This window comes from Neomonachus schauinslandi, chromosome 4 (assembly GCF_002201575.2).
Source record: "Neomonachus schauinslandi chromosome 4, ASM220157v2, whole genome shotgun sequence".
Taxonomy (NCBI): Eukaryota; Metazoa; Chordata; class Mammalia; order Carnivora; family Phocidae; genus Neomonachus; species Neomonachus schauinslandi.
Window position 1 is genome coordinate 60,766,929 of NC_058406.1, and position 72,089 is coordinate 60,839,017.

At 38.9% G+C, this 72,089-nt stretch overlaps 2 protein-coding genes across 4 annotated transcripts; one reads left to right on the forward strand and one right to left on the reverse strand.

The window, feature by feature from the left end:
* Window positions 1-13,146: 13,146 nt before the first annotated feature.
* Window positions 13,147-42,641, reverse strand: CRYZ (crystallin zeta). 2 transcript variants are annotated; one of them, XM_021678121.2, is made up of 9 exons: window positions 42,518-42,596; window positions 38,103-38,219; window positions 36,541-36,693; window positions 33,211-33,374; window positions 28,287-28,338; window positions 24,219-24,368; window positions 20,034-20,135; window positions 19,841-19,936; window positions 13,147-13,262 (listed from the first exon to the last, which is right to left on the reverse strand). In XM_021678121.2, exons 2-9 carry the CDS (start codon window positions 38,211-38,213, stop codon window positions 13,257-13,259), a joined length of 834 nt encoding a protein of 277 aa, XP_021533796.1. In that variant the 5' UTR covers window positions 38,214-38,219; window positions 42,518-42,596; the 3' UTR covers window positions 13,147-13,256. The 2 variants fall into 2 exon arrangements, with proteins under 2 accessions (XP_021533796.1, XP_021533795.1); XM_021678120.1 differs by lacking the exon at window positions 13,147-13,262 and adding an exon at window positions 18,586-19,412 and having other exon boundaries at window positions 42,518-42,641.
* Window positions 42,642-42,711: 70 nt separating this feature from the next.
* On the forward strand, window positions 42,712-59,274 carry TYW3 (tRNA-yW synthesizing protein 3 homolog). Of its 2 annotated transcripts, XM_021678123.1 has the most exons (6): window positions 42,712-42,954; window positions 45,638-45,718; window positions 47,385-47,483; window positions 47,701-47,772; window positions 50,494-50,627; window positions 58,818-59,274. In XM_021678123.1, exons 1-6 carry the CDS (start codon window positions 42,781-42,783, stop codon window positions 59,035-59,037), a joined length of 780 nt encoding a protein of 259 aa, XP_021533798.1. In that variant the 5' UTR covers window positions 42,712-42,780; the 3' UTR covers window positions 59,038-59,274. The 2 variants fall into 2 exon arrangements, with proteins under 2 accessions (XP_021533798.1, XP_044769990.1); XM_044914055.1 differs by lacking the exon at window positions 47,385-47,483 and having other exon boundaries at window positions 58,818-59,266.
* The last annotated feature ends 12,815 nt before the right edge of the window (window positions 59,275-72,089 follow it).

Consider the following 72,089-nt stretch of genomic DNA (forward strand, 5'->3'; position numbering starts at 1 on the left):
TTGGCAAGAATGTGGAGAAAGGGGAAGCCTCTTACACTGTTGGTGGGAATGCAAACTAGTGCAGGCACTCTGGGAAACAGTATGGAGGTTCCTCAGAAAGTTAAAAATAGAGCTACCCTACGACCCAGCAATTGCACTACTGGGTATTTACCCAAAGGATATAAAAATATTGATTCAAAGGGGCACATGCACCCCGATGTTTATAGCAGCATTATTAACAATAGCCAAATTATGGAAAGAGCCCAAGTGTCCATCAACTGAAGAACGGATAAAGAAGGTATGGTATATATACACAACGGAATATTTACTCAGCCATCAGAAAGAATGAAATCTTGCCATTTGCAACAACATGGATGGAGCTAGAGTGTATTACGCTAAGCAAAATAAATCAGAGAAAGACAAATACCACATGATTTCACTTGTACGCGGAATTTGAGAAACAAAACAGATGAACATAGGGGAAAGAAAAAAAACAAGAGAGGGAGGCAAACCATAAGAGAGACTATTAACTATAGAGAACGGAGGGTTGCTGGAGGGGAGGTGGGCAGGCGGATGGGCTAAAGGGGTGATGGGTAGTAAGGACTGCACTTGTTGTGATGAGCATCAGGCTTTGCATGTAACTGATGAATCACTAAATTCTCCTCCTGAAATTACTATTATTATACTATATGTTAACCAACTAGAATTTAAATAAAAACTTGAGACATTCCAAAAAATAAAAAAAAGCTTAAATATTTGCAGAAGGTAAAAAAAAATAAAAATGCAATTTTCAAGTATAAGTTTATTAAAACAGGGACTACACTGGAAGTCATTTTATAGAAGAAACCATTGAAATAACTGGTGACATCTAAATTAAGCATGATATGAATATGGAAAGTATCAGCGCCATCAAATGTTTAAAAGGGTTTGATGCAGAAGAGAGAAGAGACTGGGAAGTTTCATGGGAGATAATTAGGAGAAATTATAAGATGATTTTTGGTTCAGTAAAAGAAAGAACTTTCTAGAAACAAGCAACAATTAGAGACTCTATTGCAACAATCCTATGAATAAGTGCATACTTTACACCCATATTATAGAGAATGTTTCCAAAATAGAATGGGCAATGTTTGATGGTAGACAGTTCCTTATCCTGAGAAATGATCAAGAAGGGGAATCAAATGTCTTAGAGATCTTCACATAGAGTTATATTGAACACATGGATTACAAGGCCTCTTCTAGGATAGAGACTGCGACAATTTGCTATGAACCTCCACCAGCCCTGGAAGAAGGAAACCCCTTCACCTTCCCTCTAAAGGAGGATGAGGCCTTATATAAGGTGCTTGATCCAACCTTTACATGTGAAAATTTCAAAGCTCCTTTCAGGTCTTGTGTAGCTAAGCAAATAGCCCCAGAGAGTATATGGTACAGTAAAGACCTGTTTTATTTTTTATTCCTTCATGATCCAAGAACCACAATTTAAAAAGGGAGTGAGAATAGAAATACAAAACCTAACACTGCTCTGTATATTAATGAGTTCTGCCAACTCCACTCTGAGAGAGATGTTTAATCTAGAATGCTTTTTTTCCTCCTTACGGTTTTAAACCAGGAGTCAAAAACTCAAAAGGAGAAAGAAAAATGTAAGACGCTAGGGAGTGACAGGCCTGTGCAGATGAGACTGCATGGCGAGTCTAAAAGTCCAGTCTTACAAGGCAGCTGATCCCGGGTTCAGCTGCTTGTTGCCTTCTAGAAATGTTTTCTAGAATTGCCATATCTTATTTTTCCAAAGGAGCTAAAAAGCCAGATGTTTTTGGTGAAATTTTCTAATTTTCAGGACATTATCAGGCTGAACAAAAATTATCTGTGGTTAGAAATCTGCCCACTGGCTTCTAGTTTCTGGCTGCAGGAAGGTTGGTCCTTCACAGAAAGGTGGTGGGCAGCCCGTGCATGCATTTATGTCTCCACGTGAGCCAGCAGGTATCTACTGGGCAACTGAAGATAAAGAAAGTACAGACAACTATGTTGGTGGGAAGATCTAAGGGAGACTGGGTGAAGGTTTCTGCCCCCACATGAGGTTGCTCAGCAGGGTTTGAAGGATGAGAGGCTGCCCTTCCCTGTCTTGCGGGAATTCTTGGGTGTCCCTTTCTGGACATCGTCACAGACCTAGGAAGGCCACTGGATCCTCAGGCAACTCCAGCCCCAGTAGAAGGGAGTAGATGTTTCCCAAAGAGTAAACAAAAATTCTCAAAGCCAAAGAGGAAAATAATTTTTAAAGAAAGATGCATTCTTAGAAAGGAGCAGAGATCTAAGGGAAGTTCAGCAAAGACAGAGATGGGAAGACCACCAGAAGACCCTCATGAGTGCTTCCATGACTCGGGACTCTTTCCCTCACACTGGGGGGAAAGTCTTGTTCACTGTATAATTTACTGTCTTTCCCTAAGGTATAAGCCTTCAGTACACAGTGCACCTGACAGCAGCCCTGTTTTTAGATGCAAGCCCCGACAGCTTGTTCATATAGATTTTAGTTTTGATAGAAGTTTGGTTAAACAACAGAGCACTAGAAGCACCGAAAAAAGTGACAGGCACAGAATGATTGTTTCACTGTGTGGGGAAATGTGTTTAAAAAGAATAAATGGACAAAGAACAGAGTTTGAGATATGGTTGGATTGTAAAGGTGATGGATGTAATATATAGGTATTATAGCAACGTATTTTATAATCACGTGTGTTTCCTAAAATTACAGACAAGTCACAGAGAGGCAGTCTTTACAACTCTCTCAGATGGAGAAGAAATGTGATGAGCAACATCAGGGTTTACACACTGTTTTTTACTTACTTAGCTCATGCTTGACACACTCTGCTATTCAGAGAAATCCATCAACGGGGAGAACAGCCACATGATGAAACTGCTGGCCAAATCAGGCCAGATGGCGTGCAGCCTGAACCTCCCCGCACACAAATGGGTGTCAGACAAGGTCACCAATAGGCCCTAAGCCATCCAGCTTTTCCCGCACAGGGATGGTCAATGATGCAACAAGAATGGTGGACACCTGGGTGAGGAAGAGCCGCTGCTCCTTCCCAGAGCTCTTTGGTCTCATCAGATGGCTGGCCTCCACTAATGTCTTTGGGGGCAGGCCAGCCCTGAGTGACTGAGTGCTAACGACTATGAACTGCAAGGTCATATACCTGAGGACATATACCCAGTTGTCAATCATTTCTCAAATTTGGCACCTCTGTACAAGCTGACAATTAGCCTGAATAAAGCTAAGGTGATGTTTTTAGTTGCCCCAAGCAAATCAGGCAAGCAACCAAAAATTACCATCAATGGCATGGAGTTAAAAGCCATATCCAATTCCCACTGCTGTGTAGTCCGCTGTCGAATGACAGGTCCTCTGCTCTGCTTTTCTGTAGTTCTTTGAGCAACCACCAGTAAAGCAGCTCATTATCAGAACGAGAAGTAACAACCTGTATTAATAAACCCAGCTTAGTTGGGGGAACCTGACAGACAGGATTTTTGGAGGTAAAGCATCTGATTACAGATAAAGACCAAAGTGCAAGACTACCCTGCTGTCCAGTCTCCTCTGTGGATGTGAAGTTTAGTTCATTACCATTGCCTCCTGGAAGAACATTAATTCCACTCTGCAGAAAACATCAAATATCAACACTGGTAAACTTGTCAAGGAGTAGAGCTACTAATCAGCAACTGACATAATAGTTGCCCTGTCTTTTTAGTAACTGGTGATAGTTTCAGTTCAACAGTCATGGAAATAATGAAATTTTGCAGACGTGCCCAAGAAAATCTCTGGGAGTTATAATCCATTGCAGAGATTAGCTAATATTCCAACAGTGTTTATGTGATACTGATCCAAACTTCTACAATTTTTTTAGGATGGAGGTTTAATTTCTTGCATTATTCGGTTTCCTTTAGCAGCGAATACCTCAAATATAACCCATATAAAGGCAAAGGACAAATAAAAGGATCGAATTGAGGACACATACTGTTGTAAGGGTTTGCTTTCTACACCTTAACCTGAGTAAGATCTTGGAATTTCCTTACTCCTTCACTATTTATTTATTTTGCCACTTCTTTTTTACTCAGGCCACATGATGTTCATTAGAATAATAACCCTCTTGACTCCAGTGCATCCAAAAATATGTACACGCCAAGAAAACCTATTTTGCCTGTCCAAATCCAATTATTTTCTGGAATGAAAATCACAAACTACTAAACAAGTTATAATTCTGTTCCTGTATTGAAACCAATAACCTTAGAAATATAGATTGCTAATATTGTCAGGTATAGGGACTAATCTTAATTAATTTGGTAAACGTTAATTGAGAGCACATCCAGGGCAAGCAAGGTTCTTCCTGCTGTATCCAAGTGTTATCTTCCAAAATTGGTTTTACCCTGTAATAGAAGAAACCTTTTCAGAAAACACAGTCTCGAACCATGAGAGACGATGGACTCTGAAAAACAAACAGGGTTCTAGAGGGGAGGGGGGTGGGAGGATGGGTTAGCCTGGTGGTGGGTATTGAGGAGGGCACATTCTGCATGGAGCACTGGGTGTTATGCACAAACAATGAATCATGGAACACTTCATCTAAAACTAATGATGTAATGTATGGGAATTAACATAAGAATAAAAAAAGAAAAAAATTTTAAAAAAAAGAAAAAAAAGAAAACACAGTCTCGTCTATTCACCGGATAAGGTCTAAAAATCATATGTATTCTTGATCTGATGGCAAATTCTTTTATGTCTTTTTCCTTCAAAAGAAATCTTCCACCAGGCATTTGTTGGCAAACACCTCCAGAGCTTTCTTAGAAGCTCTAATTCTAACTCAGCACCACCACCACCACAAGGCACCTGCAAGCTGAACACTACCAGTTCTAATAAAGCTCACCCCTTGTGAAGACCCTTCAGTGCTTAGGGGCGGGTAACAATATCCATGATTTCCGTATCTAAGGGATATTTACTGGAACACGGTGACAGGGCCAAGAAAGAAAGGGGACACAGGCAGGAGGGGGCTGTGGCTGCAGTTCACTGACTGGAAGAGAGTTTTGTCTCACTGGAAGGAATCGAAGTTATGTTTATGTGTAGTGCCCAGCACTCACCTGCCACAGGGAAACGCTCAATACACGTTACCTTGACTTTTCTCCTGTAAGGCTGCTTTATGTTAATGTAGCATTTTAAAGAACATGAATCGTGTTCATAGGAGTTATCTTATTTGACGCTCATGACACTGGAGATAAGCTTTATTTTATGTTTGGAAACACGGATGGCCTGAGAGGTCAGCTCTATGGGGCCCTCGGTCACACAGCCAGTACATTTTAGAGTTCATAACCTGGATCTTCTGATTCCAAGGACTCTCTTCCTCCTTTATTGCTCTGAGCTGCAAGTATTCAGCGATGTGGACCTGGGCACTTTCTATCTTATTTTTTAAAAAACAACCTCTCTTCACTTACGTCTTCGTACCTTCAAGGGGCATTTATACTTCCTCATGTCTCCTTTCCTGTTTGCTTCTCCGTCTCCTCCAGTCCTGTGTATAAAAGTGTTGCATGTATAATGTTCATGGATCCAGGATTAAGAGTTCTTTACTCAGGATCTTGAGGTCTTCAAAGTTAAAGAGACCCTACAAACAAGGCACACTTCCTTCTGGGCCTTGTTTTTCCTTTCAGCACTTTTGCTCAAATACCAAACAAAATTCGCATTTTGCTTGAGATGGAAAGAAACAGTTGTGTAGCTGTAGCTATTATTGGACCATTACCATTCTGAGGTGTTGATTTTGTGCTTCGCATTTTTCCTGTGTTCTTCACTTGATGCCCTATCTTGAATTTTTATTTCGCTCTAATCATTTTTTGAATTTGAAGTCTTCCTTTTTACTTTGGCAATTTCAGTTGGAACGCTGGGTTCGGAAAAAAAAATGTTCACAGAAAAACTGAAGGTTAAATCAGTTTTATTCTGTAAACAGTGCCTAAATTATCATCTCCTTCCCATAACAACCCAATTAATATGTTAGAGCACAGCCGGAAAGCCAAAAACGGTGCTGAAAACGTAGAGTTAGTGTGACACCTTCTGGTGAGGAACAAACTGCATTTCGTCGACAGCAGCAAAAAAACAGACAAGGGTCCCCCAGATAGCTTTTATTCCAACAAACCCATCTTTTGTGAATACCCAGTGTTGTCCCAGGCTCTGCCACAGGCCCCGGGGCTACTGACAGGGGAAGGTATGATTCTTACATTCAATAATCTAACCAACCCCGGGGGAAGAAATCTCTCTTATCTTCACACCTATCTACAGAGATTGCAATCGAGGATGTCAGCACCTAGAGTTAGGTTGGGTGTTCATAAGATGCTACGGGGGCCCACGGAGCCAACCCGCCCTCGTGGATCAAGGACAGCCTCACAGGGGCAGGGATGCTGAAGTCTTGAAGGATGAGCAGTTTTGGGGAGGCAATAAGGTAGGAAGTGGACATGCAGTGGGGGAAAGTGTCGCATATGGGAAAGTAAGGGGACAGCAAGCATGCAAGGCTGAGAGGCTGAGAGTGTGTGTTTACTGACCAGACGTTATTTCAGGCACCTGGAGAAGACAGAGCATGGAGAGAGGGGTGGCTTAGAGACCACATAGGGTCTCAACCCCAAAGGGCTTTGGAAACTTAGCTTAAGAAGTGTGTGTTCCGGGGCACGTGGGTGGCTCAGTCGTTAGCGTCTGTCTTCGGCTCAGGTCATGATCCCAGGGTCCTGGGATGGAGCCCCGCCTCGGGTTCCCTGCTCCGCGGGAGGCCTGCTTCTCCCTTCCCACTCCCCCTGCTTGTGTTCCCTCTCTCGCTGTTTCTCTCTGTTGAAGTAAATAAATAGTCTAAAAAAAAAAAAAAAAGTGTGTGTTCCATGATCCAGGCTGCAGGGACCCATTGGAAGATGTAAGCATGCCAGTGATAGGATCAGATTTTTCCACTAGAAAAATCAGCCTGGCTCCAGGGTGGAGGGAGAGAGGAAGAATAGTTAAAGTTCTGGTCAAGTAGGAAGCAGTTAAAATGGAAGAGAACCTGAACTGGGCAGGGAATGTGGATGGGTGGAGGACAAAGTATTTTAGGAAAGGGCATCATCAGCCAGTATGAGAGCACGTTTAAATGTGGACTCTGAGAAAAAAAAAGAAGGGTTGTGTTTTATGCTTATACGGCCCAAAATAAAAGGAATATTTCTTTTCCTTAAACAAAGAGAGAAAACCCCACCTTTTAATGTAGATGTCTTCCCTCTCTTTGTATGTGGTCTTAGGAAAGAGTTAAAATATTTCTCAACATGAGAGGATAATTGCTCCACAATCCAAGCATGCAATTTTATAAACTAAATTTGGAGACTTTCAAAAAATATTGATCGCACCTGAAAACATTTAATGAATGCAATTTGGAAACAAGGGCCCAGAGACACCAATTTGTATCAACAGTGCTTAAATAGTCCCATAAAAAACACACCCAGGGCCTTGGGAAATCTGGATCACTATAATGTGCTTTCAAAGGAAGGTTTGAAATTTTTAGATGAACAGCTATAATTATAAATTGAAATTAAATATAATGCAAAAGAGGCCATGATTTCCCTTGCTGTCAAAAAAATCTAAGGAATACATTGTGTCCACCGACTATCAGACAAGGGCATGCACTTACTCCCTGTATAAACCACTTTCAGCTTTGGGTAGCGGAGTGTTTTTACTCCTGTATCCAAATGCTAATGGATATGTTTTTTCCATCTAACTCAGATTTAAAATCTAAACATTTCCACTGATCTGCAAGGCTCCCGGTTACCTTGCTGGTGTTAACCTGTTACTCTCCCACTCCCTCATTCCACCCCAGTCAGAGCACCTTGCTCTTCCTGAAACACAACACGGATGTTCCTTCCTCAAGGCTTTTGCACCTGCTGCTCCTTCTGCCTGGAAAGTTCTGTGTCCAGATATCTATCTGCACCACTGACTCTCTCATTTCCCTTAGGTCCCTCATTCCTAGGAAGGTTTCCCTGATCACACTACATAAAATAGCACCTGCTCTCAATATACTGTTGCCCTTTATTCTGCATTAGTTCTCTGTATAGCTCTTATCACTCAACAGTCCACGTACTTGTTTATCATTGCCTTTCTCCACTAAAATCCAAATGCTATGAAACCACAGGCTGTCACTTATGTAGAACCAGAGAGTGGAACAGTGCCTGGTTCAGAGTAGGTGCTTAACAAATACGTTAAATGAGGGCGCCTGGGTGGCTCAGTTGGTTAAGCGACTGCCTTCGGCTCAGGTCATGATCCTGGAGTCCCGGGATCGAGTCCCGCATCGGGCTCCCTGCTCGGCAGGGAGTCTGCTTCTCCCTCTGACCCTCCTCCCTCTCATGCTCTCTGTATCTCATTCTCTCTGTCTCAAATAAATAAATAAAATCTTTAAAAAAAAAACAAATACGTTAAATGAATGATGTTTATTTGAAGTATTTATTAGGTTTTTAGTCAGATGGGCAAGCTAGAGGTTTTCTATCAATTCACCAACCACGTACTATGTGGCAGGTACTGTTCTCTACCTTTCATGAGACAAAAGACCACCCTTGGGTAAACAAAGCAGTGGGAGTCAGACAAGTCAGTTGATAATTATTGTCAATTATACAATAAGGCTGGGGAAAAAAAAACCAGGTAACTGTAATCCATCCGTTCATTCAACATATATTTACTGAGTACTTAGTGGAAGAGAGCTAAGTTTCTTTGCAGGCTTTTTATGTGCCAATAGTGTGCAAAGGCATAGAAAGATGCATCTAATATATTTTTTAGAACAACCAGTAAGGTAACTATTATCCCTGGTTTAGAACCATGAAACTTGAAGCTTACAAAGGCCCAAGGTTGCCACACTAGCGAAAAGGAAGACTAGACCAGGTCTAGGTCTAACTCTGATTAGTTATTCTGCTAAAGGAACTCAGAGAAAAACCATCTAACCTATTAGTGGGGTCAGAACAGCCTTGAAAGCAGAAGTAACACCTAAGGTAAACCTTCAAAGTAATGGGTTAGAATTGGGCAAGAGTGGAGGGTAAGGCGTGCTGAGCTGGATGGACAGCATGACATTGTACCTTCCATAAAGAAGGAAACTTCTGGGCCTTTGTTTTCATTAATAAAGTAGGTTAAATTTTGGCTCTCTGAATTATTGAAATAGAATAAAAAATACTTCTAAAACTAATGATGTAATGTATGGGGATTAACATAAGAATAAAAAAAAGAATAAAAAATACAAACACACACATACATACCCCATTATAAACAATAGCAAAATCAATTAAAGATGTGATATAACTCAATCATGCAATGCAACTAATCAGCATGAAGAAATAAATAAACACAAGATTGAGGGAGATCTAGTATTCCAGATTTTAACAAAAGAGATGTGATTGCCTATAAACAACATTTTCCATTTATAGCATATAATTAAATAACTTATGTGGCAATTAAATTACATGCCAATTAAATAGAATTGCAAGCTTTAATAAAACAAGTTAAAGACAAGTGGAAGTTATTACTGAAGCACATCAATTGCTTTTTTCCTACTAAGTTGAACTGACATTTAAAAATTAATACTTACCTGTGTTATGCACTTTCTATATTTAGAACATAAGTTTAAGAATTAGGCTGTTAAAGGTTTTCAAGCTAAAATTAAATAAGGTTTAGAAGTTTGGATGCTTGTTTCATTCAAATAAAATAATAAAGGAAAACAAATCTTTTAATTGATAGGTTTTACTTTTATTTTCTTTAAAATTCCATGATTTTTTCCTCTTAACCATCCAAAGTGAGATTTTCTTTGAAGCAAGATGGCAGGTACCCAGAGCTGAGCTTTGACGGTATATAAAGCCAATTTTTTTGTACTTGATCCAAATGTTAAATCTGCAATTTACAGTTAATGTACCAATATGTTTACATATCTCTGTGGGTTCTTCTGCAATACGGTTTAAACTTCAAATTAAATATATATACATAATATACATTATATGTGTGTGTGTGTGTAATACTTGGGATACAGCATTATTTGTAATAATACTTGGTAAACAAGTATTATTTCTGGGAGATGTGCTTCCACCTTGTTTGTGGTTGCCCAGGGTTATGTTGCATAACTGGGACTTCATATGCTTCAAAGAGTTTAGATAAACACTGGCCAGGATTACTGGGAGTTAAATATATACACACACACAGACACACATATGTGTATATATATATATGTAATATCAAGGTATGGCAAAGCAGGCACATAGAGCACTTGAACCTCCTTTGTACCTGTCTGGAGAAACAATATAAATAGTATACTAAACCTGACTAAGGCTATTACAGTCAGGTTGTTTGAAGGGCCATTTTCCCCTCCTCCTGTCTTTTTTCCCCACTTTCCGATGTACTCAAGAAAATTGAAAAATTGTAATGGGTCAATTTAAAATATTTTATTTTCTAAAAGCCTTTTTTGCCTGTTGTAAGGTGCACAACCCTTCTCCTTTGATAGGAGAGACAGGTAGTTATCTAAATCTAGTTTAAAAAGGTTATGTAAAAAGAAATTGTAATGAAAGGGATACTCTGCTTTCCAAGTCCTTATCTTCTCTTCATCTAGATAAGGTATATCCAAAACAGATATGTAAAGAAAAAAAATAAAAGTTGTCTTTATGGGAAAAATAGTTTAAAAATACATAATCATAATAAATACCAATGGCACTATAAATAGAACCTGATATAGCAGAGTTTACAGGTGGGAAAACCTAACCCACCATTATAATCCTTCACTCCTCAAACACTTGAATGCCTGTCCTCTACAGCAGTGTGTTAGATTTTAATTCCTCACCTCAAGAAGCTTAAGTTCTATTTAGGCAAAAAAGTTCAATCAAATGATGAAAATATTTACTCCTCCTGATTAGCAACTGCTTATCATACTAAGCTTCAGCCATTCCACGTTCCTTCCCATCATGTGGTTTATAGCAATTTGCTTTCATTAACGGTTTGAGTGACATCTGATTCATAGCTACTCCCACATTCTACCTACCTTCTAGAGGGAAAAATGACTTGCTCATCTTCCAATTACTTCACACGGGGATATATAAAGATCATCTTATAATTAATCAAACGCTTAATTTCTGAATGTATCTGGAGAAAGGGTAATAAATGGGACATAAATGGCATGAAGGAGTACAGGCAGAAAGTTCTGGGTTTGAAGGGCAAACGAGAGGAGAAGGCTCGGCAGCACATGCTACATTTGACTGGCTCGATTCCATAAGGTTGGAAACTGGAGGTTGATTACAGGTTTGATGCAGGGTTAGGTTTTGTTGAGTGGTTCTGTACGAGGATGGTGGTTCTCACTAGTTGAGGGTATTCCAGTGACCACGTAGGCCTGGTGCAATGTGAGGGCTGGTTCAGGCTAATGGACTGAAGAGCAACGAGGGATGAGATGAACCGAAGGACTGAATGCAAAGAGCAGGTATAATCAGAATGTTAAAAAAAAAGGACTTTAAACTACCTCTGCTCTGAAGCGGATTTCTTCACTCTCCGCTCACTTCAGAAAGGTGTGTTAACTTAAATTTTTCCCAGTCCTCAACATTTGGGGGGCTGGGAGGAAAGCAAAGGAAGTCACAGTAATAGTAATAACAGAAATTCTATTATTTCAGTGAGTCCAATGTCTGGTCTAGGGCAATCAGCTCCCTGAAAACTCTTCCCCAAGTATTTCTGGGGACCCAAAGCTGTCTAGACCGTGGTTCTTTCCCTGGTCCTGCAGCTGCTGCTTTTCTTCCGCGCACCCCTGTCCCCCAGTCAGCCTCTGACGGGCCTTTAGCAAAAACGGGCACAGAGCTAGGACCCACTGGTTGCAAATTCCCCACTCCTTGGTAAAACCACAGTGTTTGGAATTTTTACTTTACAAATGCATTCCGAATACATATTCATGCAGAAGTTAAGGTACATTCCACAAATCAGTGCATAATAAATATTTATTAACTTAGTCAATAAATGTTTGCTAAGTTCCTTCCACCAGTGAGGCACAGAAGACGGGTTTAGGAAATGAAAGACAGAGTCTCTTCACTCAAGAAATATACACCACTCTAGTCAGGAAAGCAGGCAGGTAAATAGTAAATTGCAATGGTGCAAGATGTGCTTTTTTTTGCTTCTATGTTTGTGTGGTGTGTGTGTGTGTGTGTGTGTGTACCCATCTTCTTCTAAAAAGAATTTAATATCCTAGGCAGGGTGGCAAGCGTTCAGATTTATTCTAGGAGCAGAGAGGAAGGGTGCCTGAACTCTGATTAGGGGTGGTCAAGGAAGATTTTTCTCTGGGAGGAAATTCCATGTGCTGCTGTCATACCTTTGAGACTCACAAGGCCTTAAAGGCTTAGCTGTCAGCTCCCTACTCTTGGCAGATATGCCCCCCACCTGGTGGGAAAGGCCCCCCAATGTTGTTCTAGAAGTCAGGATAGGAAAGAATTTGAGGTGTTTCTATGTGTAGGGACATGATGAAGCTACAGGATTCAGGGAATACTTGATAGAGCAAAGTTCATGAAGAGGCCAGAGCAAAGCGATCCAGGGAAAAGATAAATTAATGCTTAATAAGCAGGATGGTCCTCACTTCCAATGAAATAGCAGATGAAGACAAAAGGATGCAAATAAATGTGTAAGTATAAATAGCTTAGTGTTTTCTTCATGGTGAAATAAAAATTCCAGATAAATTGCCTACCACCGGGTGGAACAAAACTGGAAAACAGTGCTCTTCATTTAGATAACCAGCGGGCTGATGATAAAGAGGCAAAGAATTCTAGCAACTTAAGAGTTTTTGTTTATGTGGAAATGTAGTTTGATAGACGTAAAAAAAAGGAACATAATCTGAGAAGCACTTAGAAGCTATAGTGATAGGTCTATAAACAAGACTATGTGAAACCAGCTAATAAACTCAAACCTACTTTAGGATAAAAGAAACTGCAAGATATGTAAAAACCCAAATTACATGGATAAACTGTGAAACAGAATTACAGTGTTAATTCCTAAGCAAAATAATATTTCACCAAATAAAACATGGGTATAATTTTGTTAAAATGCATTTGTCACACCTACTAACAGTGCTTTGATTACAAGTGATGCTTACAATTGGATTTCAGATGTGATGCTGCAATCAAAATAAACATCCAAGACAAACTGATAAGCCCAAGTTCATCTTGGGTTTTTTATTAACCATAAGTTAAAGCTTGGAGTTCATTACTAGAAATGTACATACAGAGTTTTCCCAATATCAGATAGTTCTCATCATCTGAAGAATACTTTATCCCTTTAAAACAAAGGAGTATTTTCTGAGGACAATTTAATATTTCAAAAACAAGAATAAAGTAAATAAATCATTACGATCCACTTAGTACAAATTGAACACATGCACTGCCATAATTTTTTACAGAGCATGTTGTAAGAGTAAATCATACATTACCAACACAGGTAAAAACTAGTTCTGAATATGCAGACATACAATTACAGAAGATTCAAGATAAGTATATATATATATATACTCTGAAACTTAGTCATTTATTTTGATTTTTGATATTAAACTCCTTAGATATTAATATTTATTATTTGAAAGAAGCATTTCTTTTAAATAAAATTTTGCTGCTGATTTCCTAGAAATAACTTCTGTAAAAAATACTTGAAAATGTTGAAAAACTAAAAGTGTTGGGGGGGAAATCTTTATACCTCTACTACTAAATCAAAACCTCTTGATTTAACAGGCATCTCTTGAAATGCATAGGTAAACACAATGAAATAGAAGTAGAATTACACGTATTTTGTATCTGCCTTTTAAACTTAATATTCTTAATACTGTGCCCTGAACATCTTCCCATGTTAGTAGCTATATATCTACATGATATTCTAATAGCTACATCCTATTGCGCTGTACAAATATATCAGCTTTTTAATCACTTGATGAAAATCTGGGTTATTTCCAAATATTTTACTATGATTAGCTAGGCTGCAGGGAAAGCAATCTTGACATATGCCTCTACAGACATGTCCATCTCATTAGGATAAATTTCTGTAGTGGAATTAATGGGTCAAAGGGGAATCCACATTTTAAACTTAAAGACATTGTCTATCTGTTCTCCAGAAGAGAAGGAAGTGTATACTTTTTTTTTTTTTTAAAGATTTTATTTATTTGACAGAGAGAGATACAGCGAGAGGAGGAACACAAGCAGGGGGAGCGGGAGAGGGAGAAGCAGGCTTCCCGCCGAGCAAGGAGCCCGATGCGGGGCTCGATCCCAGGACCCTGGGACCATGACCCGAGCCGAAGGCAGACGCTTAACGACTGAGCCACCCAGGCGCCCCAGGAAGTGTGTACTTCTATCAATAGTCCATGAGTGCCCATTTCTTGTATTACTAATAAGCATGAACAACCCTTTCCCTAAGTTTGCTGGCTGTATGCATCTTTTCTTACATGGATTATCCACTCATTTCCATGTCTCTTGTGGGGTGTTCATCATTTACTAATTAATTTGAAGAATTCTTTTTTTTTAAGATTATTAATCTTTATCTGTTACTACAGATCTTTTTCTACTTTTTCTATTTTGCTCTTTCATAGTTTGAGCTTCTGAGTAATGACGTAAGGGGCTGTTCACCTCTCAAGATTATAAAAAAATATTCTACCATGTTTTTGTTTTATATAATTTTATTTATTATATTTAAAATTTTGAACCATCTCAAAGTCTATTGATGTTATATGTGAAGTAAGATTCTAGCTTTATTTTTTTTCCCAAATGGGTAGCCAGATCTCTTAATAAATAACTTTTTTCCCCACTTAAAAGCCATCTTTATCACCCCAAAAGTGAGAAACATTTCTAGACTCTCTTTTGTTCCACTGATCTTGGACTAATATTTTAGTCACTCTGCCTTGGAAAAAAATTTTTGTATCTTCTGAGACTCATTCCAACCTTTTTTTTCCCCTCCCCTTTCTGAATTGTCTGGCTACTTGCCCATTTTTTCCACAAAAAAGGCTTTAGAAACATTTTTTTTCAAGTTTCTAAAAAGTCCTATTGAGATTTTTGTATGAATTACTTTGAATTTCCAGAGGATGAGGGAAAAATCTGTACATGAACCTGACCAAGAAATCTTTTGAGTATTCCATTTTGTCCCCCAGGAGTTTCGCAGTTCTCTTTTTAAGGGTCCTGTACGTTTCTTGTAAGTTGGGTCACTTATATTTCACTGCTTTTTAAATTGGTATTAGTAGTACTTCTGTTGTGAATAGATTGTCTTTCCATTATATTTTCTGACCAATCAACAGGTTTATATTAATCTTTGTATATTTATTATGCAATTGGCTACCTTTCTAAACTCATTAGTCTTTCCATTTGTTCTCTTGCATTCTCCAGGTCTTGAATAACATAACTGCAAGTAATGAATCTTCTGTATGCTCCCTTCCAATATCTGTATGTGTGACTTTTAAAAATTTTAAAGGATATGTCTTATTACTAGCAGTTTTCATTAATTTTGCATAGACCTAATAAAAACTGTCAGTAAATAAACTTAGCTCTTTGGGTTAGTTCAGGAAAGTTTTCTTTCTTTTTTTTTTTTTAAGATTTTATTTATTCACCTGACAGAGACAGAGACAGCGAGAGTAGGAACACAAGCAGCGGGAGTGGGAGAGGGAGAGCAGGCTTCTCTTGGAGCAGGGAGCCCGATGTGGGACTCGATCCCAGGACCCTGGGATCATGACCCGAGCTGAAGACAGCCGCCCAACGACTGAGCCACCCAGGCGCCCAGGAAAGTTTTCTTTAATTATCACTTCTTTCATTTTTCTGTTTTCTTTGGGCTGGCACACATAGAATTCAAAAATCGTATTTTTCTTTCTTTTGTTTGCTATATCTTAATTTTTTCTCATCTTTTTTTTTTTTGAGAGTGATCAAATTTACCCATATGACCTATGAAGTTTTCAGTAGTGTCAATTATGCTGATTAGTTCCTCTTATGGGAATTTACTTTTGGAGTTTCCTTTTATTTTTTTTTTTCATATTTCAGGATGCACGTTTTCATTCCTTCTCTTTATCTCAATCTATTCCTTCTTTATGGCTAATAAAAATGAAAGTAATTATTTAAACACTTCTTTGTGCAAGCCAGAGCACTAAGCACTTCAGACTTTAACTTGCTTACTTCCTACAATCGCTGAGGTAGATATCACTACCATGTAATGTGTGAGGAAACTGAAACTCCGGATGACTAGGTGATTTGCCCAGCACTCTACAGCTGGTCAGTAGGAGAGCCAGGATTTAAACCCAGGCCTTCTGCCTCCATAACCCATGCTTTTAACAACCTGCGAGAAGATCTCCACATGCCCTTGGGCCTCCTCCCTGTTCACAGGGCAGTTCAGTTCCTTTTAGATCTATATCTTGAATGAGGTGGCATCCTAAGTACCTGTGTCAATTCCAGTGCCTGCTGGACTAAGGCAGGAGCATCTTCTGCTCCAATTCTTAGATACTCTGCGTAGGTAATTGCTACAGTCAGACAAATGTTCTTTGAACAAGTGTTACACACTCTCAGCATTTGCTACAATCTAGGGATCCTCAACCCTCCATCCATTTGCAAGACTTCTTTGTGGTGACTGTATATCCAGGGGTGCAAAGTGCCCCTCACTCCTCAATCCACAGTTGTACCAAAAATTGAAATCTGTAGTTTCTATCATGCAGGTGAAAGAAAGGGGCTGAGGAATACTGCAGGGGTGGGCACAGATCTCAATTCTAGCTAGCTCAGATGATGGCTGGGCAACAAGGATTTGATTTTCAAGGTGGTGTAGCTCCTGTGTCCTGAGTTAGTGACTGAGTTGGGGCTTTTTCTTAACTTCTCTCCAGCTAATTTGGATCCATGAATCAAATGATGGGCACTGGAGTTAATATAAATTCCCAGTGGATTTTGGCACAGGGTTTCCTCTTTAGTTTGTAGTACTGTTACAATCTTTGAGGGTATTTTTGCATGAAGCTGGGAAAGGGTAACCAGGGATTGCCAACCTCTGGCACGTTTAACACATTTGACAAGCATTTGTATCAGGCGGTGGGTTTGGGATTTAGACTCACTCTTAAGGTTGTCCCCATCAACACCTAGCAGTCTGACTCTAGACCAAGGTGAATCTAGATTCCTTTTTATGATATAACATTTCTGGGCTCTTTTCTTGGATGTAGGAAGTTCCCAAAATATGAGCTATTCCTAAAGCCCTATGGATTAGTAAAATTATCCTATGACAATTTTCAAATGTTGTACTTTTTAAAAAATCACTATGCTAATGGTAGTGTTGGAAAAAGAATTAAGGTTTGAGCTGAGGTGTTTTCCTGTCTGTGAGATGTAGTTGAGGAGGCAGAGAGAGCCAGGTCAAAGAGACCCGATAGGTGTTGCTATTCTTGAGCGTTATCTTGCACAAAAAAATGCTCTTTACACTGTGAATTGTGGAACCCCTTGGCACATATAGAATTTCTTGCCTCAGTAAAGCTAAGCTAAGGACATTATAAAATGTTATCCCCCCCTTTTTTTTCCCTCTTCAGAAGTATGTATGTTATTTTGTACTTCCCATGGCCAAAGCTACTCTGGATGGAAGCAGCTAACAAATGCATCAAAAATATTAAATGTGTAATTGGAAATCCCAAGCTATACTAAGTGCCCCTCATCTGTGTCCCTACGTCACCTTCTTGTGATGACTGATTTTATGTGTCAACATAATATCACCATGTTTTGTTCATGTGTTTACAAAGAGTCACCTGGTGACTTCAGGTAGATTATCCTCAATAATGAAGGTGGGCCTCACCCAATGGGTTGAAAGCCTTCAGGATGAAAACTGAAGTTTCCCAGAGAAAGAACTCTGCAATATAGAAACCCTGCTGGCCCACCCTATTGATTTGGCTTATCAGCCCCCATAACTATGAGAAAATTCCTTAAATCTCTTTATATACACATGTGTGTATGTAGGTGTGTGTTTGTACATATATTAGGAGGTTATGCTCGTACGAAGAAAAACAAGAACAAAAATAATCAAACTTCATTTCCTTGCACATGACACTGATGGCAAGATTTCTAAGTAATCATCCCTTTATTTAGTTTCGATAAGGACTTCCAGCACAGAACACTGTTAGAAATTAACCGTTAGGAACTATGTAAAAGAGATGTAAGGCAAGTACTATATAAAGACCAAATAGATAAACACAGGTTTTATTTTTCTACAGAATTTACTGCAGGTTATCATGTAATAAAGACAAAAGCAGATCACTCTTAATGTGTCAAATTTGTTTAGTAATTTAAATAAGAACATAGGACTCCCATCACACAGATAATTCTAAATCTATTTTGAAAATCATCAGGAAGTATCTATGTACTACCTATCATATTATACCAAAAATAAGGCTGCTCTCTTCACAGAATATATGGATAATGAAGGTGGGGAAATCAGAGGGCAAGACGAACCATGAGAGACTATGGACTCTGAGAAACAAACTGAGGGTTCTAGAGGGGAGGGGGGTGAGGGAATGGGTTAGCCTGGTGATGGGTATTAAAGAGGGCACGTACTGAATGGAGCCCTGGGTGTTATATGCAAACAGTGAATCATGGAACACTACATCAAAAACTAATGATGTAATGTATGGTGACTAACATAACATAATAAAATAAAATTTAAAAAAAAGGTGGCACTAAATGTACAATTAAAAAAAATATATGGATAATGAGTAATCAACCATCAACACAGTGGATGTTCTAATATTGGGGAAATAGTGGAAAACTATTTGTTAAAAAACAAATTTCTCTGGACATTGTTTATCTTGCCCTTGCAAGAGACTTGTAGATCCAGATGAGATTAGCTTAGAAAAGGGGTCTTATTTAGTCCAGAAAATCTTCAGAGTCCAATACAGTTCTGAGCTAATCAGATACTAAAGAACCTTTACAAGGACAAGTAGGCTTGGAAATCACACAGCCTTATTTTGAATTAGCTTGTTTTAGTCAAAGGTATGGAATTAATGATCAAATACCAGGAATTTCTGTAACTCACCCAATGCCAAATGACTACTGACATTCTATTTCCTACTATGATGACTCCTTGATTAGAGGTAGGTGGGAGGCATAAAGAATACTGTGAGCTATAATATAAATTGTACTCCAATGCCCACATCTCTAAAGACAAATCTTGTTTTTTAATATAAGAAACTCACTGAATCAAATGAATGCTGATTAGAGCAAAGGTAGTGTAAGTAAAACTGGGACAGGAAACCTCTAATTGCATAGGAAATACATGAAAGAATTAATCATTCTAAGAGAAGAATCATTTTCCCCCTAGCCCCACTGTTATGGATGATATTTTCGTGAGCCTGGGCCACCTTCTCCAGTGAATACTGAGAACCTATTACAGGTCTCAACCAACCAATTTCCATTCCAGCTTGAAGAGCAGCTGCAAACTGCCTAAATTCCTCCTAAGTGAAAGAAAAAGGTCTTTTTGTAGAAGAACACGTCACTTAATTTTCAGAAAAATTTTCAGATCATGAGTCGGAACATAAACAGTTCCTTACACATATGTCGCTTTTGTCACTTGTCCAGAACTACAGAAAAAGTAGTTTTCTATAGAGTAACCTTAAGTCCAATTTGTCTGAGGCAGTGTCGGTTTACAAAAAACCTACTGTCCTGAAGCAATTACTAATAGTATCTCCTTTCTCTCTCAAAAGTGTCTTCCCTTGGAAAATAAATTACATCGCCCCCCTAGTTATCTTGTAGTGACTAATCTTCAACATACCCATTCAGTCAGATAGCAAAGTTTAACATCTACTGGATTTTTCAGTCTGCCTGACTAGGCAAACTATATGGATGTTTAAGTTATCAAAATCAGAGTCACTTGTTTTCATACCTTAGTTGATGAATAGAGAGCAACTCCAATTATACTGGATTCCTTTGCCATGGTGTCCCGTGGGTTTATTTCAATAGGACCTCTGCTGCCAACAACCTAGTATGAAAAACAACTTGTCTATAGTTAAAGATTACTGCAAAATAGTATTAAATTATGGTAAAGCTTCAAAGTGGTAAGAAACCAAAATACTTACTATTACTCGTCCTCCATATGACAGAAGATTCAAATCATTACTAAGATTTACATTAGCTAACATTTCAATGATCACATCAATTCCTTTTTCACCAACAGATTTCTATATAATAAAAAAAATGCAGAGTAAGATAAGAAAACAAGTAAAAAAAAACAACTGTAAAACAGTTATCACAGTCCCATATATTACAGAAATGTGTTTCAAAAGACATAAAATGCTACATTTTTATGACTAATATACAAATTTTAAATGATCTAATTATATAGTGTTGATGTAATTCCAAGGTACCAGTCACAACATTTAAAGTGATAAAGATTTATACTAAGTAAATTTCAAGTGCTTCGACTCAACTTGACTATAAAATACTTTTTCCTCAGTTGAAAATTTTCTGTCTTCAAAATGTATTTTCACAGAGAAGCAAACAACAAATCCCAAATCGGCTTACACTTCTGTTAAAAAACAAAAAACAAAAGAAGGAAATCATTGGCTGTTTGGTGTTGCCCAAATTTTTTGTGTATGCATTCAATTTTGTCCCAAGTGGTTTACAATCAGCTTGGCATACTACTTTTCTTTTGGGTTTTCAGAGATGTTGGTTTGCAATATCCAAAACTGGCTCTTCTCTTAAATAAGTTATACATATACACCTTATATTCACTTTATTTAACAAAAAAAATGAATACCTGTGTCAGGCATTTGTTAAGTACTGGGAATTCAAAGATGGACACAGAGAACTCAAAACAAAGCTAGGGAGAAAGATGGAAACCTACCGCAATCATAGCTGTGATGGGATGGGCTAAGTGCTGCATTAGTGGAAATAAACTATAGGTTATAGAGAAAAACAAAGCTATAACTCTGATCACCTGTAATGATCAGAGAAAGTTCAACAGAGATGAGAACCTGGGTCCTGAGGAATGAGTAGGAGCTCTTTAAGCAAATGGAAGTAAGAGGAGCCAGCAGAAGCTGCACCTGAGGCGGGAGAAAGAGAAAATAGAAGAGCTATGGACTGAGAGTCCGGGTCGGGATTAGAAAGTAGCCCAGAGGAGCTGGGGCACGTGTTTGGGAAGGCGGGGGGCGGGGAAAAGGTAGACAGGCGACTGTCAACTATACCAGTATGGACTGGGATCACGTATCGAATGCCATGTTAAAGGAGCTAGACTTTTGGGAGGCAGGTGCTAATTTTTGTGCCAGACCCTGTTTTAGATACTGAAGGTGCAGCAGGGACCAAGAAAGACAAAAATTCCTATTCTCATGGAGCTTCCATTTTAGTTATTTCTGGAGATTTTTTTTTTTTTTTTTAAAGGAGAACCAAGTAAGTCTGGAAAATATGAAGACAGAAGGGGATATTAGGTCAGTTATAAATAAGACAAAGCTGGAGAAGATGAGGACTAAACTAAGTCACAGCAGAGACGAGAACAAAGGGAGACATATTTGAAAGGCATGTCAGAATAGAAAGTGACAGAGGGAGGTGGCAGACCTGACGGGCAGGAAGGAGAACAGTAATTAAAAGATAGGAATTAAAAATGAAACGTGGGTCTGTCTTGGGTGAGCAGATGAGTGGCCACGTCCAGCAGGTTGATGGCACGAAGGAAGGGAACGCAAGCCAGAGACAGTGCTGGAAGTCAGCAGGATGTGGGCACAAACTGAAGCCATGGGTGTAGATGAGATTGATCAGGGGGAAGGTCTAGCACCAGGGAAGATACGAGACCAAGGGGAAAGGCTAAGGAACAGCAACACCTAAGTAATACGAGGAGGAAGGGGACTGAAAATGAAGTCAGGGAAGTAAGAAGAGAACCAGCTGCCAGGAGATGTGATCAGGGTCAGCTGCTGCCAAAAAATCACACAGTATGAAGGCTAAGCCAAAAGCAGCAGAGGGGTAATTAGGAGCTCACCGGTGACCTCTGACAAGCAAAATGCAGTGGAAGGTGCTGGGAGGTAAGGAAGTAAAAGGAGTAAGTACTCACTGCTTTTTCAAGAAGTGTGGTCGTAGAGGGGGTGGAGGGTTTGATAAAAGGTTAGGGGAGTGATTTGGAGAATGAGAGAGACTTAAGCAGAAGGAGCTAGTGGAAGAGAAAGAAGCCACAAGACCTCAGGGTCTTAAAGTCAGATTTCTGCAAAACAAAAACATATTCTTAAATTAACTGGCCATTTTTCATCTTTGTAAATGCTCTTGGATGATGGGAGCAGGAGTGACTATTCAATTAATTTTAGGTTTCTTAGACATATACAAAGGAGTACTTTTACTCAGTTTTTTGGTAATATGATTTAGTGCTAATAAATAAACTCTCACTCATATTTTCCTCAATTTGTTAATGACTGAGGTTACACAGTTATCAGTACCTGGAAAATTCTAAGTCTTTCTCAACATAAGCAAGTAATTTGAGGTTTAGCAAAGTAATCACTATTTAGTAAATTTCTACTATAGTACAGAGAACTTCAGAATCTGCTTGAATTCTGCTCTAACAATGGAATATATGCAACAACTAACTAAAACCTACTTCACTGCTCTGGATGAGGTAATGATTATTCCTCCATGGCATCCAATTAAAAATAAACTTTTTTCCCTAGGCTAGACGGATCCAGTTTGTAATCTGTAGATACCTCACTTTTCACTAAAAAGTTACACCAACAGAAATTATATTATGAAAACCTCGTGGTTGCCAGAGGCAGAGGGCTGGAAGTGGGTGTAATGGGTGAATGAGGTCAAAAGGTACAAACTTCCAGTTATAAAAAAAAAAAGTAAGTCACGGGGATGTAAAGTACAGCATGGCCAACACAACTGTTAATACTGTATCACAGGGCGCCTGGGTGGCTCAGTTGGTTAAGCGACTGCCTTCAGCTCAGGTCATGATCCCAGAGTCCTGGGATCGAGTCCCGCATCGGGCTCCCTGCTCTGCGGGGAGCCTGCTTCTCCCTCTCCCACTCCCCCTGCTTGTGTTTCCTCTCTCGCTGTGTCTCTCTCTGTCAAATAAATAAATAAAATCTTAAAAAAAAAAAAATACTGTATAACAGATCTAAAAGCTGCTAACAGTAGATCTTAAAAGTTCTTATCAGAAGAAAAAAATTTTGTGACTATGTATGGTGATGGATGTTAGTGAGATTTACTGTGGTGATCATTTCATAATATCTACAAATATCAAAAAAAGTAAAAGGAGGGTGCCTGGATGGTGCAGTCATTTAAGTGTCTGACTCTTGGTTTCAGCTCAGGTTATGATCTCAGGGTCATGAGATCGAGGTCCATGTCCTGTTCCACACTCAGCATGGAGTGTGCTTAAGTTTCTCTGTCCCTCTCCCTCTACACCTCCCACTCCTGCCATACTCGCTCTCTCTATCTCTAAAATAAATAATAAATCCATCAATAGATGAATGGATAAAGATGTGATATATATATTATATATATATATAATATATAATGGAATATTACTCAGCAATCAAAAACGAAATCTTGCCATTTGCAATGACGTGGATAGAACTAGAGGGTATTATGCTAAGCAAAGTAAGTCAGTCAGAGAAAGACAATTATCATATGATCTCACTCACATGTGGAACTTAAGAAACAAGGCAGAGGATCATTGGGAAAGAGAGGAAAAAATAAAAGAAGACGAAATCAGAGAGGGAGATAAACCATAAGAGACTCTTAATCATAGGAAAAAAACTGAGGGTTGCTGGAGGGGAGAGGGGTAGAGGGATGGGGTAACCAGGTGAGGGACATTAAGGAGGGCATGTGATGTAATGAGCACTGGGTATTATATAAGACTGATGAATCAAAGACCTGTACCTCTGAAACCAACAATACACTATATGTTAACTGAATTTAAATGATTAAAAAAACCCCAAAAAACAAAACTAAATAAATGTTAAAAAAAAAAAAAAAAAAACTCAGGGCTCTAAATACAAAGCTATGACTTTACTTAAAATGTGACTACATTAAAGAGTAGCAATTTTTATAGCTATAAGACTCTGGAAAGGCTAGGTTTTATTTGATAAACATAAACAAGACAGATGAGAGTAAAGGTTTAAAAATTAGACATCTCTGCTTTTTAATTTATTAAAACTGTAAAACAAATAGGCATAAAAAAAGAAGCGAACAACTTTAAGAGAGTGGTTGATAAGAAAAAAGAACTTACAAAAAAAGGAAGTCTCCCAAGAAATAAAATTTACTTTTATAAAATTGTAGAATAATTTTACCTTAATTTTATCAATATAATTGAGTTCTCTGTGATTGAACACTTCATGGGCTCCATTTTGCAAAACAATGTTTTGTCCTTCTTCAGTACCAGCTGTGCCCAAAACCTTTAAGCCATAAGCTCTGGCAATTTGGCATGCTGCTAGTCCAACCTGAAAAACAAAATATAAATGCCTAGTTTTAGATTCTTTGCATCCCTGCAAATATTTATTAAATATATGTAATAAACTTAAGGTTCTTCTAGGTCCTACCCTATCCTTAAGAAATTTCAAGTCTAAATGAAGAAATAAGAACAACAATAGCTAACTTTTATTGAGCATTTATAATGTGTCAGGTACCACTCAAAAGACTTTCCATCCATTGCTTTATTTTAGCCTCACAATAAGCCTAGGAGGTAGATCTTATTATTGTCCATATTCCATAGATGAGAAAACTGAAGCTTATAAAATATAAGTAACTTGCCCAGGTCACAGAGATGGGAACACGGCCAAATCACAGAGCTGGACCAATTCAGTCTGTAGAGCTTGAGCTTTTAACCACGGTATCAAAATGCTTACTATTAGCATCTACCTTGTGCAGAAGGTACAGGGTTTAAAGATATTCAAAACTTGTTCACTGACTTCATACTTTAACAGTACATATAAAATGCTAAATGACAAATGTGACACCATTTAAGTGGAAGAGATAGGTATATGAGCAAATTAATCCATTCATCCATATGATGACCATTTATTGAGTGTTTACTATGTGCTAGGCATGGTACTTCATGTAAGAAACTTATATTCTGAGAAAGGGGGAAAATAATAAACACACAAACAAATAAATGAATGAATAAAGTACATTCAGAAAAGAAAAAGTGCTATGAAAAAAAACCTAGCCTATTGGAGATCGGGAGAGGGACTAGTGAGGTCACCAAGAAAGGCCTGAGTGAAGTGAGGGATGAGCCGTGTGAATATCTGGAAAGCCTGGTGGAGAATGCTGTAGGCAGAATGGTCGTGACTCACCTGGTGACATGGGAATGAGCTTGGGGCATTCAAAGGACTGAAAGAGGGTCAACGTGGCTTGACAGCAGGGTACATGGGAGATAGTGCAAGATGCGGGCAGAGGGCCATGCAGGGCCTTGCAGGAATTCACTTTGAAAATGCTGAGTTGTATTTGCTCACTTAACTGAGGATGTGCAGTAATTAGCTAAATACGCATATGGACTCGGGAGCATCCAGAGTTGGAAATATAAATTTGAGATTCATCACTTTATAGTTGGTATTTAAAGCCATGAATTGGGGGCGCCTGGGTGGCTCAGTCATTAAATGTCTGCCTTCGGCTCAGGTCATGATCCCAGGGTCCTGGGATCGAGCCCTGCATCGGGCTCCCTGATCGGCGGGAAGCCTGCTTCTCCCTCTCCCACTCCCCCTGCTTGTGTTCCTGCTCTCGCTATCTCTCTCTGTCAAATAAATAAATAAAACCTTTAAAAAAAAAAGTAAGAAAATAAAGCCACGGATTGCATGAAATCACTAGATCACTAAATAAATGTACTTAGGGTAAAGGAGAAATAAAAGCATATAAGGAATATAGATAAAAACAGTTATTTAAATTGCAATACTAGGAAATCTATGTTTGGTTACATGCCACATGAACGGTACAGGTAAGTGTCACATACATTTAGAGCAGGGCTTCTCAAACTTAGCACTACTGACATTTGGGGCTGGACAATTCTACATTGCGGGGGGCTATCCTGTGCTTTGAAGGATGTTTAGCAGCATGTCTGGTATTTATCTACTAGACACCAGAACCCCTCCACCCAGTGACAACCAATAATGTCCCCAGACACTGCCCCAAATGTTCAAGGGGGAGGAGGGATGATGCCAAACCACCCCCATTGATAACCAATGATTTAGAGGAAGGTAAAATCATTATGGATTGAAAAGAATTAAAATGAAAAATGATGATAGAAACTGATTAAAATTGTAACAGAATCACAGACTCCCAGGTCTGAAATAGACTTTAAAGATTGTATGGCATATGGGAGTGATGAGCCTGAACTCAGTTGGGTTTTGGCAGGGATTTGTTTGATTTAACCAAAACAAACAAACAAACGCCCAGGATTCACGGTCTCATGAGTCAGAGAGACATTCAATTCCACAAAATACTATGGAGTTAGCACTATTGATTTTTGCTACTTAAAAAAAAAAAAGGCCTCTAATAAAACTACATGTAAACTAAAGATTTAATGCAAATATATCTCCTTCTGCTCTAAAGAGGCATTTAATAACTATTCTAAAGGTACTGTTTATGCCCTTCTTGTCAACAATTATACCAGGAACAGTACTTCAATAGATTATATATCATTATGTGTCAATTATTGTTCTTCTATTTACTTTGCTGACACTAAAATAGGGCACTCCCCACCAACATATCTGGATAACAGCTGTGTTCATAAATTCCACACCATTTTAAATACACAACATAATCCCAGAGGAATTTGAATTAAATGAGGACAGAAAGTACAAACAGAAGCAAGACAAAACCCAGTACTATTTCCCTCTAGTAGGGCAGGGAGGATCAGAAGCGCTTCTCACACCAGGCCACCAGCCTATCCCTGCCAGCCAAGGATTTAACAAACTCAGCCAGCTCAGAGAACAGTGTGGATTTTGCCTTAAAAAAAATTTTTAAAAATCATGGTGAAGTGACTGGGCTTTTTACGAGAGGGTAAAGGGAATAAAAAGAGATTTTCTTTAAATTCTTCTCTGCCCTTCCTACTGAAACCTCTCCCTTTTATACAGAGCACCAGGTTAGCTCTCTGAAAGCCAAAGCAATTTAAATAAATGGAAGTTTGACAGATCCTTTAGTTATTTTGGGTTAAATTTAATTTAACCCAAAAATAGCCTCTTTGGTGAAGCTAAGCAATGGGAATTTTTGACAAGGCGTATCTGTCATATTTTCTCAAGCCCCAAAAAGACAATCTTAGTCTTTTTAGTAAATACTCTGATCTGTGAAATCCTTCAGAATTGATCTATTTGAGGTAGACAGGAGGCTAAGTGTGGAACCTTGTGCTTCATCTATTTAAGGTAACAGAAACACAATGGGCTAAACGCTCTGTAGTCCCTGGCCACCTTTAGAGGTAAATTCACATTTTTAGGATGCCACTTATTATTCCAGAACAATGTGCCATTTGACAGGCTACTCCTTTCAACTACTCTGCGGAATACACAGTGCTCTGAAAGGGTTAACCAGCTTCCTCAAGGTGAGCCATCTAGCCCAAGGCCCTGTATTTTAAAAAACATGAAATCTCATCTCCAAAATTTCTAAAGCCTCTACATGCAGGATAGAGGTCATGTGGATTTCTTGTTAAATTCCAACCTCAGAGCTCTAACTTTTCCTCTAAGCTCCTCAGAGGCAGATTGACAGCCGGTTTCTTGAAGAAGCTTCTGACAGCCCTGTGTTGGGTTATTTCACTGAAGGGCTTATTTTAAAGTTCTCAGTCCCTCCCCCCTCCCCATTAGCATTTAAGCCATGGGTTGTGGCGTTAAGGACACAGCTGTACACCGTGCATTCCATGAATGTCCTCAAAGCGCAGCAGGCAAGCAGTGGAAGGGAGATAGAAGGGTCTGAGAATTCACAGTGTGGCTTTGCAGTGCTGTCTGGGGCAACACAGGTAAAGCTTTAATGAGCCTTAGTTTCCTTAGCTAAGGGAATATGGAATTAATATTAACTTTAAAAAACTGTTTAAAATTCCAAATAAATACTCTTACAACATATGCTACTTGAAGGCAAAAACAAAGCCAGTTTATTTTGGTCTGCACCTGACACAGGTGGAAAACCTAATACAGACATTTTTAATGGGGTGATCTGCTGAATGTATTAACCAAGAAATGCTAAACTAATGACAAGGAATCACCTTCAGAAGACAGCATTTAAAGAAGCTTTACTACAAAAAGGAATATATGTACTGACTACAAGTATTGACCATATTTATTAACATGACTTTTAAAAATGACTGAAAAGAAATATAATGTGAAATCCACACACATAAGCTCCTTTAAACATAAACTTAAAAATAAAGAAATACTTACTCCTCCGCTAGCCCCATGAACCAGCACACTTTCTCCAGCTTTCACACGGGCACTGCAAAACAAGACAAGGGTTCATCACCTCACGTTGAAGGTAATGAAGCTCAGGTGTTTGTCATTCTTCTTAAGGAAATTCTACCCTCAGTTCAGCTAACGCGTCCCCAAACAGGAAACTCATTCTGCTCTACAGCCCAAAATATTCTCCAAGCTTCACAGATCAAATGAGGGTTCTACAGGGCCATAGACGAAAGAAAACATGAAATTCATTTGTTCGTTCAACAAACGTTTAATGGGAACCTATTATGTGCCAGGCACGGTGCTGGATGCTGGTAGCACATCAGGGTGCTACCTTCCTTCTGGGAGGCTACAGTCTTTGGAGGCACGTGAAGTGAAAGAGCTGAACCTAGAGGAACGGAGTCTCTCGTTCATTCTTACAGAAAGTGTCTCAAAACAGGCTGATGATAGCCCAGTCTCGGTTCTGTGACCCAGGGTAATGCCCAAGAAAACGCAGAAGTTAGATGATTTAAGAAAACATTTTCCTTCTCTATGCCTTTGAACATCAGGTCGTACAGCCTCTAAGCCCACATTTCAGAGAGCAATGCTGAGTCAGCAGCGCTACGAGGGTGAGAAATACGATCAATCCTGTCACAGAGGTTTCCATGTCACACCAAAAAATGTCTAGATCCTCCGGTAAGATGACATATTCTTTCTACTTCTGGTTCATCTGACTACTTTTCCATTATACCGAAAATAAGGCACAGGCAGCAAGACAGACAGGAGATGCTTTATTATTCCAGATGGACAAGTGCTAATGTCCCAATCCAGCAGCTGTTCTGTGATCCAGATTGGACTCTCGGGGAGGATCTCTTACTTCCTAAAATACTGGGGGTGGCCACACTGTACAGACATTATGTTCAATCTGGGACTAAGAACACAGTGACCCAGAGTCATCCTCAAGGCTGCGTGCCAAGAGCTGACAAATAGCAATCACGAGCAGTAAACGAAGCTTCTTCCAATACTCTTGTTTAGAGGTAAGGGGACTGAGGGCAGTGAGTTAAATGGAGAGTCTAAATGATAAACTATTACCAAACACCTTGAGATTTTAAAAAGTAAAATATGAATGTAAGGGAATAGGATTACTGATGTCATACTATGGCATATGAAATACCTTTCCCAGTAATGGTTCTTTTAAGAATCTTACAGACAACCCCTTAAACACTAAGAGCACATTCTCCTAAACCACTGGGCCTGGGGTGGGGGGTGAAAAAGCAAGCTAACCCTCTCTCGGACCCCACTGCTATGATCCTTCTACCTTTGCACAGAGTCATTGTGATGGTTAATTTTATGTGTCAGCTTGGCTGGGCCATGGGGCCAGAATTTGGTTAAACATTATTCTGGATGTCTCTGTGGAGGGCCTCATCCAATCAGCTGAAGGCCTTAAAAGAACAAAAACTGACTTCTGGAACAAGAAGTGATTTTGCCAGTAGACTGCCTTTGAACTCAAACTGCAACTCTTTCCTGGGTCTCCAGCCTGCCAGTTTACCCTATCAGACTTTAAACTCACCAAGCCTCCACAAATCAATCTCTCTCTCTCTGTATATGTATGTATGTATGTAATACGTACATATGTACATACACATTCTGTTGTTCTGTTCCTCTGGACAACCCTGACTAATATAGTCAGCTCCCCTGGGGGCTCATGGCAGGGGCTCGAGCCTTGGCCTGGCCTTCCATGCTGTTGTTGCAGACTTCCTCCCAGTCACTGAAGATTAGTACCTGGCACATTAGTACCTGGCTTTCTCTTCCACGCCAAAGCCGGCCCTAATCTAAAAGATTTCAACATTCTCTGGGAAGAAAATCTTGAATCACAATTCCTGAATTCTCCCCTTTAGCCACTCTCTCCCAAGGCGGCACCTGGTAACCACCCCCAAACACTCTACTAGAGAAATATCAGACCCTAATAACCAGTGTTATGACAGTAATCTCCTATCCTAATTCTGTAAGCCCATATTCTCTCAAAATCTTTTCTCCAACTTCCCAGAGATTACCATCTCTGGATTGCTCAATTTCTGCCTACTTGTTGCTCCTGCCCCATTTCCTGCACTAGCCAGCCAGGACCCCATAGCAGGTTACCCCGGCTCCTCTCTCTTCCTCTCCTGTGCTCTCATTTCCTTCATGCTACTCCATTCTGTCACTAACATTCCAGCCCTGGATTAATGTTAAAATCCAACTTCCTTGATAATCTACCCAAAGGGCGAAGTACTATTAAAAAAAAAAAAGATCACATGACCATGCATTTTGGTGCCACTTCTGTTCTGATTCTCAAAAGATTACTTTGCCTCCCATTTAATTATGAAAAGTGAGGCAATCTCATATGAGTTCCTTCAACACTCCACCTCCCTACCCACACATTTTTCCATAGTTATACCATCTTTACCTCTTCTGGGCTTAGCAGACGAGATGTCCTTTAATATCTGAGGCCAATCTCTCCACACGTCCTACTTCTTTCCATCCCACCATCTGCCACTCCACCCTCTCTTCCAAACCTTCCGTCGCTCCCTCTGCTAGATCTTTCCTCAGCTATAAACATATTCAGCTCCCGTCCAACCTTTTGTCCCCACAAACTCCCGAGTACTCTTCTACTTCCTCCTCCTTATCTCCATTCAAGGAACCCAATTCCACCTCCTTCCTCAGCCCAATCAAGCTTCTGTCCCGCTGCTCTACTGGGAAAGTGACCTGGACTCAAGTCATCAATCACCTCCTAATTGCTAATCCTAACTGTTCTTTTTTTTCCCAACACACCTCACTGCTGCATTTGACAGCTAGCTTCCCTTCTTAGTAGCAACATCAACCACTGCCCCTAACACCACCAACACCGACGACTGAGTACTTACTCTGTGCCAGAGTCTGCACTGAGATTCACAGGTATGACTTCACTGAATTCTCACCACACCCCTAGGAAGGAGGTGCTATTAATATTCATGTTTTTCAAACCACTAAACTATAGCTGAGACAGGGAAGTAACTGGACCACGGTCATATGGCTGGTAGTAGGAGAAGACAGTCCAGTAACAAGTCTTTCTGTCTTCAAGGACCATGAACTTAACAGGTGTTTAACAGACACCATGACCTTGGCCTTGGCAAACGCTCCCTTTGGTCTCTTAGGACTCTGTCCCCTACCTCTGACTATACTCCTCCATGCTGATTTTCTCTAACTTTCTATTCTCACTCCACTGTTCTTCACTCCCTGAAGGCTTTCAGTCACTTTCATCTTGTCAACTCCCACCCACAGGCTGATAACCCCATGTTGACATCTTTACCCTTCAGGCTTCAGATTCTTTCACACAACAGGTTGCTGGTCTTTTCCATCATGATGCCTATCTTGGTTTCAACTCCAAAACTGGACCAAGCTTCCCTCTGAAACTTTTTCCTTCTTTTCTTTGTCATAGTTAAACATTTACCAACCTAAAGAGCTAGAAGTATCCGTAAGTTCATCTTCTCTCTCATTCTCCACATGCAGTCACCAAACACACCTGATTTGACCCTCTAATAGTTGTCCTTTCCCTTCCACCTTTTCTACCATGGCTTTTGCTCTGGCCCTTAGGTATTTTGCCTAAAGGATACTCGTATAAGACCCACCCATCTCCTTCTCCACTCCTGTCATCAAATCCATCCTTCGCATACTGATAGGTGATCTTAATAAAACACTCATATAACAGTATCACTCTCCTGAATAGAACATTTCATGACCCCCAATCCCTTACGGAACAGTGTGCAAGCTCTATCATCTTGCTTTTTACAATCTGAAACCTACCTATTTCATGTGACAGCTAATATTTATTAAAAGATTACTATATTCCAACCTAATTCTATGCCACTCTTTGCCTTGTAATCTTTTATCCAACAAAACCAAATTGCTATAGCTCTCCTTAAATATCATGATTCTCCCCCCTCCGACACCAGGCTATTCCCATTGTCTAGAATTTCCTCTCCCCTCCCAGCTATCCTTCCCCAAGATAACTCCCTGATTAAAGTACATATTTTCAGAGGGGCGCCTGGCTGGCTCAGTTGGTGGAGCATGTGACTCTTGATCTTGGGGTTGTGAGTTCAAGCCCCATGTTGGCTACAGAGATTACTTAAAAATCAAATCTTTAAAAAAAAAATTATATATATATATATGTGTGTGTATATATATATGTATGTATATATATATAAAAATTGTCAGATCCCAGCCATGGAGACTGACCAGTGGGTCTAGGGCAGGGCCCTACAGGGTATTTTTAAATTGCAGCAATTAGTTTCTAGGGCTGGATAACAAGATTTTTTGAACCATGACTTTAAAATAATCCAAGCCTTACATCTTGGCAGGAAGCCCTATCTCATCACCACTGTTACATCCCTTATGATCCCATAAATCCCTATGCACGTCCACACCACTGTACTTTCCACATTATACATCAATATTATAACTCTTGGGCGCCTGGGTGGCTCAGTTGGTTAAGCGACTGCCTTCGGCTCAGGTCATGATCCTGGAGTCCCGGGATCAAGTCCCGCATCGGGCTCCCTGCTCAGCAGGGGGTCTGCTTCTCCCTCTGACCCTCTTCCCTCTCGTGCTCTCTGTCTCTCATTCTCTCTCAAATAAATAAATACAATCTTAAAAAAAAAAAAAAAAAAAGGAGCCCTGGGGGGGAAAAAAAATTATAACTCTTTTGTCTGTCTCTCTTACTAGACTGTCAGCATCTTAAAGACAAAGACAGCATTTTGCTCTTCTTTGTATCCCCAGTGATTAAAATAATCTTCCAAATTAGCACAGTTTCCACTCCATAAATGCTTAATGGTAACTAAATAGTAACCGCACAGGAGAGATATGGATGCGTGATAGGAAGGCAGGCGATACCGGCTGTATGACCGACCGTGTGTGTCATTACCTGTGGAACAGAGCTCGATAAGCAGTAAAATACGGAATGCCGATGGCAGCTCCTTGCTGAAAGTCCAGTTTTTCTGGCAGTGTGTAAACACTGTGATCTGCTGCGAGGGCATACTTGGCGTAGCCCCCAGAGATGGTGCTGGTAGTGAAAACTCTGTCACCTTTCTAGGGAAAGCAATAAATCGATAAATGCACCAGGGATTAAAAATGATGTCAATGGGTATAATTCTTTACAATGCAATTTTTATAACAACAAATAAGTATTTATGTATTGTTTTCTACATCTTAGGGTCTCATAAAACTATCTTCAGCATATTGAACATTTTTAAAGGTTTTTTTTTTTTTTTTTTTTAAAGATTTTTTTATTTATTATTTATTTGAGCCGGAGAGAATGAGAGAGAGAGAGAGAGAGAGAGAGAGCGAGAGCGTAGGGTCAGAGGGAGAAGCAGGCTCCCTGCCGAGCAGGGAGCCCGATGCGGGACTCGATCCAGGGACTCCAGGATCATGACCTGAGCCGAAGGCAGTCGCTTAACCAACTGAGCCACCCAGGCGCCCCTAAAGGTTTTATTAATAGAAACCAAGAAGAAGAAAACTTAAGGAAAATAGGAAAAAAAAAAAAAGGAAAGGAAAGGAAAGAGAACCTCCAGAATGGTATAATGAGAAGACAACTAACCTTTATCGCCTTTATCGAGAGAGCTTACCGTGCAAGACACTGTATTAGGAGTCTAATGAGTATTGTCTAATTTGATCTTCTCAAGAGCCTATGAGGTAAGTACTTTTCTTATCACCACTTTAGATTAATTCCACTATACAAATGAGGAAATTGAGGGACAAAGAAGTTCAATAATTTGCTCAGATTAAGCAGTTAGTAAATGACAGTTAATACAACTATTTTCTTCTCCGAAATACTAGGAAGAAGAAACAAATAAAATGTAAGGTTTCTTCAACACACCAAATACGTGTTCTAAATCCGTCCCCTGGGTTTCTTCACCCCTGCATTCTTTCCCTCATTTTTTATGCATACACCAAGAGCAGGAAACTATGGCTGAATCCTGACAGCAAGATGAGCTGGGACAGGCTTCTTCACTTGTTACAGCATCAGAAACACAGTAAACTCTCAGGAAACTCTGCTGGGTCCTTGCTATTGAAAAGCAGACGCATAACCGAGAGTGAGGTAAGGCACGATGCAAGACTTAGAGCCTGCCTAATGTGACCTGCATGCCAGGGAAATCGGACTGTCTACTACAAACACCTGCCCCAACTCTTCTTTCTGGAAAAAAATTAAATATTCCTTGGAATAAGAAAAATATTAAGGCAAGAACTTTCAGGATTATTCAATTGCCCCCCCCAAAAGATCTAAAAAAGTAATAGCACTATGTTGTGGGATAGAAACAAAAAAGATTCAAAAGGCATCCATTCAGCAGTCAGAGACTCATCCCTGCTTAACAGTGCCACGTGCAAATGGTCAAATATGACTGTGTTAAGATTAATCCTACTTTAATAGCTTAAAAAGATGTTGCACAGATTGCAATATAATTCAAACATGTTCTAAGAATTCATTATGGAAAGCAGGACTTTGAGTTCTGTGATGGATATTAATAACAAAACAACTTCCCCCATTGAAAGCATCCTAAACCCTAAGAAGAGAGAAAAGGAAAGGATAGGAATAACTACAATGCAAGAAAACATGATGAACCATCAAAGATAAGTAACCAGGAAAAGAAAGGAATTATTTCTAAGTTGAAGGAATCAAAAATAGCTTCACTGAGAAGCCAATATTTAAAGTAGGCCTTGAGGAATTGGACAAGATTTTGAAAACTAGAACTGACAAGAGTCATTATGAGTGAAGGGAACAAAGTAAACAAAGGAACAGTGGCAGGAATAAATGCTGAGAAACCGCTAGCATTTGTGCCCAATGAGTAAGTAGTCTAATATATGGAAGGTAATAGTTTCAGAGATAAAATGAAAAGGAACTAAAGCTGGAGGATAAAAGCCCCCGCACCTATGTTTGTAAGTTTCAGTTTCATTCTGCCAAGCAGAAGAACCAATATGAGCAAAGACAGAGAAGGAAGAGCATGGGGTATGCACCTTATTAGACAGCACAGGTCCACAGCTTGGTGGAAAATTCTAAGATGTCACATGTGATCCTGGCAACCATGGGGTCATCGTGAAGAAGGCACAGAATGCCAAAGTGTAAAGAGGACTGAGAACACTGGGCAACACTGAAATTTGAGGAGCATCCCGAGAAAAAGCAGCTTGAAAAACAATGCCTAGGAGGAAGTGGGGAAGAGGACAGGAAAAATGATGTCATAGAAGCTGAAGAAAAAAAAAATTTTTTTTAAAGAAAAAGCGGCTGAGAGTGTCAAATGTCACCAAGAAGTCAAGAGAGATAATGACATAAAAGGGCCCATTAACTCCAGCAATCGAGAGGCCATTAGTGACATTAGCAAGAATGTTTCCGTGGAGCTATGGGGGCAGAAGCCAGACCGCCACAGGCTGAGGAGAGCAACGCTGTAGGAATCGGATGGTCTTCCTGTGCAGAGGCCACGTTAACCTTCTCTGTCTCAGTCCAATTTTGGTAAATGTGCTGCCAAAGTGGAGCAGGTCAAGGAATTATGAGGAAAGATGCTAAAACATGAATATACTATCCATGTTTTAGATTCCTTTTGGCATATAAATAACAAAAGCCCCGATCGTAACATTTTTATTGACTCAGTCACCTTGATCTGAGGCAGAGCTCTAAAAATGTATAGTTGACCTGGCATTTTTTTCATCTTTTACTTATTATTCAAAAGAATTGGCCTTCCCTTTATCTTATGAAACTAAATTTATAAAAGGAATCAAACATTATGTTGGTTTGTGTATTACTGAGTTAGGAAATAGTGTAATTTCCTTGCCTATTTTCTGTCCTTACATATTTCTGCTACATCAAAAGGATCACAGTTGAATTCTGTGAGGATGTGAAGATAACGAATTTACCCAGCACTTGTCCCCAACAATGGAAACAAGGAAGACCTCCAGATAAAAGGCAATCTCTTTTTTGAATAGAGGAGTCCCCCAAGTGGCAGAAATTGTGTAATGGGGCCTTTCATTTTTTTTAAGTTTTTATTTAAATTCCAGTTCGTTAACAGACAGTGTAATATTAGTTTCAGGTGTACAATCTAGTGATTCAACACTTCCATACAACACCCAGTGCTCATCACAGCAAGTGCACTCCTTAATCTGTAACGGGGCCTTTTAAAGACTTAAATAACAACACATTTTAAAAGCCATGTTAAAAAATTTGAAAAAAAATATTAAGCCAAAATGGAAATAATTTAAAATGTAATACCTTGAAAGTGGATACATTATCTCCAACGGCTTCTATTACGCCAGCCACATCTGACCCAGGAGTATAGGGTAAGAGTGGTTTCCTGCTGTAAGTACCAGAACGAATATACGTTTCCACTGGATTTACACCACATGCGTGGACTTTGATCAGAACCTGCAATGACGACATATTTTCGTTCACACGGAACATTTAGGCATTCATTCAGCATTATGCTAGGACTCCACTGATTATGGGAATTATAAAAATGGAGGGGAAAACCTCACCTTCAACGGACTCACATTAGTTTTGCAAACCAACATATACATAAAAAAGATAAGACAGAAAGGCTTATTATGTGCTATATTAAGAACATTTTGGGAAAACAGTAGTGGAAGTACTTGAGAGGATGTGTGGCACAAACCTCTATGGGCTCATCAAATCTAATTCTTCCTCCTCCTGGGTACATAGGAAGAATATTATTTCTTGGTGCCCTATGATTGAGTTTTAGCCAACAGAATATGAACAACAGTGATCAGAGTCACTGTCAGGGCCATTAAAGATGTTCTGGGCAATCCACACTGTGCCTCCACCCTTTTAAAGAAGTGACCCCAGAAGACAGAGGTGTTGAAAGTGGCAGAGCCACATGATGGAAGAAGGCTAGGTCCACAAATCACTCTTTGAGAGTTACCCACCGATGTTTTAGAATTCTGGAATTTAGTGAATGAGAAGTAATTTTCTATTGTTGAGCCACTGAGATTTTGAAGTTACATCTATCACAGAAGCTAATTTTACCTTACTTAATATATAATGATTACTTTTGCTGTAGGAGTAAGAGAAGGCCTTACAAAGAAAGTGGTATTTGAGCTAGGCCGTAAAAGGAGAGTAGATATTCTTTCAGAATGGGAGAAAAGGGTATCTCAGGTAGAAGGAATAGTATGAGAAGGAATAAAAGGGCCTCTTGGGGAAACCAGATAATGCTGCTTGTTACAGCACAGTCTATTGAAAAGGAACAATAAGAAATGAATCTCTAAAGTTAGGTTATGACCAAATTGTAAAAACTCTCAGGAGGTTCAAGGTTCGTTAAGGAAATGAGACTTGGGAGTCATGGAAGGTGTGGTAATAAAGATACATAATTTTTAATGAGAAAGTATATTGTTAAAGTCACCTGAAATGATTAAACTCTTCATTTAAATTCTCTTAAATCACATATAGAAGGGCATGTATGCAGAAGAAAACCATTTTCCTACTGTGCACAAAATAGAAATCATGAAAGTGTGTAACAGAATAACTTGTTCAAAACTACTTATGACTCCATGCAGAAAAATTCAATTATGGCACTGCACAGATGATCCTCAAACTCAAAAATGTTCTTATAGCAAGATATTTTTCCTTTTTATAGATCTACCTCACTGTTATAACTATACTCTCTTTGTCAGAGCTCACATGTATCATCGGTATAAACTTTGTCCTAATTCAATGTCTCTACGAATTATTGTGAGTCTGCTTCTTTTGAACATTAACCTGATGTGCTGGAGACTCACACTCAGTGTAATTACTGTCTGTTTTTATGTAATTATTTCCACCTGATGGTCTTTTGGAATTGGTACTGCAATATCCGACTGGAGTTTCAGCACTTCTGGTCCACCAAATTCAAAAACTCGAATCGCTCTCATCAACTTCTGTCCAGTCGCCATGGTGATCTAGACACCAAGAAAAAAAATAATGTTCTGTCATATGGTATCTAGGCTATATCACTATGTTTTTTCCCCTGGAGGAGGCAGATCAAACAATTTTTCAAACAACAATTTAAATCATGAGCTTACACAGATCTCATTTCATGTTTAAGGGCCTTTCATCTTACAAATCCTTCAGCTACAAAGCAAAATACTTGATATTACTTCCTGTAGGGATTCAGTGCCTTCCACAAGGGAATCAAACATGCAAACAAAAACATCTGGCTAGACATAGCATGATACAGTATCTTAGGTTTCTTTTTGTGCAAGTTTGTGCTGCCACATCTTAGAAATTTGTTAAGTTTTATTAACATTCGAGAAATAGACCTATTAGATTATGAAATACTTCAAATATAGGGAGAAACATAAAGAATATAATGAACACATTTACCTGCCACCCTGCTTTAATAAATCTTAACATCTTAAAAACCTAGAACATTATAGATATAACTGAAGCCTTCTGTACCCATCCCCAAGCCCATTTCTGGCCCGCACTTTTAAGAGGTGATTATTACCATAAACTCAGAGCTCATCATTCCCATGCATGATGTCATATCACTACTTCATTCAACAATATGTGCCATGTGTTGCATGTTCTCAAACTTTATTTAGATTGGATCATACTGTACTTAATTCTGCAAATTGCTTTTTCTTCTCAACATTAAGTTTTTGAGATTTATCAGTGGTGAACTCTTAGCTTTATGAAGTTCATTCATTTTAACAAAGGAGGAAAACATTAAAAACTAAAAACACTGCTTTGTATGTAATCTTTTATAAATTACAAGAGTCATTTACAGTTAACCTTTCTGTCCTCAAATACAAGGGGGCAGAAGCAGGCAGAAGACATAAACCTAAGGTCACTGTAGAGCAGTTGGGCAGTCCTTGAGGGTGACACCTGTGTGGTGTGAGGACTGGGAAAAGGCAGCTCACCCCATACCTGCCAACAGTCTCACTACTGAATTTCGATCTAGCTCTTCACTCAGACTGGGTATTTCTTAGACAAGAAAGTGAAAGTATAAAGACAGTAAAACAGAAACAACAACAACAACAAAACCAAGGTTGCCCAGCTCAGAGTTTTTCATTCTGGAAATAAGAACACAGCTTTCTTTTCCCTTTTTGTTGCCAGCATGGTGTTACGGAAAGAGTACAGGTTTTGGAATCTGACAGCTTTCAGTATGAATTCTGGCTCTATCAATTTACTAGCCAAATGGCCTTGGGCAAGGCAGTCACCTTTGTTGAGCTTCTTCATCTGAAAACTGGGCTCCCACTCAGGGTTACTGTGCTAGAGACAGAGCAAGCATCAAGCATTAAACCTGGCAAATGTTCACTCCTATATATAGTAGATATCATGATTCCCTTCCCATCTCTTTTCTCCTTTTCAATTTCTTATTCATTAAAATACTCTTGATTCTATAATTCCATAATCACTTTTGATTTTACATAACAATATTTACAGGACTCTGATTATAAAAACAAGACCCTGGCCTCAAAGGATTCAGTCTGGAGAATTATTTAAACAAAACATTAATATTAAATATTGGTTGTTATTCATTCAACATGTATTTTTTGAACATTAACTGTAAGCGAGGCCCTGTGCTAACCCCAGAGAACACAAAGGGCAAAGAGAAAATGCCCCAGCCCCTCTCCTAGCTCCTGTTCACTCTGTGCTCTCATTCTTTCACACAGCTACACACACCACATTAAGATCTGCAGCTCCTTTTCCACTTTCTACCTACTTCCTACCTATTTACTTCTTTCAAGCACTTGCATCTACCTTTTCACCAACAGACATCATTATTATCCTCAAAGAACTGTAGTGGTAATAAAAGGAAAATTATCCCAAAATAGGATCTGTCAAAATTATCTAACACATACATTTCCCCCTACATTTTGATATCTGCTAAGTTGGGAGAAAAGAACAAAGGAAGGAGGATTCTCATCCTTAATACAGGATTTAGAAGACCCTGCTGCCTTGCCTAGTACTACCATCTTATCCTACCGAGCATGTAAGGAGACCAGGTATAACCTTGACAGCGCTGTCTTCTACTTTGCTTCTGTCCATCTTATTTCCCACTGAGTCTTTGCCACTATGATCGATCAGGCTTCAATCTGTACAAACTGCCTTTGAAAACCCCCTCAACTACCCATAGGATCATCATCTGCTTCATAAGACATAACACATAAGGTGATATGTCAAAAGGAATAATAAAAAGAAATAATACAACACACAAATTGTAATAATTCTTAAACCCCTAATACCTGATTTCTTCGAAAAAGCACATCTTTTATGTCCATTGGTATAATTATTTTCACAATAGGTAGAAAAGCAACCATTTAATTGTATGCAGAAATGGAAATAAAATCACCATCCATGTTATGGATGAGAAAACATCCCAAGAGGGTAAGAGACTCACCAGGGTCACACAGAAGCAGAGCTAGAATCCAAGTCCTCTATCTTAAATGTTGATTGGTGATGTACCCTTATTGTACAATCCTTTTCATCTTACCCTTTGAAATGTTGGCACAGAAGATCCTTTAACTTCTTAAAATTCAACTAACTTGCAGGTAGGATTACATATTTTATGATTAAGGCATCTGCTCAGAGTGTGAAATTTTCCAAATGTCTGTAAGTTAGGGGGATCCAGTAGTGATACACAGGACAAGATTCTATTAGGAAAACCAATAATTTCCTTACCTGTAAAATGGGGTCAGTACTCCCTAGCATAGGATCCTTGTGAAGATTAACTGCAACAGCGCAGGGTGTGAGTGCTTCACAGCATGCCCAGCATGCAATACGCTCTACTATTCAGACTAAATCATTTGTGTGTCAGCAGGCCTGCCACCTTGCTAGTGTTTTTAAATAGATTTTTCTATTTATCAAGTATAAACTTTAAATTAGAGGACCTGGTTTAATTTTTGGTTGTACTTTTGACCTATAAAAAGTTGCCAAGCATACTTTGGAAATCTAGGAAATACAGAATTTAAAATTCCTCCTCAAACAGTGATCTTCTCTATGCTCTGTTTCAATCTGTTTGGTTTAAATAAAAACTAAAGGGACAGGGAAAATGTTAGAACTATATTTCAATATAGAATGAAGAAATCAAGTCACAAAGGCATAGCAAGGGCACTTACGAGAGAAGAGCATAAGTAAAATTAAGTAAGAATTTCTAGCAAGACATAACAAAATAAGAACTTGGAAAGAGAATCATCATTACGAAATGTGCTGCTGCTGATCAAGAATGACTCACGTAAGCCTTTTTTTTTTTTTTTTAGCCTTAAGCCAGAAATGTAAAAAAACCAAAAAATTAAAAGTAGCCTAAGAAAAGTCTCTTCCTGGCTGGGTGACCTTGTCAGGTTACTTCCCTGGTCTGGATCTCGGTGCCCACTTCTGATAAGAGGGGGTGGTGGAGGAGGAGATGAATAGATAATTCTAAACCCCTCCAGGTTCTTGGATGTAAAGATTGGGTGGAACTAGGCCGGCAGCGCTCCCGTGCTCGGGAAGAGCTCAGTGGGATTTGCTGATGCTGACCAGACTTAACATGTAGCGTGCCAGTGGCTTCAGTGGGAATCGCACAACTTTTCCATTACCAGTCCAAACTTGAGCCTTTAAATAGTTCAATCATGAACGCACTCTCTGGTCACTGTGATAAGCCTCATCTTGGAACTAAGTGAGCATTTAACGATGTGTTTACGCGGTGTTTTGTCATTTTTTTTTTCCTTTGAAAATTATTCTAGGTGGGGGTCACCGGGGTGGGTGGGTGGGAGTGTCAAAGAAACTAGGCATTTCTCTCCAAAAGTAAGACAGCACCTCTGATGGCAGAGGCGACTTAAGACCGGGCGGGTGGAGCTCCAGAGCCCCGCAGCCGCGGGAACGGCAGAGGAGAAGCCTGTTCCCCGCGGGGCTGTGCGCAGGGCCCGCGGCCGACACCGGCTGCAGCAGGAACGCCCAAGCCCAGGCCTGGCGGCGGGAGCGGAGCCCGCGGAGCCCGCGGCGGCCTGCGGGGTGCAGCCGAAACGCAGATCTCACTGGAGACCAGGGCTGGGAGCTCGCGGCCCGCAAGTGAAAGTCCCTGCGTGATTTACGGATGAGGAATTAGCAGCCCCTAGAGGGAAAGGTCTTCGGCCACGAGCTCCTTTTTCACATTCTCCAGGACAGAACGCGGCACAAGAGCGCGACCCCAATCAAACGCAGCTCCTTTGTGGACGAGCGGCGGGGAGATCCGCTGCCTGAACAACTAAAAGGGACTTTCTTTAAAACCACTTACCCGGTTCTAGAGTGGGGAAGCAAAACCTGCGAAGGCTCAGTCAGATTCCACAGAAAAGGGGACGGACCTGGGCGTCTCCTATACTTGCTGTCTCCGCCTCGCCCGCGCGTCTCTCCCCGCCCTCAGGGGAGGGCACGACACGCTCCCGAACTCGGGACGAGGAGGAAGTTTGGGCCTTTCCGGCCACCACCCGCTTCAAAATGGCTTCCCCCAGGGAGAGGCGTGGGCTAACGTCAAAGTATAGACTCTAAATCCTTCCTCGCATGGATCGTACCGCAGAGTTCAGGAGATGGAAGGCGCAGTGTCTGAGCAAAGCGGACCTCAGCCGTAAGGGCAGTGTGGACGAAGATGTGGTAGAACTTGTGCAGCTCCTGAATGGGCGAGAACCGTACTTCACCACCAGTTCCTGCGCTGGGCGCATCATCCTCCTAGACGGGGTGAGGCCCTTTTGTTCAGCGCCAGCCCTGTGGTGCCCACCCAGTGCAACACCCCAATCCAGCCTGTGTTTGTCCTTCTGATGGGTGGTTTCGGCGTCTTTATGAAACTTAAAGGTTGAATTAGACCAGTGCTTCTAAAACTTTAATGTGTCTATAAAAGAACATCACCAGGTGCTCTTTTATAATACAGATTCTGATTCAGTAATTCTGGGATGGAGCTGATGATACTATGTATTTCTAACAAGCCCCCAAGTGATGGCGAAACTGCAGGCCTGAGAATGCTCTTGGGTTGCAAGGATTAGAGAATATGATTCTAAATACTAGGGGAATTTAAAAACTCCCAGCAGGGCGAGGCGGCTTTTCTCTTCAGTCGTCTTACCAAATCAACTAGATAGAGCGTCTCCGGGGTTAAGGCGTTTACTGCCTCCTAGTGGCCCACTCCGTTATTACAGCTCTGGTAATTTTTACATTACGCTGAATACAATAAAATGTACAGTATGGGTTAGTCTGATGTACAGTATGGGTTAGTCAAGCCCTCAGACTTTGGAGTGATACTGCTTAGATTCTAAGCTAATTACGGGACTTACTGGCTATGTGATTTTAGGAAGGTTATCTAAAGTCAGCCCCTCCCTGTTCTATGAACTGAGGATAATAGAGTATCGGCTTCATAGGGATTTTGCGTAGTAGAAATGGGATAATTTGGAACACTTAGCACATGCCTGGCCCATATTAAGTGTGCTATAAAAGTTAGCTGCATGTCAATTTTAACATTAGGATTGAATTCAGAGCATGAAAGACAGCACACTCATAAGCTCATTTTTTAGATCCCTCATTGACTGATAATTTGACTGATAAATTGACTGATAATTTGCTGGTCCTCCAGGTTAGCAGGGCCTGTATATTTTTATATTGCAACCATTGCCTCCTGAGCAGTGGCACTGGGCTTACTCTCTCCTACTGCCCTATTTTACCTGGATTTCTGCAGCGTTTTCCTAACAGGTCCCTTATCTACCATTCTCTCTACCCCAAACCATGTTACATACTGTTAAAGACAACTCTGTGCATGTCACTCATCTATGCTGAAATCTTTTATTACACATTTTTCCAACATCAGAAAATCCAAACCCTTATTCTAGTATACCTTCCAACCCCTCTGCTGCTGTGATATTTTCTGCTACTTCTCTTCATGTTTATCTCTTTACTAAAACTGAACTATTCTCTTTTTCATCTTATATTTACCTGCCTTTGCCTTTGTTCATATTTATTATTCCTGAAATGTTTCCCCCATCTCTGTATATTTGAGATGTGACTCCCAAAACTCCCCTCTCCCATCTGAACACAAGCATACACACCCACTTGTAAGTAATGACTGCTTCTTCTGAACTTCCTCAGGACTTTTTCAGAACCTCTTTTCATTTTATGTGTATTATTTATTTTCATTTAGTCTTATTTCGGGAAGGATTTGCATCAACTTAAAGAAAAGCAATGCAAGAAGAAAAAAGTGGGAAAATCTGGATGAAGGGAATATAGATAAGATGAAGCTAGAGATGGCATTAGTTCCTAAGTATGCCCCTAGATTCTGTAAATTTGCTAGAGGTGAGTCACACATTTGGTTCTAACATTTAGAGCAGGCAACATAATATCAGATAAATGTCACTGAGGTCATTCAGTGAAAACAAACCAGTTATTTAGGACAGGCACAGCTCTTCCTCTTTCCAAAGCTAGACAGCCAAGTCCCCTGTGAACTCATTGTAAAAATAGTTACTTTGTAGAAGTATAGTGATTTAGACTTAAGTGTGGTTTCCTGCATCTTCTTTCCAGCCTCCTGAGGGTAGAATCTGTTTATACCCAAAGAATCTAAAAGAACTTTACAAATAAACATTTTTTTTCAGTTAATTAAAAACAAAAACAAAAACGTGATGTTAAGGTATTGGCTTCTTGAAGCTTTGACCTTGCAATCCTAGCTCTGCCCTTTGGGTCTATATATATAGTCTAATCCCGATGTTACAAATGTATGCCTTTAGAAACTAGAGACATAAGGGTGTGAACAGCCCACCTGTCAGTAAAAAGTAATAGGTCCTGTGTGGGATTGGGACAGTGCTTTTTTCCAAAGGGAATTCCAAGTTTTTCTTTTGTTTGCTTTTTTAATATTGTGCAAGTCAAGGGGCACCTGGGAGGCTCAGTAGGTTGAGCATCCGACTCTTGATTTCAGCTTAGGTCATGATCTCAGGGTCATGAAGCCTGCTTAAGATTCTCTCTCTCTCCCTCTTCCTCTGCCCCTTCAACCCCCCCCCCCCATCATGCTCTCTCTCCTCTCTCTCCCTCAAAAAAAAAAAAAAAATAGTTTGCAAGCCAAATAAAACAACTAGAGTATAACTCAGGGCTGCTAACATACAACCCCTTACAATAATCCCTTTTCTCCTGACAAAATCGTGACCATATTTCAGAAAATATTTTTATACCTTAATAAACAATTTATTTTCTTTATATTTCAACTAATTTGGTCTCATTTTTGTTTTGGGTTAAGTTTACCCAAAACCTAGTGAATTATTCTCAGTAATACTTAAAATTACCACTTGGAATTATTAATCTAAGAAAGCTTACAATTATGCTATGCATTGTACTTATTATTTGTGTAAATATTATATGATTAAATTAAATTATGTTTATTTTTTAATTTTAGGATATAAATGGTTTTGAGGTTCAAAAGCAAAACCGTTGCTGGCTACTGGTTACACACAAACCTTGTGTAAAGGATGATGTGGTAAGTTTTTATATATAAACTTAGAAATAAACTTTTAATTCAGAATCACATTAAATACATATGAAAAAAACAGAACATTCAAGGTGGATTTATATGCTTAATTATAATGACTAAAGATTAGAAAACCTGAGAATTCATTACAGTGGCTTTTTGATTTGGGAAATAAAAGTATAAATATGTATATAAGCATTACTTATTGCTCAACAAAACACATCCTCTTCAACATAGAGAGTTCATGGCTATTGGACACATAGTAGATTGAAAATTTGAATTTCATTTCTACCATTTGATAACTCTGTAACCTGAAATAAATTATACAAGGAGAAGGGAGCTCGGAGAAAGGGATTAGTACTATCTATATATTACCAACATACTGACATAAATAAGTTATACATTATTTATCTGGATTGCTTCTTGTAAATCTTCTGATCTGTCCTAGGTTACTTAGTTTCAGAAATTAAAAATGTTTAGAAGAGTTCATATAAGTTTGTATTAGTCAGGCACTTTACATTACCTGTTCAGGTGCCTAAATGTTGTCTTAGGTATACTCACTCATTCTTCATCTCTTTCTTTGGGTACTGGTTCTTTCTGCATATTGGCCCTTATTCTCTTCTGCTGGAGGCAGTCTTTGTAGTAGGAAAAATAGCTGCCAGCAGCCCCAGCAGAAAAGGACTTCTTCTTGCTAATATCCAGGTATTCCCAGAGGAGTCTGAGTCATCCTGCTTGGGTTAGATGTTCTCCCCTTGAGATCAGTTATTTTTGCCGGTAGAATGGAATACTATCCTCGATCAGACCTAGGCACTTGGCATCTCTGAGATTATTATAGCAGGAGTTATGAGCGATAGGGTCATGATTGACAGTCCCATCAGAATCAAATGGTGTGAAAAAGGGAGGATACAGCCCAAGGATACTAGGTGGACAGAAATAACAACCACCTTGTATAAATTCTAGCTCAGACATATATGCATCTCAAACGTCAATCTAATAACAAAGCATTTAAACAGAACTTCCCTTTTCTTAAGATGTTTTATTTATTTATTTTTGCGCGCTTGCGCGCGAGAGAGAAAGAGAGAGCGAGCAAGTGCACAAGTGTCAGGGAGGGGCAGAGGAAGAAGCCGACTCGCTGCTGAGCAGGGAGCCCCATGTGGGGCTGGATCCCAGGACCCCAGGATCATGAGCCGAAGGCAGGTGCTTAACTGACTGAGCCACCCAGGCTCCCTAAACAAAACTTTCATATCATATTCCTTTTTTTTTTTTTTTTTCAAAGTAGGCTCTATGCCCAACATGGGGCTTGAACTCATGACCTCAGAATCGAGAGTCACATGCTCTATGGACTGATCCAGCCAGACACCCGCCTACCATATTCCTTAGTGAAAATCTGTTACAGAGTTAAATAGAGTAGTAGTTTACTTTCCCAGGTATGGCTAGAAAGAATGACACAGAGGTTTATGGGAGAATTGGAAATCAGGTCTTTTAAAAGAATAAGCAGATTAATCAGTGTTTGGAGGAAGAGGACCAAGAAAGCAGAGTGAAAAGTTATTGCAGAAAAAGGATGCTGGATGATTCTGAATGTTTCTGGGAAAAACTGAAGTTGCATATGGTAAAGGGTCACCACAGAAAAGGATCATATATTGGTGTCTGATGCTAACACTTCTCATTTATTTAGATTGCAGCTCTGAAGAAAGCAAATGGTGATGCCATTTTGAAATTTGAACCACTTATTCTTCATGTGCAGTGTCGACAGTTGCAGGATGCACAGATTCTGGTAACATTTTATGATTATACTTGAATTTACAGGTATGTGGGTAGATTTAATTCTAAGCTTTAAATCTACCAAAAAATAATATGATTTTAGTTTAATTAATGAGTTTTTAAATTTAATTATAGATTTGGGGCTATATGTGTTTCTGCAATTTGTAGAGCTAACCAGTTTATTCGATTAGCCAGATTATCAGAATTTAACCAATTTATTTTTTTTACAGCATTCACTGGCAATAGATTCTGGTTTCAGGAACTCTGGCATAACCGTGGGAAAGAGAGGAAAGACTATGTTGGTAAGATAACTTTTGGCAAAAAGCAATTCTTTGGGTATGAAGTGATTCAGATTATTGAAAAACCTCATTAGACTCTTGTCTTTAGTCTCTCCCTACTCAAATCTTGCCATTCCCTTGCTCAGAAATCTTCAGTACTTTATTCTTTCCTACAGAGCAAAGTCTAGAGTTCTTAGATTTGCATTTGAGCTCTTATTTTATAGTGTCTTCCTCTACGTACTTTCAACCTGATTCTCTGTGCCCTCCTCATCCTAAATAGTCAAAGCTCAGTGTAATCAGCACCATGATATAGTGGAGAGAATCATAGGCAGGGGGTCTGAAGTCCTCTACACAGAGACTGGCTACACCACAGCTGTGCTATATGAACTTGGTCAAGCTCCTAATCCTTCAGGGTCTCAATTTTCTTGGCCATATCAGGGGTCCAGCAAACTACTGCCTTGGGACCAAGTCCAGTCCACAGGAGGTCAGATCCTACTACTCCCACTTGATAAATTCTTGTCTCAAGTTGCTTTTGTGCTACAATGGCAAAAGTGAGTAGTTACGACAGATACTGTATGGCCACAAAGTCAGAAATATTTATTATCTATCCTTTTACAGAAAAAGTTTGCCAACCCTGGACTAGATGATCTTTAAAGCCCTTTCTAAGCCTCCAGCCTCTCTCAGTCCTTTCCTGGCCAAGTCAACTCCTATTGATTTTGCCCTCTTCTGATCTTCTATAGTATTTATTATTTGTAATGGTATGTATTCTTTGCTTTTTAACTATTTCAGGTTTTCTTCCATTCTAGCTTCCTAGACTTGCCTATTTTCTATCTATTTTTAACAAGTTGCCCATTTCCCAAATAGAGATGGCTTACAAAAGAAGACACCTATAAAAAAACATGCCTAAATAGAAAGTCAAAGCCACGGTACTGGTTTGTGTCCCTGTCTCCTTCCCATACACTCCATTTGGTAGCCCAAGCAAGAACAGAACCGTTCATTCACTTTCCATTCCTTTGTCTTTCGTATTCAGTTACAAGTCCTATCACATCTGCCTCTAATTTCTTATGCCCGACTCCACCTTTCTAAGCCCTCTGTCACTGCCCCTACTTAAGCCGTCATGATCCCTCCCCTCAGTCTTTACAATGGTTTCCTAACTCGTCTTCCTACTACCCATCTTCTCCTTCAGCCCCCCAAACCAATACTATCAGAATCCCCCTTTTAAAAAAGCCAGGGTCAGGCACCTGGGTGGCTCAGATGGTTAAGCATCTGCCTTCGGCTCAGGTCATGGTCCCAGGGTCCTGGGATCGAGCCCCACATCAGGCTCCCTGCTCAGTGGGGACCTGCTTCTCTCTCCCCTCTGCCATTCCCTCCACTTGTGCTCTCTGGCTCTATCTCTATGTCAAATAAATAAATAAAATCTTTAAAAAATAAATAAATAAATAATAAAAAAGTCAGGGTCTCCATATATCTCCCCCGGTATTCAAGGCCCTACCCAAACTATTTTCCATTTACCTTACTTATGCTCATCTCCTTCTACCACACTTATGCTCCAGTGAGATAGAAAACTATTAGCTGTTTCCCAAATGTTTCGCGCTCTTTCACGTGTCCATGACTGTAGATAAGTCATTCTCAGGCCATAATGTCCCCTGCCCCCATTTTTACATCTGGTGAAATTGCACTTATCCTTAAAATCCTAACTCAAATGCCACCTTTCCCCTAAAACCGAGGCCTGGACGCGTTCCCGTGTGTGTGTGTGTGTGTGTGTGTGTGTGTGTGTGTGTGTATGTCTCCTGGCACAGCACCTGTGTTGTCTTGTCATTCTTTGTTCACTTATCCATTTCCTGTTTTAAAGTGTGAGCTTTCAAAGGCAGGGATCCTATTATGTTTATTCTGTGTCTTCATACCTTTCATGGGGCTGTAGATGCTCAGTAAAAGTTCACTGAAAGAATTTTTATTTCCCATGCTAGTTTTTGTTGCTGTTCTTAACCTGTTTCCACTGTTTGGATTTACTTGGAACCCATTGACGGTTTCATCAAGAAGTTTACTAAGATTGGCAACCCTAAAGCATGGAGAAAGCAGCCACTTTGTGAGATAGAACAGGCATGGTTTATAACTGCACTCTGCTCAAGCAGCACTAAGAGGCTCTTCTGAATCCAGTCCATTTTGATTTTCCCTTGAAGCTTCTGTTGAGATTTCATTTAGTTCTTTTCTTTAAATAGCATATTAAAGTTTTCTAAGCTTTAGTGAGACTGAAACTGTTAAAGTGATTGGATTTTTGGATATTATCTGCTTTCCTGAAAGACAATATGTAGAATGACTTTCTTAAGAAATAACTTTTTTTTTTTTAAAGATTTTATTTATTTATTTGACAGAGAGAGACACAGAGAGAGAGGGAACACAAGCAGGGGGAGTGGGAGAGGGAGAAGCAGGCTCCCCGCAGAGCAGGGAGCCCGATGTGGGACTCGATCCCAGGACCCTGGGATCATGACCTCAGCTGAAGGCAGTCGCTTAACCAACTGAGCCACCCAGGCACCCGTCTTAAGAAATAACTTTATGTGATGGGAAAATCTATTTAATCTCCTTCGATTCAGTTGTGTTTAGCTAAAGTATATTGAAGCATAAACTTAAATCCTATAATGGAACCAAACTATGTTTAAACACAGCCCTGACTGGGACTTTTCTTTAGTTATTTTCAGTGTGTCTAGTACATAAGTCATTATATCTAAAATTGTTTGTTCCTTGTAGGCTATCCGGAGCACACATGGCTTAGAAGTTCCATTAAGCCGTAAGGGAAAACTGATGGTAACTGAGGAATATATTGAATTTCTGTTAAAGATAGCAAATCAAAAAATGGAGGAAAACAAGAAGAGAATTGAAAGGTATGTTAATTGGATATTTCTATGTTATTCTTATATATCTAGGTCATATTTAAAAATACTGATACACACCATCTTCAGTTTATACTCCCAACTGCTTTTCTATTTGTAGTCTTATCTCAGATAATAAAAAAATGATCAAAGTAACAGATGAGAGTAGCCCAGACAGTAAAAGGTACTAAATGCAGTGTAAAGGGAAGATACATGGAGGATAGTGGGACATGACTACCAGCAACAGGGATAAAGGGAGAGAAACATAATCCCTCAGGTAAGAGAGCCCAACAGCAATGGGGACCATAACTGACCAAGTTGAAGGCAGCCAGGGAAGAGGTACACACTGCCCCCTGAATGTGATCTACTGGTGATTATCCAGAATCTCCTTTTGAGGAAAGCAACCTGGTTAATTTTAGCCTAATAAATATTTTACATATGTGGCTGATTCTTATGGATTAGATCTAGAATTGCCATAATTGTCCCCGGAAGGATCATGGATCCCAGGATCATGACTACCCCAGGATCATGACTATCAATTTATATCTTTGTACCTTCTCTTCTCCTTAAATTTTACCTCCTGGTAAATAAAACTCTTACATTACTTTCTTTTCAACTTTTTCATAAAAACAGAGTTTTTGGCATAAAGAAGTGACGATGATGCTGTCTTTCTTACATGAAAGGAATGCCAGCGATCTGCCATCAGCAAGGTGCATGCTTCTGAGTTTGTCAAGGAGTGATGGCCAACTTGTTGTCATTTATAATGTCCTTTCCCCTTCTCCCCACCTCCTTGGCTACCTCACGATGAGTCACTCACTGCCTAAATAATTCTTAAATCATTCTTCTCTCCCCATCTGTACTGTCACTTTCTTTATTCAAGACCACTGCAATAGCCTTGTTAGCTGGTCTCATAGTAGAATGTTTCTAGTGTGTCTCTCTGCCAAGCCATTCTCTATATCACCATCAGAATCCTGTCTGTAAAGTGCAAAGGAGTCCCAGTGTTTTACTTGACTGCTTAAACTTCTTTAATACCTACAATTTTTTTTTTTAAAAGTAGCTAAGGCTACAAGTGCTAATGGTAGCAGTGTACGATGGTGGAAAGAGGTAGAATTTGGTTCCAGAGGCAGAACTGAATTTGAATCCAGGTTCCACCACACTTACTCAACATTCTTGACTTCATTTTTCTTTTATCTAACTTGGGAGAAATATCTGTCTTACAGAACAGTTTTAGTATAAATAACATCTGTATAATGACTGGCCCTATCCCTGTCATGTCATGGATTCTCAGGATAGGGTAGCTCTTTTCCTTCTTCATTGACACATATAGAAAATAAACCTATGATCACATCATTACAAACCATCCAGGCTTTCTTAACCAGGACTCCTCATTTGAACGATAGAATTCACAAAATTATTCAAGTGACTTTCTCTCTTGCAAAAATGGTATATATCTTCCATTCTAGAAACATTGGAGAGAAGTTAACCCATTATAGACAATGGATGGCTTAGGGCATTGGAGCTTAATTTTCTAGAACACTGGTTGAAAAAAGCTGAGGGGTTGCCTGGCTACCAGGTGCTTTGAGCAAACATTCTAAATGAAGTGGTAATTTCAAGTAAGTACTGAGGAGCACCCAGCCACTTCACCAGACTACAGAGTTTGAACTACATGTAGGTACTTGTTGGTACCGTTCCGTAAGTTTACTACGCTTCTTAGATTGTATTCCAGTGAGGCTCTTTGCTAAAATGTAGGAAGTAACAAATCAGTTTCTCTGTTTCCTTACTTGAATTTCAACAAGATTATAAATATAGCCCAAGAGCAACTAACTATACACCTGGTGAAGTTAATTGAGCCACGTTCACCAACTATAAAATCAAATTATACTTTAAATCCATTGACTCAAAAATATGTTTGGAGATTATAGTGTGCATGCTGCCATCAAGAGAGCCATGCTCATCATATAAAATCAGTGAAAAATTAAAGAAGGGTAAAAAGTGTCTTAAGATACTGATTAGAAGATTACATGTGAATTCAGAAAGGGGAAACAAATTAGAGAGCTCCTTTGGGAACAGCTGTACATTCAACCAAATGCAGAGAGAAGGTTACCCTTCTGATGTGGAAAAGTGAAAAAAATAATAAATACTGGAGGTGATAAGTTCTGCAATCAGACTTTGAGTACTAAAATTGGTTTGTTACAGGACCAAAGGTTCACAATTCAAATAACTATAGTAGAATTTTTAAAAGTCAAGTCCTACTCAGTAACATTTCAGCAATAAGAAATAGCCTAGAAATGTAAAAATCAAAGTTAAGAGGTAAAACATTTTTAATACAAAAAAGGGTTTGTGTGAAACAATTCCCAAGCCCACTTCTTAGTGGAAAGAAGATAATTTTATATATAATGATTTCCAGCTAAAAAATACGAAGTTTGGAGATCTCTTTACCAATTATAAGAGGAAGGCTATCTTTGGACTGTTAATAAGAGATCAGGACTGACTTGGGTCAGAAGAAACCACCATTTGACTCTGAGTACAACAAAATTAGCCATGTTCTTCTCTTCACCAACTGTGTAGTAAGAAAATGCTAAGTAAAGAGTAAAAGGGCTGAATACATTGGCATATAATACCGTTGATAAAGCAAATTGGAGAGAAAAGTAAATGAATCTATTTCCAATGGTTGGTTATTTTTTTAAAACTTTTCTTTTTTATGGTAAAATATATATACCATAAAACTTACCAATTTTAACCGTACATTTCAATGGCATTATGTACATTCACATTGTTATGCAGCCACCACTGTCCATCTTCAGAACCTTTTCATCATCCTAAACTGAAACTCTGTAGCCGTTAAACAATAAATCCCCATTCCCCAGACTCCCAGCACCTGGTAACTACTATTCTATTTTCTATTACTATGAATTCAATTATTCTAGGTCCCTCATATAAGTGGAATCATGTAATATTTGTCCTTTTGTGTCTGGCTTATTTCACTCAGTATACGGTCTTCAGAGTGTGTCCATGTTGTAGCATGTATCACAATTTCATTCCTTTTTAAGGCTAAATAATATTGCACTGTATTTACATGCCACATTTTATTTATCCATCCATTCACTTATCAGTGGACGTTTGGGATTTTTCCATCTTTAAGCTTTTGTGAATAATGTTGCTATGAACAAGTGTGTACAAATGTTTGAGTCCTACTTTCAGTTCTGTTGGGTGTATACCCAGAAGTAGAATTGCTACGTTGTATGGTAGTTCCATGTTTCATTCTTTGAAGGACTGCTGTGCTGTTTTCCACAGGAACTGCACTATTTTATATTCCCACCAGCAATGCACAAGCATTCCTTTTCTCAGCATCCTTGCCAATACTTGTTGTCTCTTGTGGGTTTTTTGATAGTTGCCATCCTGACAGGTGTGAGATATCTCTGTGGTTTTGATTTGCATTTCCCTGACGGTTAATGACATGGAGCATTTTTTCATATACCTGTTGGCAGGTATATGAAATTCTGTTATTACTTTGCTGCTTTCCTTCCTGCTTGTGGTGCTCCTCCTTAGCTTCCTTCTTGGTTTCCCTCACTAGTCTGTCTGTTGGTTAAATATTATTGTTCTCTAAAATGCCGCTCCTGGCCCATTGCTTCAGCTACTTCCCCATATATAATGATAGGTCTTCCAAATCTCTCCCAAGTCCTGAGCCTAGATATCCAATAACCGTTTGAATGTATCTAACTAGAATACTCCATCAGCCTTTCCTGATTAACTTTCTTGTCCTAGTCTCAATACCATAGCCATTTCCTTGGTTCAGATTCTTCTTACTATTTACCAGTATTGGTACAGTTTATTCCTCAATGCAAAACAGAAATATGAACCACATTGAAACATTAATTGCATGTATGTCCTTTTCTTCCACTACAATGTGGTCACATTGGAAATAGGACTGAGTTCTCCCTGCCACCAACCATACACATACACGCTTTAAATATTTCTTATCCCAAAACCTAAGATAGTGTCCAGCTCATAGTAGAAAACCAGTACATGTTTATTGAATTAATAATAAACAATAAGGGAATTTAAAAGTTAACCCATTAAATTGAGTTCCCCAAAGGCAATGACAGTTTCTTATTTATCATTTTCTGAGTGTCTGGTGTGAGAATAGTAGTTAATAAATGTTTTCTAAATTTGCTAACTGACTTTTTCCATCAGTAGTGCTACTTACAAGGCTTCAAAGCCTTAGATGATTATTCTGGAAGATGTGTAAGATGGCTTAGAGATAAGAGTGAGCGGTGTAGGCTCTTGCTGTATAGTCAAGGTGAGAAGTAACAGGAGCTTGAATAGCAAGATGAATGGGAGTGATAGTGCAGAATGTAAACAGAACTTGGTGACAGACTGGAAATGGGGGTAGAAAGAAGGAGGAGGCAAGGATAACAGATGTCTTAGACTCCTCGTCATTGCTAGTCTTATTTTTAAAACAGAACTAAAACAGGTGAATAATAACTTGCACATTTCCCTATTACTTAAGATCAAAGGAGCAAATAATATAAAGTGAAAACACATAACTTTATTTTTGTATAGTTCCCCCTTGGATATTTGGTTCCCTCATTTTTTTCCTCTCCTGTACCTAGTCAACTTCCGTCCATCCTTGCAATTCAGCCCCGGCATTGGGTGTTTTTCCAAAGAGCATTTCATGATCTCACTTGAAGCAGGGTACCAACCCCCTCCATGTTCCCCGTTCCTCTTGTCTTCTTCATGGCATGCTGAATATGTCTTTACAGTTCTGCTGCTCCCATTAAACCCTGAGCTCCTTGAGAGCACAACCGGGTCCTTTACCTCTCTTTCCAGAGCCTGGCACGGGCTCCATCACATACCTGTTTTTTAATAAAAATGCTAGAGTTTAATCAAGTTAATCTAAATACGTATCCATGAAAATAGCCTTCTTTGTTATTTGTGAATAATAGAACCCTAAAAGGGTATGAAATTGTGGCTAGATTTCATTAATTTTATGTTCCTGTTTCAGAAGTCAGAGAAATATCAAGTGGTCCTCTAACTGACCTGAAAAACAAGAATTCGTTTTCCCAGAGCAGGTCTGAAAAGTTCTGTCACGAAGAGACTAAGTACAAGTTGCCCCGTGGCATGATAATCTTGACTGCAGAAGTAGAGAGACTGAAGACAGTTTGATTTTCTCTGGGGGTGGGGAAGACAATTGCCTGTGCATACCTTTCAGAAGATAAAATATCTTCTGAGTTCTTTTTGTTGCCTGTGAGAACGGAGAAAATTGCACTTTGAGAATTGGGCTTCAGAGTGCTATATAAAGGGGCATTTTATGAGGGGAGAGCATGTAATTGCAAAACAAATTTCTGACTTATTGAGAAAGATAGTTTCCCAAAGAACTTTTTAAAAATTCCCTTTGAAAAACAAAAGGAAAAAGTATTTGAAGTATTTGTTCTTGGCTTTCAGACAACAGGGCCTTTGTTCCATTTTACCAGCTGTTTTTGGTACCCCAAGGATGTAGCTGTGAATTCTTAGGTCCTTTAATGGAAGATTAAAGTAAGGCACCTGTTCCTCTTTAATTACTTTTTTTATGTGATTGACAAGATATTTTACACAAGCTGTTAATTCTCTATGATCATAAAAGAGCAATTTAGTCTTATCTTTAATTTTCTAGGAATAAAGTATAATCCAGAAAAAAGACTTGGTGACCTGAGTCTGAAGTTCAGGGTTGGGTGGAGAATGGTAGAAAATGGAGTTGCACATCACTATAGCCTCTTATGATCAGATAGGGGTGATTCACACCACTTGGTGGCATGAAGTTTTGGACTTACAAGTTTTAGATAAAATGAGTCATTCTACTGGGTCATTTTGTTAAGCTATTCTAAATAGGCAGTGTGAAAGATGAGAAGAAAACCAGTCATTAAAGTCATCGGGGATGATGGTAGGACCTGGAGAAAGATCATGCCAAGTGTAGAAGTTTTCCTAAATGTAAGAGACTGAACGAAATATTGGTAGATGGCATGGGGGCAGATGAAGGAGTTTGGTCTGGTGAATGTTGGTGAGCCAGCTCAGTTCTGACCGCATCCCAACTCTGTGTTAGGTGGGGTATAGAAAGAGTAAGCATCTCTGCTTGAGAGAAATGCAGAGCAGATGGTTGTCTTTGTGGGGGAACCAGGTTTCAATTAAGTAAAGATAGAGGGGTGCATTAAATTAAAAGGTTGTTACCACGGAATAGGGTCTAAAAAATTCACATCAGTATTTTCCAAAGCCCTTTGCTGTACCTCCTACTATACTGCTTTTCCTTGTCCTGTACCTCCTCTTTGAGATTGATTTATTCACTGAAGAAATACCTGTTGAGCACCTATTATTTGCCAAGCCTGGTGCTGGATATCAAGGTATATGAGTACATTAAGTTCTTAAAATATGGACAGGATATGTAGTAAGTATGTTAGGTATGTATTAGAATTGTGTGGAATATTTGGAAACTGGTGATTATCTTGGTTTTTTAGGGCAGTTTTAGAGCCTTTACAAGTAGAACTTAGCCTATTCACTGAATTAAAGAAAGAAGAAAATTGGTCCAAATAGCAATCTATTCCGTAGGTGCCAAAAATTCCCTGTCACACTTTGCCATTATCATAGAATATAAAAGCATGATGAGATCCCCACAATGGCAAGGGAGTTCTCAGCTTCCAGATTCCTCTACTTGGGGACCTAGGATAACACATCCATATTCACCTTTTTGTTCAGTGGTTATTTATTCACTTATTTATTCACTTATTTTTACTGAGTGTGCCAGCATTGTCTTACATGCTAAGAATGTAACAGAAAACCATACAGATGGGATCCTTGGTCTCATAGAATTTATATTCTGTAAAAATGGTCATATTGAGAACTTACTTTGTGCTAGGCACTGCACTAGGTCCTTACATATATCACCTGTAACCTGACAACCCAGCTCAGTACAGGATAATGTCCAGTTTGATAAATGAGGAAATCGAGACTCAGTAAGGTTGGAATTAGCCTACCTTTAGCTTTCCCAGTGGAAGGCATCTGAAGCACATGCGATACCCCATGCCACCTCACTGCCCTCCCACATGTGCTGAAGGCTGCTGTGTCAGGCAGAGGATTGTATTAGGTGTTAACATGGGAGTAGAAAAGACATGAAGACCAATTTTCGGGGAGCTAACAGTTTGTTGTACCACAAAGTTAACGCTAAAATTAAAGTAGAAAAATGGGGAAAGGAAAAGAGTAATTTACACTTAAGAAATCAAGATAGCTAATGAACACATGAAAAACAATTTCACTGGCAAACAAAAAAATGATAATTAAACTAATAAGATACCATTGTCACCTATCAAAGTAAAGTATGTTTTTGATGGTAATATTCAATGTATGGGTGAAGTGATCTTTCAAGTACTGCTATTAGAAGCATATTTTTTGAACATCTATTCTGGAAAACAGGTAGTATTTATCAAGAGCTTTACAATGTTTATACCCTTTAGCCAGGTAATTACATTTCTAGCGGTCTGTCCTAAAAATGTAGCTAGAAACTCAGATCACATTATTTTTAAAAATGTTCATCACAGTGTTGTTTGTATTAGAGAAAGTTTGAAAATACCTAGATGACGTAATATTACACTACCATTAAAAAGTGTTATTTTGTAGTTTATTTGATGTAGTTTTCAATAAATATTAAATTTGATAAAACAATGTAAAACTATATATAATAATTTTGTAAAAGATAGTAGGCATATGGGTACATGTATAAATTATATTAATTCAGAATACATTAACTGGAAAGAATAAAAATATTGAGAGGTTATTTCTAGGTAGTTCTGTAGAGGTAGTCTATATTTGTAACCTCATATATTTGCCAAATTCTCTAAAGTGAGATTTTATTACATTTATGATTTTTTATAAAGAAAAATAATTTCTCTTCTGTTTTTACCTTTTTTGTTTGACTCCTACATCTGCAATAGTAGTTGAGGTAGAATACAGGTTGTCAAGAGATGTTTCCAACTCAATTTTCAGGAGTGTTCTTGAAGAACTGAAAACACACTTCCTAATTAAATGATCTTATAAAAGCAAGAAGCATATTATTTCTCTGCTTCATTTTATATTTTAAGGTTAATATGGAACATTATCAAATTTATAAGTTCTAAATGTATTTCAGCCATTCTGTTTGAGAACACAGATATAACAGTAGTACTTATTTCTTTACAGGCTTTATAACTGCCTACAGCATGCTTTGGAAAAAGAAAACATTACTAACTCACGTCCCAAAGAGAAAATCAAAGACAAAAATAAATCATCATATACTCGTAAGAAGAAAAGAAACCCAGAAGAAGCACACAGCAAATGTTTTACTGAAGAAAATGTTAAAGAACGTGAAAATGATGATGACCTAGGAATCAGTGTTACTATCTTCCCTGAAGATTACTAAGATTCGGTCTTGGTAGAATAATGTTTCTAATAGATAATACAAAGCTGCTCTTTACAAGAGTATTTTAGTTTCTTGAGTATATGAGCCATTCAGAAAAGCAAGATTTATTCTTTCTCTGTATTTAGAGAAATCCTTAGCTTTTTAAAATAGCTCTGTATAATATTTGCTCATTAAATACCATCTGTTTTAGTCACATAGAGATTCATTGCAAAAATAAAATTGACTTTTTAATGCCTCTCTTTTTTAAGTTTCAATTTCTACTTCTGCAAAACAGAATTATAATACTCTTTCAAGAGAACCTTAACACTGGGAATGTTTGAGTAAAAATCATCACAACATTTTACTTCTTTTTTCACTTTGAAACCTCCAGCCTTTAAAGGGGGATGAGCTTGCTTCTTGTTGCCGTGAAGTCCAATAACAAGTTCTTCCCTTTCTTTTGACTTTGTGGAGAAAACAACTGATATGCTTTCTGTTCAGGACAAAATACCTGAACCCTTTCTTCCCGTTATTTCTCACAAACCAGAGCCTGCCACTGGCATGGTCTCTGCCACACGGGTGGGCCTGGTTTTTCACTAAACCTGGTCAGAAATGATCATTTAAGACCTTGGAATCCTTATAGAATCCTCATATACTATTTTGGAAAGTTTCAAGGAATCACAAGACTTGGGTCCGAGTTCTGGCTGCTACCCAGAAACCGGGGGGGGGGGGGGTCCTTGAGCAAATCATCGAGTTTCCAAGGCCTTCCAGTTCGTCTTCTACATAATAGTTCTGACACCTGCTGTATTTACACGACAGGAGTACTGACAGCTTCACATCAAATAAAAATAAAGTTATTAATAGACTTTTGCATATGTGTTACTATTTATCTCTCATTTATTTTCATTATAAAATGATGCTTTCATACTGTATCTTCAGAAAGTATCAAATCATTAAAGTTATATTTAAAAAGAAATTATTAGTTAGCCCTAGAACTAATAAATGCTAGGATAAAATTATCAGAATGTCAAGAAAAAATTATATGAGATAATAAACATTGAGTTCTGATTTTGGCATTTCCTAATATTTTTATAATTTGTCTAAGCTTTTATGTAAATTATGGTTAGATTTGCATCCCACATGCTTGCCTTCTGTCATATCATTTTGCACTCACCTTTTTAAAATAGATGGACTTCAAAAACATCTATTATCCTCTAAATAAATTCATCAGGGATGATGTCCAAGGAGTTTTAAAGTTCTTGAGATTTTTCTTCACTCCCTTTTTCTATCATATCTCTGAACTGCTCTCTATTAGGCCTTTATAATAAGATTCTAATATTTACTTTTCTAATTTCTTTTAGCATCCCACATTTAGGAAGTCTTCCAACACGGTCTTCTCCATTGTTCCAGAAAGAAGCTCCTTTGAGTCCTCAATCCCCTTGCCACCTGCAGCATTTGGTGCTATTAATCACCTTGCGCCCATGGGCATCCTGAATGCTTTCTTCTAAATTGCCCTGATTATGGCGAATCCTCAAATCTTTTGCTCTCAAACCTTTTAACAGTTTTCAACATTCATTGCACCTTTGAATCATCTTTAGAACTTTGGAAAAATACAGAAAGGATCTGAGACTTTCCAGGGAGGGACAGTAAGCATGTGTATTTTTTTTTTTTAAAGATTTTATTTATTTGACAGCGAGAGAGGGAACACAAGCAGCGGGAGTGGGAGAGGGAGAAGCAGGCTTCCCGTGGAGCAGGGAGCCCGATGCGGGGCTCGATCCCAGGACCCCGGGATCATGACCCGAGCTGAAGGCAGACGCTTAATGACTGAGCCACCCAGGAGCCCCCATGTGAATTTTTTTTTTTAAAGCTACCAAATTGTTCTCTAATTGTAAATCAAAGGGCAATAACGTGTAGGCATTCCCATATTTCTGTCTTTGGTTTTCTTGCATTTCTCTCTTCATCCCAGCCATCTCACCCATTTCAGAAGCTCTGACCTCTGAGACAGTAACTCCCAACTCCTGCCCCAACCTGCCTGTCTGCTAAGCTCCAGCTAACTGCGGGGCTTCTCCAGTACAGCTGTTCCTTTCTAAGATCTCTTGTAACATGGTTTCCTGCTTCCTTGGCTAGAGAGAGCAGACTTTTACTGGGACGTTTTTTGGTCTGAGCCCACTGGCATTTCTGCGGCCTGGCTTTTCCAGTTCCCCGTCCAGGATATGTGGGGTCAGAAGAAACCCCAGAGAACCGACCACTGTGTTGTTCTTTAGGTCGTGAGATGCCTAGCCGGTCCACCTTCCCCTCTTCACTTTCAGTCTTCTTATGTTTACTTTATATATAATGTCCAGAGTTTTTACTGGTACTTAGTGGAAGGAATGGGAAAAAGCATATCTACTCCATCTTCCAGAATCCGAAGTCTAATGTATTTTTTAAATTATTGGTAACATCACCTTGTGGGATATTGTTGACACCTTTGGAACCTATCCCAAAAGCCACAGTTCCCTTTATTTAGTGCTGTGCCTCATCTCCCAGCTCCTATGCTTTGTGCTCCTGCTTTAGGCTTCTGGAGCCTCTCCACTCTAAAAGAAAGAACAAGCCTGGAAGTCTGTTTCCTGCCCACCGCCCACCCTGCTGTCACATGCACACCCACTGTCTCGCAGCCAATAAGGACAAGTGCAGAGCTTCAAAAGGCAACTCTGCTGCACAGACATGAGATAAACTTGGACATGCAATTGCCATTTAAGCTCCCAACGGTGTCAGACTGAAGCTGGGACTTCACCTGACTCCTCTCATGTTTTTCCCATTTCCTTACCCATTTCTCCTGGGAGCGCCTGCTTAATAAATCCCTTGCACTAGAATGGTGTCTTCTGCAAGAACCTAACCTAAGACAGGTATTGAGATTACTTTAGATCTATTTTTTTAAAGTGATGACATACATTTAATATAAAGAGCTGATGTTTTACTATGTTAGAAATTATATGATTGGTAGTGATTAAAACTTATGATATAAACATGAGGCAAATAAACTTATGATGTTAAGTACATAGTGTTAAAACTAATTTGGGTGAGTATCTGACCAACAATTTTTGAAGATCACTTCTTTTTAAAAAAATTATTTTATTTATTTGAGAGAGAGGGAGTGAGCAGGAGAAAAGCAGAGGTGGAGGGAGAGGGAAAAAATCTTAAGCAGACTCTGCGCTCAGCGCAGAGCCTGATGCAGGGCAGGGCTGGATCTCACCACCCTGATACTGTGACCTGAGCCAAAACCAAGAGTCGGACGCTTAACCAACTGAGCCATCCAGGCACCCCAAGGATCACTTCTAGAATACATACTGTTTTAAGAACCTAGAGACAGGAACAATTGATTCTAGGTGAGGGAGTACTAGAAATCCAATTCAAGAGGATGCCAAAAGTTCACTTGACTGAAAAAAATCCAAGAAATACTCTTGCAGACAGAAAGAATGTGTAATGTAATTGAGGCACCAAAGAGCATGGTATATTCAGTGATGGTGAATATTCCAGAAAGCTGAAATGCAATATATGGTATGAAACGAGTCAAGTTGGTTGAAGCCCAATTGTGAAGGGCCTCGCAGTCCACCATGGACACAGACCAGTGTTGCCTAGACATGATCATGCATCAGAAATTCCCAAGCTAGCAGTGTTTTGGAGGGCTGCTTTTTAGAACACTTGCTCCCGGACTTTAGTCGAGACCTTTCCAGCCAGAATCTTCAATCTGGAGTCTAGGACTCTATTTTTTAAAACTCATCCAAGTGATCATGATAAAATCGGTGCAATGCTTTTAGAATCCACTGGTAACAGGCTTAATCCTGAAGGCATTGGAGAAAAATTAAACATTTTTTTAATGAAAAAAAGTAACATGATCAGATGTTGCAATATACCTATGTCACAGATTTTGTGTATATACATTATGGGAAGGTAAGGAGGAGGTTCTAATATATTAATTAAGTCACTGTCTTTGTCCTTAGATCTAAAGCCAGGAGGAATGACAATATGTACAGCTGTGCCCTTTGAACTCTGTTCAATTCCAGGAGGGGACCTTCCCCACAGATGACAGTATGAATGGCACCCCTTAAAAAGTGTGCAGTGCACATTATCTACTAACATATACAGCAGTCCTGCCAAAAGGGAATTTGGGCAGGAAAGAAGTCTTATGGTCTCAGAATGCCTGGAATATTTCTTCTAATTTAATGAATAAAATGTGGAAATACCTGCCAGCAGGTAGATGAAAAGAGAAGAGAATCAATTAAAAAACAAGCCCTAAAATAAGAACTGTAGGAAAAGGTGGGTGGGGCAGAGGAGGGGGAGAAACGGGGAGAGGTATCCTGTGGTGGAATGATTCTGCATCCTGTTGTTTAAAAATCTCTCTAAAGAACTCATAATCCATTGGTTTTCATAATCCTTCACTCATTTAAACTGAGCCCATTGGGACATATGTATCCCCAAATTTTATAAACTTGAGTATATGCATAGAATCAGAAAGAGAGGGGATGCCTCCTAAGCCCTTTATCGAAGGTAACAGAACTATCCTGGACCTCTTAGATTAGTAGAGGAGAGAGTCCAGGTGTTGGCCATAAGCCCGAAAGGACATTGAATCCCACTCACTCCTTAGCGTGGTATATTATTTTATATTCAATTCACATGCCCGATCAAGAATATCAGTAACTACAGGGGCGCCTGGGTGGCTCAGTTGTTCAGCGTCTGCCTTCAGCTCAGGTCATGATCCCAGGGTCCTGGGATCGAGCCCCGCGTCGGGCTCCCTGCTCCGCAGGAAGCCTGCTTCTCCCTCTCCCACTCTTGTTGCTTGTGTTCCTTCTCTCGCTGTGTCTCTCTCTGTCAAATAAATAAATAAAACTTGAAAAAAAAAAAGAATATCAGTAACTACAGCAGGGCAATTAGTAATAATTTAATATGCAACCTATTTGAGAATTACCTTGTGGTTTGTCTTTGTTGTTGTTGATCCAACCAAAAAGAAGGGAATTCTTTCTCTTCCCCCAGGATGGAGGCACGCATTTATTCCTAACACGTGGATTCATTTCTCCCTATAGTCTACAAGTTAAAATAACTTTTTGTTCTAAAAGAGAGAGAGAAAAAAAGACTGTTAAGTTTACTGAGAAATAGGAAGGGAAACTTAAAAACGTGCTTTTGTTTTTAATATTTGAGGCCAGAGGTCATAAACTAGTGGTTGCAAGTATGGCCAAACAGATGTGTTTGGGCCTACACAGAATATATTTTTTCTTCATTGAGCCAATATTTTAAAACATGATGAGGTTTTTGAAGTACATCTCTAGTTTTTCTTTAAAAATTGGAAAATCTGACTCTACTGGGCCAGTGACCACTCTTGAGCGGAGGTAAGGGCTGGCTGCCCCAAGGCGTTCCGCTCACCGCAGTTGCAGCGCCCCCTGCTGGCTCCCTGACTCACCACCGGCTGCAATCTTTCCCACTTCAGTCTTGTACTTGTGGGCACCAGCATTGGTCACCCCTGGGTAGAACTTCAGGGAGAATTAACCTACATAATGATGTTAGTTATGACATTACACAATAAACAAGAGATCAGAGCAGGACTGGCTACATAATTTGCAGAGGACAGTGCAAAAATGAAGGTGGGGAGAGGAGACCTTGTTGAAAAGTTCAATGACAAAATAGCAACAACAGAGCATAAAGTTAAGTGCCGGATACTTCCAAGCATGGGGCCCCATGCAGTTGCACAGGTTGGACACCCATGAGGCTGGCCCTAGATTGGAGTTTTGGTGTTTCTGGAGTTGAAGAGGGGAATGAGTGTCAGGGTGTTTAGCCCGCCTCCCCCCATTAGGAAAGGGGCAGAGTGCTACAGATTGTGGGTTGGGCCTGGTCGCGGTGCTGGCTTTCACACAACACCCCTGAGGTGGTGGGACCATGGGTAGCCATTTGGGAGCATACCAGGACTGAATACTCATCACTGATGTTTTGAAAGGCAAGGCAAAAGGCTCAGTGGCTAAACTCAGATCAAGTGAAATAGAGCCTTTTCCAGAGCTGCCTGACTTCAAAGGCAAAGGTGGCCAGGAGCACCATGTTCTGAAAACAAAGGCTTTCCCCATTTTGCCAGGAGCTGTCGAAGCTCATGGATGAGGTGTTGAAGAACCTTGAGAATTGGTTGGTGTCATCCTTCTGTGGGTGGCCCCCGAACCGCTTGAATCTGGTTTGGGGAGAGGGCATAAATCTAACATGGCCTTATAGGGTATGTAATAAGGGATATCTGGTTAGGATTTTTGGCCTTTAAAAATGGGCTCTGACCCTCAAGCCTCTCTCTTTTCCCTACTCTACTATGCTCCTCTCAACACGCAGGTTTCTCTTAGTGCAAAAGAATTATAATACCCATAAATGCTTATGTTCTTAAACTCAACCATTTAATGTACTGGGTTTTTATGTATTTGGTTCTTGCTGAGAATTTATCTCTCAGCCCTTTTTCTTTTTGCCTTTAAAATGGTTTGGTTTAAACTTTAATTTTAACTCATTGCACGTGTACTTATTTACTTATTTTAATTATTATTTTTAATTAACTTATTTTAATACATTGTATTTGTTTGGAGTAGTTTTAGGTTTACAGAAAAATCAAGAAGAAAGTACAGGGGTGCCTGGGTGGCTCAGTTGGTTAAGGGACTGACTCTTGGTTTCTGCTCAGGTGATGATCTCAGGGTCATGAGATCGAGCCCCTGGTCGGGCTCTGAGCTCCTTGTGGATCTGGATTCTGCTTAGATATTCTCTCCCTCTGCCCCTTCCCTCCCTCATCCTTGCGTACCCTCTCTCTCAAATAAATAAATAAATCATTAAAAAATAAAAAACAAGAAAGTACAGAGAGTTGTCATACGCTTCTCTTCCTCTCTGCCCCCCACCTCAGTTTCCCATTTGTAACATCTTACAACAGTGTTGTGCTTTTGCTACAAGTGATTTGCCAATATTGATGCAGTATTATTACCTAAAGTCCATAGTTTACTCCTCTCCTCATCTCTAGTCTCTCCTTCTGAAACTATTAGTCATATACTGGGCCTACTTTCTCTATTCTCCATATCTTTCCATCCACCCCTCCCTTCCATCTCTTTATGTTTATGCACTTTATTCTGTGTCATTTACTCAGATTATCTGCCAGCAAACTCATTCTCATTTCAACTCTGTCTAGCTAGCCTGTTGAGTTTTACATTTCAAAGACTGTATTTTATTTCTGTAAGTTCTGTTTGATTCCTTTCCAAGTCAATGGCAGATTATTTAAAGGTTCCAGAAGTTTATTTCCCTTTCCATATACCCTTTTCCAGATATTTCTGTCAAATTTATTAACACAAAGTTTTCATATGTCTGTATATCATAGAAATGACCTATTTTCTTTAGCTATACCAATGATAATTAAAAAGAAACTCTTTCTCCCAAATATGTCTTTCAAGAGGAAAGTGAAATCTTTCTCAACGATCATATTGTTTACTTACCATTCATACGTGTATACAACAGTTGCACAATAGTCACTTAACAAATATGTAAGGAGTGCCTAACTATGTGTCAGTCACATAGAGACAAGACAAAGCCCCTTCCCTGGCAGAGCTTCCCATCTCATAACATTATTAAGGACCATACTGTGAACACCATCACACAGTTGCCTAGGATCTTCTGTGCTCTTTAGATTCTACTCATCAATCCAAGCCCAGTTCAAATGTTGCCTCTTCTCAGAAGCTTTCCTGATAACCCATTTCAGAATTAACTTCTTCCATTTCTGTTTTCCTATAGCACTTTCCGATCGTTATACTTCCATAGCACTTTGTTTACATCTCTAGAATCAAACATATTAAGGAGTAGCTTGATACTTGTTAATTGTGCACATATACATCCACCAACATCATCCTATTAAACTGTGACAACTTGAGGGAGAAAGGTATATTTCTATCATTTTTGTATCTCCGATGCCTTGCCCATTACTGGTTTCTAACAAGCACTTTCCTTTTTTTTTTAAAGATTTTTTTTTAAGATTTTATTTATTTATTTATTTGAGAGAGAGAATGAGATAGAGCATGAGAGAGGGGAGGGTCAGAGGGAGAAGCAGACTCCCTGCTGAGCAGGGAGCCCCATGCGGGACTCGATTCTGGGACTCCAGGATCATGACCTGAGCCGAAGGCAGTCGCTTAACCAACTGAGCCACCCAGGCGCCCTTTTTTTAAAAGATTTTATTTATTTATTTGAGAGAGAGTGAGTGAGCAAGAGAGAGGGAGAGCACACGAGCTGGGGCAGAGGGAGAGGGACAAGCAGACTCGGAGAGGAGCAGGGAGCCCGATGCTGGGCTGGATCCCAGGACCCTGGGATCACGACCTGAACAGTAGGCAGACGCTAAACCGACTGAGCCACCCAGGTGTCCCTCTAACAAGAGCTTTCTAAACTATTTCAATTTAGAAACACACTGTATGTGTGAGAGTTCAGAGCATTATCTATTACTTTACAGACAAATGACAAATTCCCTATCAAATCCAATTACTATACATTTCTTGGAAAAATCTTTATATGATTGATAAAATCAAGGGGCTGGGGTGAAAAAAATAAGCTTAGAGGACACTGTGTGCATAATATTGTGCCTTATATCTGACGAGATACCCAAATTTCCAGATCCAGCATTCCAAGATTCCAAGATACGTCTTGTGACTAAAGGTCATAGGTCCTGTCTGTGTTTTGAAAACTTTTTAATGTGACATAATTTCAAATATACAGAAAAGTTATGCTAGTATAAAGAACTTCTGAATATACTTTACCCAGATTGATTACTCCATCTCCCTTTGGCTCTCTCTCTTTTTATGCATATGGGTATATACATACATACCCATAAATATAAACATTTTTTCTGAACCATTCGAGGGTAAATCGAAGATACCATGCTTCATTATCCTTAAATACTTCAATGTATATTTCCTTAGAACAAGGATAGTCTTATATAATCTCAACACAAATATAAAAATCAGGAAATCTGAAATTTATACAACCTAATTATATAATCTACAAATCTTATTCAAATTTCATCAATTGTCTCAATGATATGCTTTTTAGTAATTTGTTTTTCTGACCCAGAATCCAATTTAGGAACTTAAATTGCATTTAGTTTCTGTATTTCTTTAGACTCTTTTAATCATTAACAATCAGTTAACAAGTCTTTGTCTTTCATAACACTGACATGTTTGAGAAATACATGAAGAGTGTTTTAAAAATAGCTATCAGTTTATATTTTTCTCATATTTATTCACAATTAGATTCAGGTTATGCATTTTTGGCAAGAAAACTACATAATGAGGAGTTCTTGTCAATGTATAATTTTAGGAGGCATGTGACTTCAGGTTCTCTTATTGGTGATGTTAACTTTGATCATTTGGTTAATGTGGTGTCTGCCAGATTTCTCCATTCTTAAGGTAATATTTTTTCCCTTTTATATTTAATAAGAAATTTGTAGGACGCTATACTTTAAGAGTATGTAAACGACCTGTTCTTCATCAAACTTTCACCTGTAGTTTTAGCATAACTCTTGTTTGAATCAGTTATTACCACGATGATTGCAAAAGGGTAATTCACCATTCCTTTATTCCTTCTACATTTACTAGTTGGCATTCTACTTCAAGAGAAACTCCTCCTCACTGTGTGTGTGTGTGTGTGTGACACAGAGAGAGAGAGAGAGAGAGAGAGATGGATTCAAATATTCTTATTTTATTCAATGGATTACAATCTATTGCTATCATTCTTTATTGTCCCAGATGTGAACAGTGGGAGTCACTTCAAGTTGGCTCCTGTGCTCTTTCCACTTGTTCCCATTAGGTTCTAAGCATTTCCTTATTATTTTTCACAAGAAGATGTTCTAGGTTCATTGTGTGCTGCCACAGAATCATAGAATCAGCTGAAAAGCCCCAGTTCCTTGACATTTAGAAATTACGTCCTGAACACTAGGTGTGCTCATGACAGCAAGTTTAAAAAAAAAAAAACACATATAATTATGGAATGATTCATCAGTGTATAATAATCAGTAAGTGATCATTATTCAAAGGCTGGATTTTGTAGTTTACAGCGTCCATGAAATTGACAGAAATGACATCTCAAACTGTCTACTAAGTTCATTTCCTGTAATGTAGCAGTGGGAATGTTCACATTAATACACAGAAATGCTGTTGCATTATATTCATTTAATGAATTCCTTTGTTCCTCAGTTTTTCATAACTTATTTCGTGACTATTTCCAGGGTATGGTAAGACTTAAACTATTTTTAATTCCTGCGTAAAAAAAGCACTGTGCAGAAATCAAGAAATTCTGGCTGATTTCATTTCACTAAACAATTGCCAATAACTTACCTCCTGTTAATCTTGTGGCTAATGTGTACTTATGCTTTGAAATGAAGCAAAAGAGAATTAGTAAGTCCCATGAACTAGCCAGTGTTTCCCACAGCAATAGGCATATTGTCAAATTGAAGTTTAACTCATCAGTTCTATAAAGGGGAGGGTAAAGAAAGAAAAAGAAACAGACCGCCCAAACACATTATCTAGAGTTTTTACAAGCAGCCACCAGGTGGCAGAACACTACACACAGTAGACTTAGCAGAGCTGCTTGAGCCTCGTTCAAAAACCGAAATGGTGAGTGTGGGCTTGGGTTTGTTTTCTTTTCTTTATAAAACCAATTCCAGAATATTTTGATGTTTTTAGTTTTAAGAAAAAGTAACATAAGAAAAAATGACTCTTCCACTTGTTCTTCTAAAAATGAAATCATGTAATGCCAAATGATATTTGGTATTTTAATTAAAAAGCCATATTCTCAGAAGTTTTCACCTTTGCTGTTCCAGTATGCCATTACAATGATGTCTATGGCTTAAAATGAAAGAAATGTTGGGAACAAGTTTTACTTCAAATTTTTAGTTGGCTTGAATCTAAAATCTACGTGGTTAGAATTATAAGATCATCTCCATAACTTTAAATATTTTTCACACACACGTAAGTAAAATGTATGTGTAAAGAGCTAACAATCAACATCATTTTGTACAAATTCAAAAGATGAATCTATATATTTACAGATGACTCTATATAGGCCTCAAAGAAAATTGCTGTGTCTCTCTGTATATTTGTATTAAATCTACAGTTATCCTAGAGAAAGAGTGAGTAATTATAATTGCATTTATTTGGATTATAGATTTCCATGTCAAATTTTTTTCTTTAGTCTTTTTAATGTTACTATTCCTCATGCGGTCCTGTCTATTCTTTATGTTAAATGTAAGTTCAACACTTCGACAGCAATCAGTTACAAAATTTAAATATACAATCACCAAGTCTATAAATAATCCATTGCTATCGGTTTAAAAGAATCATTGTAAGATGGAGGTTCATTGATTCCTGATGACTTATTCTCGACAACATATTCTAGATCTTGTACAACCGTTTACAAGTTTTTTTTATCTCTTTTGTTTTGAGGGGCTTTTGTGACACTGAATTTTCTTAGTGATTGCACAGGCAAAATGTAAATAGTACACTTTCAATTTAGAGTGTAGTGCAGAGGGTTTCAAAATACAGCACAACTGGGTATTTAGGACTACAACTGTGGTTTGGTGGTAAAAAAAAAAAAAATAGAAACAAGAGAATCCGAAGGTAAAGCCCAGTAAGAAATAGTGTTCTTAATTCAAAGATAAAGATAATCAAAAGCTGAGAAATCTTCAGTGATTTGCTTCCTTCCTACTGCTATTGTGTGTTAGATGTAGTCTCAGCAACGTCTGGTTTAACCTTGTAATCTCTAGTTTACACTTCGTATTTGAAAAAACAAAGGAGCATTTTTCTTAAATATTGCATTTGCATTTTCACTTACAAACTTCTGGAGGTACTTGGCATGTGTTCCTCTGTGAACTTAAGTTTTCGCTTTCTTGCCTGGATCTCTTTTTTGGATACTAAACTTAACTATTTCCCCAGACATCTCTATACTGTGCTCAAAGCAAATCAGTCCTCTCAGTGGGAAAATACAATTTGAGGGGACACTCTTTCACCCAAGGAACGAAGAATAGTTCCTTAAAAGGGTTACATTTCATCAGCCATTTCTATAGTCATTCTTTTTTTTGGTCTTTCCATATTTTTAAAATTGAAAAGCTGCATATGATGCCTTAACTCTTGGTTGGTCGGTCAGCGGACTGCTGCCCTGTTGACGTTGAGCAGCCTAAATATAGAAATGAGCATATAGCTTGCATCAGTTCCAGTATCATGCCTTGTTTCTATGGAAAATACACGATTCAACTTAATTACATAATCTGTCCTTCTCTAAGACAGGGCTTCCAACAGGGCCAAACAATTCTAAAGCGAGTTCGTCTCTTTTTTAAAGAGGGCTAATCAGAAGGGATTTGTGATATTGAAATCACTAAGAGGTAATTATAAATGATTTTGTGCAATTCAGAAATGAAAAATTCCTCCCCAAAGCCCCAAATCTGAGTCTATTTTGTTTTAAAATAATGGAAGTTTGTTTCTTCACTTACCTATCATGCTAGTGTTGTGCGTGGATTTCTTAAACACCAAAAATGAAAATATGTTCCTATAAAGAAAGATGAATGGATTCCAAGTGACAATAAGAAATGACATGTAATATACTTCTGAAAGCTGAAATTTTCCCTTGAAAATCGAAAGACAAGGGAATTTATTCCATGAAAAAAATATTAATGATGGGTTTCAACACTGATATTTTTCATTGTTTCTTTATAATCAGAGAAGAAAAACATTTTCCAGAAAACTTCCCATAGTCTGTTGACATGCACATCAATTTTTGCTATTAAAGTAGAAACTAGTAATTACATTTTTAAAAATGACACTCTGGCAATTATATATTTTAAATATGAATCCTGATGTTTAATTAGGTCATATGACTGTAATATCAGCTTACATTAGCAGCAGATTATCAAATCCTAGCAATTCATCCCATAGGGAAATACAAGAAGAAAAGGCTGCTATAATTGTGAGATTTAAATAGAATAAACCATAATGCAGTACAATATTCTTTAAATATTTTAGTGTTTACTAATGTTATTGAATAATGAAGTTTATCATCATGGCATATTC

Excerpts from the sequence above, each read along its gene's own strand:
- CRYZ (XM_021678120.1), bottom strand. The coding sequence starts at position 38,213 with ATGGCGACTGGACAGAAGTTGATGAGAGCGATTCGAGTTTTTGAATTT. Across the intron at positions 28,339-33,210 it reads TATCGAGCTCTGTTCCACAG|TGCCCGTGTGAAAGCTGGAG; the intron begins GTAATGACACAC and ends CTTGTTTTGCAG. Across the intron at positions 19,937-20,033 it reads CATATGGAGGACGAGTAATA|GTTGTTGGCAGCAGAGGTCC; the intron begins GTAAGTATTTTG and ends TTTTCATACTAG.
- TYW3 (XM_021678123.1), top strand. The coding sequence starts at position 42,781 with ATGGATCGTACCGCAGAGTTCAGGAGATGGAAGGCGCAGTGTCTGAGC. Across the intron at positions 45,719-47,384 it reads CTTGTGTAAAGGATGATGTG|ATTGCAGCTCTGAAGAAAGC; the intron begins GTAAGTTTTTAT and ends TCATTTATTTAG. Across the intron at positions 50,628-58,817 it reads AACAAGAAGAGAATTGAAAG|GCTTTATAACTGCCTACAGC; the intron begins GTATGTTAATTG and ends ATTTCTTTACAG.